This window comes from Ranitomeya imitator, chromosome 3 (genome assembly GCF_032444005.1).
Source record: "Ranitomeya imitator isolate aRanImi1 chromosome 3, aRanImi1.pri, whole genome shotgun sequence".
NCBI lineage: Eukaryota > Metazoa > Chordata > Amphibia > Anura > Dendrobatidae > Ranitomeya > Ranitomeya imitator.
This window is the reverse complement of record NC_091284.1, coordinates 551,495,638-551,567,726: the sequence shown is the minus strand read 5'-3', so window position 1 is coordinate 551,567,726 and position 72,089 is coordinate 551,495,638. Positions and strand designations below refer to the sequence as shown.

At 43.4% G+C, this 72,089-nt stretch overlaps 1 protein-coding gene across 1 annotated transcript; it reads right to left on the bottom strand.

Moving 5' to 3' along the window:
- Nucleotides 1-34,496: 34,496 nt before the first annotated feature.
- Nucleotides 34,497-46,410, bottom strand: LOC138671684 (uncharacterized). The gene is made up of 7 exons (XM_069759845.1): nucleotides 45,455-46,410; nucleotides 44,763-45,095; nucleotides 35,625-35,748; nucleotides 35,427-35,510; nucleotides 35,253-35,345; nucleotides 35,102-35,176; nucleotides 34,497-34,710 (listed from the first exon to the last, which is right to left on the bottom strand). The coding sequence occupies exons 1-7, from the start codon at nucleotides 45,863-45,865 to the stop codon at nucleotides 34,583-34,585; spliced, it is 1,248 nt and encodes a 415-aa protein (XP_069615946.1). The 5' UTR covers nucleotides 45,866-46,410; the 3' UTR covers nucleotides 34,497-34,582.
- Between the last annotated feature and the right edge of the window lie 25,679 nt (nucleotides 46,411-72,089).

Below are 72,089 nucleotides of genomic sequence, written 5' to 3'. Positions count from 1 at the left end.
CCATGTGTTATTATTTTAGGCCTTCGATGCCTGTCTGCGGTCACTCCTTCCACTATGCCTCCACTGACCACACCACTGCTGCCCGTGTACCCCTGGAACCAATTTAAAATTGCCTACAGCCAGCCCAATTTTTTTATTTTAGGCCTTCGATGCCTGTCTGCGGTCCATTCTTTCCACTACTACTACACTGACCAGGCCACTGCTGCCCGTGTACCCCTGGAACCAATTTAAAATTGCCTACAGCCATGTGTTATTATTTTAGGCCTTCGATGCCTGTCTGCGGTCACTCCTTCCACTATGCCTCCACTGACCACACCACTGCTGCCCGTGTACCCCTGGAACCAATTTAAAATTGCCTACAGCCAGCCCAATTTTTTTATTTTAGGCCTTCGATGCCTGTCTGCGGTCCATTCTTTCCACTACTACTACACTGACCAGGCCACTGCTGCCCGTGTAACCCTGGAACCAATTTAAAATTGCCTACAGCCATGTGTTATTATTTTAGGCCTTCGATGCCTGTCTGCGGTCACTCCTTCCACTATGCCTCCACTGACCACACCACTGCTGCCCGTGTACCCCTGGAACCAATTTAAAATTGCCTACAGCCAGCCCAATTTTTTTATTCTAGGCCTTCGATGCCTGTCTGCGGTCCATTCTTTCCACTACTACTACACTGACCAGGCCACTGCTGCCCGTGTACCCCTGGAACCAATTTAAAATTGCCTACAGCCATGTGTTATTATTTTAGGCCTTCGATGCCTGTCTGCGGTCACTCCTTACAATATGCCTCCACTGACCACACCACTGCTGCCCGTGTACCCCTGGAACCAATTTAAAATTGCCTACAGCCATGTGTTATTATTTTAGGCCTTCGATGCCTGTCTGCGGTCACTCCTTCCACTATGCCTCCACTGACCACACCACTGCTGCCCGTGTACCCCTGGAACCAATTTAAAATTGCCTACAGCCAGCCCAATTTTTTTATTTTAGGCCTTCAATGCCTGTTTGCGGTCACTCCTTCCACTAGGCCTCCACTGACTACACCACTGCTGCCCGTGTACCCCTGGAACCAATTTAAAATTGCCTACAGCCAGCCCAATTTTTTTATTTTAGGCCTTCGATGCCTGTTTGCGGTCACTCCTTCCACTAGGCCTCCACTGACCACACCACTGCTGCCCGTGTACCCCTGGAACCAATTTAAAATTGCCTACAGCCAGCCCAATTTTTTTATTCTAGGCCTTCGATGCCTGTCTGCGGTCCATTCTTTCCACTACTACTACACTGACCAGGCCACTGCTGCCCGTGTACCCCTGGAACCAATTTAAAATTGCCTACAGCCATGTGTTATTATTTTAGGCCTTCGATGCCTGTCTGCGGTCACTCCTTACAATATGCCTCCACTGACCACACCACTGCTGCCCGTGTACCCCTGGAACCAATTTAAAATTGCCTACAGCCATGTGTTATTACTTTAGGCCTTCGATGCCTGTCTGCGGTCACTCCTTCCACTAGGCCTCCACTGACCACACCACTGCTGCCCGTGTACCCCTGGAACCAACATCAGAAAATATAAAAATAAGTATTTTGCTTATAAAAAAGAAAATACTGGAGAGATATCAAATGCAGACATTTTAACATTAAAAACAAACACATACAACAAAAATCTGGTACAGTACTAAAAATGGCCACCAGCTACAAAAACTTTCTCCTGCAAGTAGTTAACTGAAAGGTTTTTTCAATTTAAAACACAGATATGGCATCCACCGAGTGTTGTCCTGTCGCGTCTTCTTTTTATTATTGCCAAGAAGATGCAAAACAATGAAAATAATAAAATCATTATTTACCAAAAAAATAGAGTAAGTCAAAACCACATTGCAAATAAACATTCATTACAAATAAAGAAGCAGGGCGCGTCCGAGGGTGAGTATATACCTAATAAGAATATAATCACCCTCGGACGCGCCCTGCTTCTTTCCGACAGCCTTCCTTCCTAAGAATCAGCCCTTCCGTGGTGTAGAGAGAGGGTTTGTTACACTCCAAGGTGTTCTCCAGGTTGCCTTTCCAGAGCTTCGATCTTCCGGCTCTCGTTTAGTAGTTGTCGGAAAGTTGGCTGCATTAGGCCTACAAATTGGGTGTGGGGTGGAGAGAGATGGTGTGTTCCACTCCAAGGTGTTCTCCAGGTTGCCTTTCCAGAGCTTCGATCTTCCGGCTCTCGTTTAGTAGTTGTCGGAAAGTAGGCTGCATTAGGCCTACAAATTGGGTATGGGGTGGAGAGAGATGGTGTGTTACACTCCAAGGTGTTCCCCAGGTTTCCTTGCCATTGCTTCGGTCTTCCGACACTCGCGTTTAGTAGTTGTAGAAAACTACACTGCATTAGGCCTAAAAAATGGGTATCGGGTGGAGAGAGATGGTGTGTTACACTCCAAGGTGTTCTCCAGGTTGCCTTTCCTGAGCTTCGATCTTCCAGCTCTCGTTTAGTAGTTCTTGGAAACTACACTGCATTAGGCCTACAAATTGGGTATGGGGTGGAGAGAGATGGTGTGTTCCACTCCAAGGTGTTCTCCAGGTTGCCTTTCCAGAGCTTCGATCTTCCGGCTCTCGTTTAGTAGTGGTCGGAAAGTAGGCTGCATTAGGCCTACAAATTGGGTATGGGGTGGAGAGAGATGGTGTGTTACACTCCAAGGTGTTCCCCAGGTTTCCTTGCCATTGCTTCGGTCTTCCGACTCTCGTTTAGTAGTTGTAGAAAACTACACTGCATTAGGCCTAAAAAATGGGTATCGGGTGGAGAGAGATGGTGTGTTACACTCCAAAGTGTTCTCCAGGTTGCCTTTCCTGAGCTTCGATCTTCCGGCTCTCGTTTAGTAGTTCTTGGAAACTACACTGCATTAGGCCTACAAATTGGGTATGGGGTGTAGAGAGATGGTGTGTTCCACTCCAAGGTGTTCTCCAGGTTGCCTTTCCTGAGCTTCGATCTTCCGGCTCTCGTTTAGTAGTTCTTGGAAACTACACTGCATTAGGCCTACAAATTGGGTATGGGGTGTAGAGAGATGGTGTGTTCCACTCCAAGGTGTTCTCCAGGTTGCCTTTCCTGAGCTTCGATCTTCCAGCTCTCGTTTAGTAGTTCTTGGAAACTACACTGCATTAGGCCTACAAATTGGGTATGGGGTGTAGAGAGATGGTGTGTTCCACTCCAAGGTGTTCTCCAGGTTGCCTTTCCAGAGCTTCGATCTTCCGGCTCTCGTTTAGTAGTTGTCGGAAAGTAGGCTGCATTAGGCCTACAAATTGGGTATGGGGTGGAGAGAGATGGTGTGTTCCACTCCAAGGTGTTCTCCAGGTTGCCTTTCCAGAGCTTCGATCTTCCGGCTCTCGTTTAGTAGTTGTCGGAAAGTAAGCTGCATTAGGCCTACAAATTGGGTATGGGGTGGAAAGAGATATTGTGTTCCACTCCAAGGTGTTCTCCAGGTTGCCTTTCCTGAACTTCTATCTTCAGGCTCTCATTAAATTGTGGTTAAACGGAACAACTGCATTTGGCGTACTAGTTGGTTTGGGGCCTACTATCGGTGTCTGCCACTCCTTGCTGTTCTCCTGGTTTCCTGTCCTGAAATTCCGTTTTCAGGCGCTCGTTAAGTAGTTGTTAATGTTAGACTGCATTTGGCCTACTAGTTGGGTTGGGGCCTACTATCGGTGTCTGCCACTCCTTGCTGTTCTCCTCCACTGAACAAAGCTGTGCCGCCTGTTTACTACGGTTGCCAATTTTGAACTGCATTTCGACTACTTACTGATTTGGGCCTACTCTCTGTGTCAGCCTCTCATTCCAGTTGTCCTCCACTGCAATGCCCCCTGGTTATTCCTGTGTTACCAATTTTGAACTGCATTTAGCCAACTTTATTCTTTGGGCCTATATCTGTGTTTCCTCCTCATCCTGCCCATTGCCCAGCCAGTGATAGATGAGTCTGCTGGTACATTGACCCATAACGCAACATTCCCCGTGCACGCTACACAACAACATTGTGACCCTGCTGAAAGTCAGGTTGCTCTTCCCGCATACCATACCACCTTACACGGGGACAAAGAGGAAGGTGCAGATGAAAGTGCAGGTTCCTTCATCAGGTGGGGGGAGGAATACTAGTTGGCGACGTCACTGGCACAGGGCCTCTCATAGTACGCAAAAGTGTTGCTGCCGGTGGGAGGCGCCCCCGCCGTGCAAACACACCGCTGTACTTTGAGGGGCCCTGTGCCAGTGCCAATGCCAACGAGTGGGCCCCCCTGCTTGCTCAGGTTCACAGCACTTGCAAAGTTGAAATACTTACCTCTCCCTGCTCCACTGCCGTGACTTGGTCCAGATTTCCTGGGCCCACTAATTACTTGAACCAGCCCTACCCACCACAACTTTAGCCAAATGACCCCCAATTTCAAATGCCTTCCAATTATTATAAGGTAAATTACGCTTGACAAGCTTCATTAAGAAGAATGGATGGTTTTGACATTAAAATGGGCACTCTAGGTGTTTTCCTGGCCCCCACTCACTGCCGACTATGCTGCCCCATTGACTTGCATTGGGTTTCGTGTTTCGGTCGATCCCGACTTTACGTCATAATCGGCCGATTTCACTCGACCCGACTTTTGAGATAGTCGGGTTTCGCAAAAACAGGCTCGACTCTAAAAAGGTCAAGGTCGCTCAACTCTAGTAAAGAATCCTCTTCTATGTTGGTGGAAAAACCTTCTCTCCTCCAGACGCAAAGAATGCCCCCTTGTGCCCGTCACCTTCCTTGGTATAAACAGATCCTCAGCGAGATCTTGATTTTTATAAAACTGCATCACACTGAGAAATGCTTTTTTTAATTATACACAGCATTCTGAGTGGACTTGTGATGGGTCTTGTAAGAGCCAGCACTGGGCAAGAAGTTTTTTTGCATTTTTTCTTTTGGCTCAGACAAAATTTCAAATCTGCAGGTGATCAGCAGCACCTAATTGGATGCAGCTGTCATGAGATGCCACCCACTGGAAGAAGAAGGTGGAGGATACTGGCAGCAAAGTGGAGAAGTGGTAGCGGTTCATTAGGTGAATTGTTATGATCTGGTGGCCTTGGAGCAGCATGAGACATACTCTGGAGAAGGTGGTCCCTGTACTGACCGCAAACCCTGAACCTAGCAGCGCAACTAGAAGTAGCCATGGGGGGTACCTAACACTCCCTAGACCCCTCGGCACAGCCTAAGATCTAACTACCCCTAAAGACAGAAACAGGAAACCTATCTTGCCTCAGAGAAAATCCCCAAAGGATAGATAGCCCCCCACAAATATTGACTGTGAGAGGAGAGGGAAATAACATACGCAGATATGAAATCAAATTTTAGCATAGGAGGCCATACTAGCTAAAAAGAAAGAATAGAACAGAGTACTATGCGGTCAGTATAAAAACACTACAAAATATCCACCGCAGAAAATACGGATCACCACATCTGACTAAAGACATGGGAGGTATATCTGCATCTCCAGAGAAATAGCTAGGCTGCAAAAAATCCTTCACAGACCAAGCTGGACAAGACAAAAACATGAAAATGCACAGAACTATAAGGTCCACTACAGGTGGACAGCAAAAACAAAGCCAGGACTTATCTTTGTAGAAAAACACAGCAAACTGGAGAGACCAGCAGGGCAGTGAATCCTTCAAGAACAATGGACAACTGGCACTGACTAAAGGATCCAGCAAAACTATATACCCCAGTCAGTCTTGCAATTAGTAGACACACCTGTCCACTCCTGCAGTACTGCATTACCCTCTACAACCACCGGAGGGAGCCCAAAAGCTGAATTCACAACAGTGAATATTGTCTTTCTCTAATATTTTTGAAGCTTTTTGAAATAGTGAACAATATCTTTAAACAGGAATTTGGGGGCCATATTCACTTTTTTGTGGGGTAATTTAGGAGGCATTAATAATTGTTAGGGGTATCGAGGAATTGATAATTGTTAAGGGGAATCTGGGGGCATTATTACTTTTTCAGGGCAGTCAGGGGGCATTATCATTTTAACACGGGCACTGAGGACAATATTGCTTGATGAGTGGAACTTGAGTCATAAATTGTTAATGTGCTACGTATTGGGAATTATTACTTTTCAAGTGTGCACAGAAGGGGCACTTTTACTTTGTACTCATTGTTACCTTATAATGGGATTTATTACTTTTTCAGAAGGTACTTGAGGTGCATTATTACTGTATAAGGGGCACTCACACCATTGCTGCTTCATAAGGGGGACCTTGGCATAACTTCTTTAGGAGGAAACACTCATAGAATTATTACTTTATAAGTAGGAACTCAGGGAATTATAACCTTTATTGGGGCACACAGGAGGCTTCTATAATTTCTTAGCATAGAATGTGGCTCGGGACCATCTCTCGGAGCTGTGGTAGGCTCTTAGGTTAAGAAATGTTGGGAACCCTGTCTTAGAGCACAAATTAATTAAAAGAACAGAACATCATAAAATATTTCATAAAACATTACTGTGACTTTAACAATAAAGAACATTGTGAATACCTTATAGTGCGAGAACAGATTAGTAGAACCAATTAGTCCAAGGGTTGGACCAATGACAATTTTATTTACAGTGGAGCTAAAGTCATGTAGTAATTTGTCAGAAAAATAAAGTTGTCATGAAGCCAGATTTTGTAGTCTTTACTATTGACAGGCTTTTGTTTGCGCTCATACACATTTTCCCTTTCTTCTATTTAGGTAGACTGTGACCTCACAAACCTTTTCTTCTCTATCCACAAGTAGTTATTCGCCATCTCAGTATTCACATTGGGAATCAGAGAGTTACAAACTCTATTTGATTAGACACTATCTTTGGTATGCTTCAAGTCCAAGCTGCTTCTTATAGATTTTGAGAATGTTATCACATTGAAATCTTGATCTGAGTTCATTTGGAGTTCATAATAACGTTTTAGGATAAAACACACAAAGAATGAATAAGGACTGTTACAGCAAAACAATGTCTATCAGATTCTAATCAACTCATATCAATGTGAGCTGCTGGCAAAGGCGTAAATGGAAGACTTTAATAGACATTGAGGATGCCATGTTTGGTATCTGTAATTGAATTATTCTGATTCACAAAGAGAATATTTAAGCTATTTAAAATGGGTAAATTTTGTTTTATCATCCACCACTAGTTTGCCAGGGAAAATCAATTTTTGGAATTTAATCTTAACCACTAGACTAAAAATCATTTCTTTGGAAGCCAAAAAAAACAATTCTTTGTTTTTCTTTTAAACTTAAAGTTCACCTGTGTTAGTTATGGCAAAATGTGTCTAACCGACTTTTACACAGCAACACTGCTGTAATATGTTTCAAAAGGCATTTAAATAGTATCTACTCTTTTTTTCATAAACTGTAAAAATAAATAAAAGAAGATTTTTAATATATCATATTACAGAAAAATGCATCTTTCTCCCACATATTAATCACGTTTTGTCTCCTGCACTTATCCCTCAATCTCAAAAACTGACTACAAATACATATATCTGTAGCAAAGGATCAAAAATCCTATAGACAGAGGAAAGGAGGAATATGGGGGGTAACAAATGTATAAAGGCACAAGGAAAAACTGCTGAGATCTGTAGTGCAGAGATAGGAACTAATCATCAGCGCATCAGGCACAATTCGAAGTTGCATGTTTGAGCAGTTATTCCCAGGAAATTGGATGCATGGAATTAAGTGATTTTCCTGAAAATGTAATATTCCTTATCTTCTAAGGTTGCTTCTGACCTCAGAGCATAAGAAATGTAATATGCAAAAAGATATCCTTATACTCATCTTACCACTCACTTCTCCGGCCCTTCCGCTCTTCACCACCACCCGTCTGGTCCCCATTGACGTGATATGTCTCAGTTTGAGCTGCAACCATTGCGAGTGCATGCACAGAATCCTCCCAGACCTAACAAGCCTAGAATCCTTGGGCTAGCAAGCATGGCTCTTAGATTTCAGTTGGGCCAATGGCGATCCAATGAGGAGGGTAGAACAGGTGTTGCTGAAGAATCAAATTAGCCGGAGAGGTGAGTATAAAGATTTTTTTTTTACAGTTTAATAGTCTTTTACGGTTGAAAAAAAATGGCTGCCATTTTGGCGAATCTGCGTGAGAGCGAATTACGGATGCGGATATTTGTAAATTTTGAGTAAAACTCAGTTCCATTTATTCACTCATTTTTGTTAAGAACTGCTAAAAATTCAGGATACAAGTCATATAATAGCCAGAAATAGAGTTATTGCCTATTTACATTCACATCATAGCTTACCCTGAAAATTTACCTGAAAGTGCAATTACATTTTAATGCTCTGGTCACATCTTCATTTTTATTTTCAGATTTCTGTTCAACTATATGTAAGAAATATTGAAGTAATGGAAGTGTCACCCGATAGCCCCAGTTGACCCAAACTGTGTTCATCTGGTTTTTGCCTTAGGCTATGTTCACACATAGCGTCCTGTCCCTGCGGGTTCTCCCGCAGCGGATTTGATAAATCTGCAGGGCAAACCCGCTGCGGTTAGCCCTGCAGATTTATCGCGGTTTGTCCTGTGGGTTCCGCTGCGGGATTTTACCCCTACTATTGATGCTGCACATGCAGCATCAATAGTAATGTTAAAAATAATAAAATCATGATATACTCACCCTCTGACGTCCCGATCTCCTCGGCGCTGCAGGCGGCGGTCCGGTTCCAAAGGTGCTGTGCAAGAAGGACCTTCGTGACGTCACGGTCATGTGACCGCGACGTCACCGCAGGTCCTGGTCGCATAGCAAACCTGAGACCGGACGGCTGCGTGCAGCACTGAGACTTCAGAGGTGAGTATATCATGATTTTTTATTTTAATTTTTTTTTTTTTACTCAAATATGGTTCCCGGAGCCTGGAGGAGAGTCTCCTCTCCTCCACCCCGGGTACCACCCGCACATTATCCGCTTACTTCCCTCATGGTGTGCACAGCCCCATGCGGGAAGTAAGCGGATCAATGCATTTCTATGGGTGCAGAATCGCTGCGATTCTGCACAAAGAAGTGACATGCTGCGGGTTGTAAACCGCAGCGTTCCCGCGCGGTTTTTCCCGCAGCATGTGCACAGCGGTTTGCGGTTTCCATAGGGTTTACATGTTACTGTAAATGCTATGGAAACTGCTGCGGACCCGCAGCTGCAAAATCGCTGCGGTTCTGTGGTAAAAACCGCAATGTGTGAACATAGCCTGAGTGTCTGCCAAATTACCTGACAAAATACCACAGCTTGCTGCATTATTTTGTTAATTATTTTTGGCAAACTTATACTCAATCATTCATGCTATTATATTTTAACATTCCAGTATTTAAAAATGTACAATTCTGTAGATCCAAAGACCAGCAGGCTCTGTATGGAAGAATAAATATCTTTGAAATGTCTTACTATAAAATTAGCTTAACACCTGACTACTGCAGAGACTTTAAGTTGCACGTAAAAGTTTAAAATAAAATGGTGGAGGTCAAAAAAGCAGGAGAAGGCTAAAAAGATAGCAAAGCATTTTCAACTTGCCCTTTCCTCAGCTCAAAATGTAATTAAGAAATGGCAGTTAACAGAAACAGTGGAGGTCAAGATAACGACCAAGCAAAAATTCAGTGAGAGCTGCTCATAGGATTGCTAGAGGGGAAAATCAGAAACCCTGCTTGACTGCAAAAGACCTTCAGAAAGATTTAGCAGACTCTGGAGTTCTGGTACATTGTTCTACTGTTCAGAGACAGCTGTACAAATATGGCCTTCATGGATGAGTAATCAGAAGAAAACCTCTCTGCGTCTGCACAATAAAATTCAGCATCAGAAATATGAAAATAAACATCTAAGTCCTGTGGACCAATGAGGTTAAAATATGGGGTTGCAAAACAACCCCAAAGCATAATTAATCCTGTGCCCTTTTTTCTCCACACATACCTTTAATCATTGTGGTCAAAGATTTCCATTTTAATAATAATAATTTAATAATAATTGTATTTATGTTGGCGCTATATAAATAAAATGATTATTATTATTATTATTATTATTATTAAAATAGAAGTCTTTAGCTACAATGACCAAAGGTATGTGTGGAGAAAACAGGGCACAGAATTTCAAGAAAAAACATAGCCTACCATTAGGCATAGGAGTGGATTAATTATGCTTTGGGGTTGTTTTGCAACCCCATATTTTAACCTCATTGGTCCACAAGACTTAGATGTTTATTTTCATACTTCTGATGCTGAATTTTACGCAGAGAGGTTTTCTTCTGATTACTCATCCATGAAGGCCATATTTGTGCAGCTGTCTCTGAACTGTAGAACAATGTAATTAATTATGCTTTGGGGTTGTTTTGCAATCAATGGCACGGGGAACATTTCACGGGTAGAAGAAAGAATGGATTCAATGAAATTTCAACAAACTAAACAAGTTGAAAAGAGGATGGCTTCTACAAATGGATTATGATCCTAAACATATGTCAAAATCTACAATAGACTACCTCAATAGATGCAAGCTGAAGGTTTTACAATGGCCCTCACAGTTCCCAGGTCTGAACATCATTGAAAATGTGTGCCTGGACCTCAAACTAGCAGTGCATGCAAGATGACCCAGGAATCTCACAGAACTGGAAGACACTTCCAAGGAAGAATGAATGAAAATCCCTCAAACAAGAATTGAAAAACTCTCGGCTGGCTACAAAAAGTGTTTTCGAGCTATGATACTCGAGATCACTTAATCTTCAACTTGCTGTTCACAAAAACAGTAATTTTTACCAGGGGTCCCCAAACTTTTACATGCCACAGTAAGTAAAGGTCACCATGAATTAAGTTTTTAGAAACATCATGGTAGACGATTTTGAAGGTACCAGATGGCTTTGAAATGTATATGAGAACTTCAGGTGATGTTCGCTGAGCCTTATGACAAGGGGAAAAAAAGCATCAACATGCTTGATTTTTTGCTCTCTACAAAGATAAACCATCACCAGAAGTGTGAGACAGGAACCAATTTGCCTTTCCCTACCTAAAACTTAGATGTGGACATAGTCTGAGTGTCCTATTTGTTTAAAGTAAAACTCCAGTAGTTTTTGTTTCAGCACTGGAGTGGTGTTTCTAATCTAAGTCCCTTCCCCGGTCTTATACTCATCCACCACCATCTTCATCTTTTTTTCTGTGCCACCCTGATTCTGAGACACCATCTTGTGACCACAACTTCTGACTGTCCAGAAGTCAGAAGTTACACCACAAGTTCTCAATTTAAGTCCATGAAAGTCAGAATGTGTATTGAGTTGTAACCTGCGGCTGGCTCCATGAAATACTGGAGCTATCTGGAGTTATCTGGCAAGCCATAAACTGCCAGAGACCAACTGGAACAGCTGCAATAGAAGGGGAAGATGGTAAGAGGTAAATATGAGAGTTGGGACAGGGACCTTAGGTTAGAAGCATCACTCCAGCGGTAAAATAAAAAATGATTGGTGCCTTAAATGTTTTTTCTGCCTTGCGATATTGATTATCTATTCTTAGGACAGGTCATCAATTTCAGATTGGGGTTGTCAACATCCAGCAACACCAAGTAGCACCTGAATGAAGCTCCAGTATGGGTCAGATGTAATCAGTGTACGGAGATGGAGCAGCACAGCGCCGTATGCTATGTTGTGGTCATTATCATGTAATGCAGCTCAGCTCCTAGTCAAGTGAAAAGTAGTGAGGAGTGAGTGTGCTCAATACTCGATTGAGCATTGAGGTGCTTGGGCACCCTTGGTACTCAATCGAGTATCCCGGGTGCTCAAACACCATGCCCAAGTCCCTGTCTCACATGTTTGGCACCTGTTAGACAGCCAACAAACATATGGGGATTGCCCGCCATGGTTGGCAATGCCGTCGCTATGTTTGCTACTGGCATTACTGTAATTGGCCGGTTGCATCGCATCATGGAGTCTTATATAAGACCCAGTGACACGATGCTCAGCACAGGTGTCACGGCCGCCTCAGCACAGGTGTCACGGCCGCCTCAGCTGCCGGGTCCGCTGCCGTCTTCTCTGCTTCTTCTCACCCACAGTGGCGCGCTCCTCCTGCAGGCACACGTCCTCTTCCTGGTTCTCAGCGGGTGTGCATGCGCACTCCTCGCTCCAGCACCTCTCTGCGCATGTGCACCTCGCTTTCCTGAACTACAGGTGCTCCATACCTTTTCTCTATGGGAGGGAGGACTCTGATCCGGAAGTCCTTCAGCACATCTTGTATATATGGTATTTCCTTCCTCTGCTCTTTGCCTGTTTGTCAATTGTTCTCATTTGACCCAGGTCCTCTATTCCTTGCTCTGTCCTGTGTCTCCGCCATTCCCTGCCTGTCCTGGGCGTCCACCATATCTAGTCCGTCCTGTGTCTCTGCCATTCCCTGCCTGTCCTGGGCGTCCGCCATATCCAGTCCGTCCTGTGTCTCCGCCATTCCCTGCCTGTCCTGGGCATCCGCCATATCCAGTCCACTCAGTGTTTCAGTCACTGTCACTCAGTCCAGTGTCTCTGCCTTAGCCACTTCCGCATCCTTCCTCTCCTGCTTCCTGTTCCCCGGTATCAGCTTCTGTGGCAATAGTCTCCCTCAGGCCTGCCCCTAACGCTCCCTGTATAGGGGGTGGTCCATCTGGTAAGCTCACCCTTGGGAGGTTCGTTGTCGCGGTACTGTGGGTTCACTCTTGGGGTTTGGAAGTTCTGACAACAGGGTGTTCAGGAAATATGTCAGGTAGAGTTGCTATTGGAGGGAGAGCGTAGTTTAGAGAATGGATAGAGTAAGGGCTTAATAATATTGCTATAGGAATACTTGACAGGGTTTAATATTACTATTGCAGTAATTCTATACTGCTCCTGTAGCATTAAAATAACAGTCCTTTTCAGAGCTAAATATTTCACTTTCTGTAGTGAAACTGCTGCTGCCTGCATTTAGTGGAGGGAAACTTTAGGATTGCCAATGGCAACATCTAGACAGCGTTTAAATATTGCTACTGCAGTACTAGCATACCACCGCTGTTGCTGCACCATTAAAACAACAGTGGTTTTTGAGGTCTAAATATCTCACCTTATGTAGTAAAACTGCCTCCACTGCATTCAGTGGAGGGAAAGTTTAGGATTTGAGGTATCTAGGCAGGGTTTAATATTACTATTGCAGTACTTCTATACTACCGCTGCTGCTGCACCTATAAAACAACAGTCTTTGCCAGGGCTAAATATTTATTTTTCTCTATTAATACCAGAAAGTTTGCAGAACTAGATAGCTAATTTAAGATGCACAAGGCGTGCAGTAAGGGACGGGTAAGAGGACATGCTGCTGATGAGACAGGTGAAACTGTGCCTGCTGTGGGAGCACAATACCTCACTCATCCATGAGATCCAGCTTCCAGTCCAACTTTGCAGGTGGGGCCAAGGCATGACTCTTGAAGCCAGAACAGTAGGTTTCCCAGCACCACCCTATCTTCCACACCATTCAATCTCACTAGCCAAGAGTCTGGACCACATAATCCCCTTCTGCTGGCCATAACGAGTCCAAAGAGACAAGTGATTCCACACTTGGACACTCCGAAGAGCTCTACACATTTCCATATTTCCATTTATTGATTCTGAGCTCTCGCTTTGCACATTTCAATTGGCACATGAGGAGCTAATGTGTAGTGATGCCCAAATATTTGAGCATCTATGGTCAATAGAAGACAATGTTAGGGAATGGAAATTACTTTTTCAAAAGGTAGATGATGATTAGACACAGTTGCAACAAGTGATGTTGTTAAGTCAACATGTCAGCAGGACCAGAGGGCAGAAGTGGAAGACAAGGTGGAGGACAATGAATTCAGTGACCCATCCTGGGAAGGTGTCATGCAGAGCAGCACAGAGGGCATCATGATCCAGTAACTCTGAAGAGCTGTGATATTAGTAATGTTGCTACACTTCACAGTCGCCATGTCTCACATAGTGCAATGTGACTCAGTAATGTTACTGCTCATAAAATAGGGGGGACCCAAGTCGTTTGACTTGAGATTTGAAATTATATATCTGCAGGATATCTATCTATCTATTATATCTTTTTAATATTTAGCTATATCTTTATATAAGTTTTTTTTATTATCTGTTTGGTTGTCAGGAAGGTGCTGCCTGTGAATGTCCTGTGCCTGGTTGATGTACTTTCCTTTTTCCTCTGAGATATGTACATAAAAATCAGACTTCATGCGCCCATGTTTTCTTGCCCCCATACACTTGTATTGGCAAGTCTCATATCCATATGCAGCATGCTGTGATTTTTTACTCACACTGAATACAGGCGCCTCACTGCCTCACTGAATAACCTTGATCTTAGTGCAATCCAATTTTTTATCGGATTGCAGGCATACGATTTATATGCAAGTGTGGAACCATTAGCCTACAAATTGAAGGTCTCTATAATAGTGCCATCACCAGAATGATTCTACATTTGTGCAGATGAGGATACTGAAAATATCCACTATTCACTGTTTTTGCAAATATTCACTATTGCAGATTGAGACCCTTTAGTTTATACATCTACATGCTGACATTTGAAGTTCTTCAAGAACTTTCAAGCATTAGTTTTCGATTAAACATTTCTGGGTTAAAACCATTGAGTTGGTATAATTGGTTAGAAATTTTGGTGATGCTCTTGTTCATGAAAATATAACAAAATTCACAAGGCACCATTTACATACATATGGACTAGGAACATTGCAGTAAAGTAGTCCTTCCAAAGTTTTTCAAATATGAAAACAGTGGAAACCCCAAGTATGTTAACACCTCGACACAAACGATGAAGTTCTAATCAATAAAGTACACCTAACGAAGTACTCCCATGGAACTTTTTAATGCCTAAACACACTGGAAATTATCTGCAATATGAGCATACAGTTAAGTCCGTTTGTGAGAAGCTGTAAATGTTTATTTACTCACCGATCACTGTCTTTCCAGGTTTACAGCTCTGATCTAGTCTTCTTCTAACGTGACTGAAATTCTGACTCACTGAATTACACTTGGGTTTATGTGTAAGACGTAATTCACTTTTACAGTGTAAGTGTATGGAGCACCAGACCAAGGCTCCATAGGCTTACATTATAAAAGCGAATTCCAGCTCACACATAAACCCAAGTGTGATCCAACAAGTTGGAATAGAAGTCACATGAGTGAGAAGAGAACCGGAGCGGCCCTGAAACCAGAGAAGATGGCTTTCGGTGAGGTGAGGTGAGTATATTGACTCACTTATTCTAGGTTACATATACATTTACAAAGGTTTAGACCAAAAAAAGTTTCATGGGATTTGTGTAATTAATACAGGTTTTTTTCAGAATGGTTCAAGTAATAGGTGTAGTACCAAGTATTCTTAATGCTACATAGACATTAACCCCTTCTCACAAATGGATGTAACTATGTGTCCAGATTGCAGATAATTTCCCACAATCAGTAATACATTTATGTCCGATTGATGGTACATTCACAGGAGTTGTGTCTGTTGCAGGATCCTTCTGAATATGCTGAGACCAGACATAGCGCTAATCTCAGCATTTTAACTACTCAGATGCCGCTGTCAGTAGTGACAGCAGCATGTGACGAGTTTGACAAAGGGAGATTGCTTCATTTGTCTGCATATCGGCACCACCTAGTACGTGATCGCTGCCAATGATTGCTATGGCAACCAGAGGCCTGACAATGGCATCCGCATCTCCCATATGCCTTAGCCAATCAGATCCCACTGAGATCAGGGCCCAATAGGCTAAATGTCAGTCAAACACCAATGAAAAATATAAAACCACAGTTTTAATAATAAAAAAATGGTTTAATTGTTAAAGAGACCAAAAGAGTCACATATTTGGTATCTTCATTTGTAATGACCAGTGCTAGAAAAGAATATCTTTTATTGTCTCAAATTGTGAACACTGTTATAAAATATGAAAAACCACAGAATAACAATAACATGTCAAATATATTTCGTAGTGAATTTTATAAAAAATAAAATGTAAATATAATTCCATATTTAATGTTTTTTGTTCATGTTTACTAGAAAAAAAAAATTAAACTATGATCAAAAAGTAGGATGCATCAAAAAGTGGTATTAGTAAAAACCACAGCATGTCCTCCCCAAAAAAAACAAGCTCTAACACAGCTCCAGCTATGGAAAAATAAAAAAGTTAGGGGTGTCAAAATATGGAAAACAATACATATATATATTACAAGAAAAGCAAAAGCAGCAATACATATAACAACCTATATAAATTTGGTATTGTCAGGACTGTATTGACTGATAGAATGTAATTTTTTTTTCCAAAAGTGTATTACTTGTTCAAAAGTAATAAAAAATAAATAAAACTATATAGATTTGGTAAGATCGTATTCGTACTGACCAATAGAAAAGCACTTCATTCATGCAGCACAGCAAATTGAAGAAAATTTAAAATGAAAAAAAAAAAAAAGAAACAGTAGCAGAATTCTTGTTTTCCTTATATTCCATCCCATAAAGAGTTAAGAAAATACTATAAGTTGCACTTTTTAACAAGAAAAACTCTTGCTAAAAGTGCAAGTGTCTTATAGTCTGGATACAATTTTCTGTGATGGAGGAGAATGTTGACACAGTTTTCTTCCCTATCACAGAGAGAACTGCCCTCTCTCCTCCTGCCGCAGATCAGAAGAAGAAGCTTATCGAGACTTGACCGGAGGCTACACAAGCTGAGCAGCTGAAGGACCTTCACCCGACTAACTCAGGGATCTCTCAGGTCATGTGACTGACCACATGACCTGAAAGATCCTTAAGATAATTGGATTTTTTTTCCAAAAAACACTGTATATGACATGGTCAATTTTACATTTCTTTATAAAATAATCGTGTATAGAATTTGGAAAAAAATGCAGAAATCTCCGACACTCAAAATCAGTCTTTATTAATGAAAGAATCCGCAGTTCGAGGAGATGGACGCAAATCAATACAAGAATTCAGAGTTCATCAGACCCAAGTGAATACAGATAATTCATCAACTTTTCAGCATAATCACCTTTTTCAAGATATTATCTGTCAGGTGAGGGGTCCCTGGGTATCCGGATAGAGGGTCCACTTGTGTCCTTTTGCAGTCTGGTGTGAGCCAGTGGCTGGATGCACACAATGTACGAAGTGGAAGCTGGGTGGTGGGTTCAAATCCCACCAAAGTCAGCATCTGCAAGAAGTTTGTATGCTCTCCCCATGTTTGCGTAGGTTTAATTCCACACTCCAAAGACATACTGATAGGGAATTTAGTTTGTGAGCTATATTGCAGACAGTGATGATGTCTGTAAAATGTTGTGGAATATGGTGGCTTCATGTAAGCAAGAAAAATAATAAATGCAGTATTTAAATCTGGCCAGAGATGATAGCATCAGTTTATGAAGGTATGGGAACCCCCCACTGCTCTCTTACTTATGACCTATCATAGGTCACCAACATAAGTGTATGGAAAAGCGTTTTCAGGAGTCTTCATTTTGCCTACAGCAGTCTTAACTGTATCTGGATATCCTCCATGTTCTGCCATTTGGTGTTTTGCATGTGATCTATTATGAGGTGGATAAGACCATCATAGAGCAACAATGGCCATGGGGTACTTGGTACCGGGTCCGGTCATTATTAAAGGGGTAGTCACGGTGGCAGCGACCTGGTCCGTGCCCCTGGGCGCCAAAGTAAAAGTGAAAGTCTTTAAAGGGATTTGTAAAGTAATAAAAGTTCATGACGCCACCTGTGGTACTCGGTCAGACGTGACTGACACTGGTTAAAAGGGTCCTCTGGGGGTGATGGTACTGCAGCAAAGATGGTATCGCTTCCCACAGGTGAAGCTGTGTCCCCAGGGCTCCCGGTGTGTTTGGCAAGGATGGTGCGGTGCCAGAATAAACAGGGTTACAGTCTCTTTACCTGGTTTACTGGTTGTAGTAAGCCACAGTCCAGGGTACCATCACAGGAGGTGATGTGGTCCAGTTGGGCTGGAGGCAATGGTGGATCTCTCTCACCGGTGAGGTTTGTAAGCACCCCTTCTCGCGCTCTTATGTGAGGTCCTCGCTGCCTGTGCCTCCCGTACAAGGTCCTCTCTCCTGTCCTGGAACAGTACCCATATAATGAGCAATGGGAGCCTTTTTACAGGGTCTTTATCATAACCTAGCTCTCTGTGTACTGCTGCACCTTCGGGTGTGGACAGTTGACTTACAATCTTCTGTTCTACCAGTTCTGCTGTGGGACCTGAAGTACGACACAGCCTCAGGCTCCCGGTGCCCAGTTCCTGCGCTTCAGTTGGGAGGGTGCCCGGTCACAGTTCTCCAAACTCCTTGCTCTCCTTTGCTTCTCCCCTCCAACACTTGCTATCACTGCCCTGGATCTGCAGCACCTCACATGGCTGCACGGCCCCACTCTCTGCTCTCACTCCTCTCTCCTTCACTGTCCCTCTCCAACTCCAACTAACTCACTCCTCCTCCAGACCAGTATATATATATATATAGCTGGGGAAGCTCCCCTGAATCTGGGTTCAGCGCTCCCCCTTCTGGCCTGGATTCAGGATGTGTTGCATGTAGGTGTATTACCTGTTAAAGGGAATCCTCCTTGCCTCCAGGCATAACATCACCCTCCCTGAAAAGAAGGAAACATCACTGTAACAACCAGTTACCTGGGGTGCTACAATTGCATTATATTTTCTGCTGGATTCATAGGGGCCAAACTATGGGTCTGATTCATCAAGATGAGTGTTGGTCATGTCAGTCTTGATGAGGAGATGTACTAGAGACAGACACTCCTGATTCATGAGGAGGTGCACACCTCTTCATGAAACTGGAGCTTCTGATGAGTGTCATGTGTCTCTGTGCATTACAACAGATATATTACTCCAGACAGGGACTGTAGTGAGATTTCTGGTGTAAGAAACACTACAGCTCATCATTAATTAGATGTGCTGTGGCGCCAGCCACCCCTCGCTCCTTATTGCTCCACAGCTCTGCCCACTTTGTTGGAGCTTGGAGAAACTAGCATGAAAATGCCAAAAATCCCAAAATGTTTGCACAACCTAATTTCTTTGACTTTTCAAAACTTTTATTCCACAATTCTGGCATGGAAGCTTTGATGCATTGAGCCCTATATATCTCCATATGAAATCATTCATAGGGTCCCAAAAAACATGTTCTGTTATGGTTGCAATGGTGTTCTGAGGTTGTAATACGACCACATGCTGGAGGCTTGAGATGTTTTTTCTATTACAAAAGAAACTTTGGTATTTGCTTTGTAATAGTTATTAGTTGTTTCGCTCTGGGTGAGAACATTGATAACAACAGGACCTAATCTGTATATTATAGCACTTAGCAACATGGGAAATGTAGCCCTTTAAAATTTGTACATATTTTAAATATGGAAAATGCTTTAATCCACTTTTTTCAGGACCTAAAATGTTTTCTACATCCTGTAAAGAAACACTCTTTGACTGAACTGATGCAGCTGATATAATTTTACATAAACCTGCATGATTAATTTTATGTATCTGTTCATAAAACAATTTTTAAAAAGCCTTCTTCGGTATTACAGTTACTTTTTAGGATCTGCTTCTATTTTCAGGACCCTGGACAAAGCCTGCTGAGTTTTAAACAATCCTGTATTTAAAAAAAAAGTACATTCTGAACTGAAGAAGACTGATGTACTTCTTCATCTATTAGTCTTACATGAATCATGAGCATGAAAATGTACTATTAAATTGCCATCATATCTAATTAATTTTGATTCTTTTACATATATTTATGTTCTTAAAACATTAATATTGCATATATATATATATATATATATATATATATATATATATACAAAATATCATTGTTATATGTATAAATCAAATGAAAATTAATCAAAATAATTAGTTATTGTGGTTAATTGCATAGGATTTATATGTGTGTGTGTGTGTGTGTGTGTGTGTGTGTGTCGGGGGGGGGGGGGGGGCGGAAATAAAGCAAAGCAACACTTTTGCAACTTTGCAAGGTAAGAATGCTTTAAAAAACTAGAGATGTTAATAGTCTATTTTTATAAGTTAAAAGGAGACATGTGATAGGCTCTAAATTTTGCCTGCAGCAGGATAATAAACCCAAATATGAAGCTAATGCCATTAAGTATAAAGCAGCATACATATGCAGCATAAAGCAGAATAAGGCATCCTGGAAGTGATAATATGGCCCCCACAGAGCCCTGATCTCATCATAGTCTGGGATTACATGCGGAAACTCATTCTGCGTACTTGCTGCCCACGACAATGATAACGCTAGAGCAATATTTCAAACAGAAGAGACAGGTCACTGCAAAAATCAGTGAACTGTTATTCAAAGACCAGAGGCAGGCGGAAGGGTGGGGAATCACAGACAGGGATGAGAAGACCCCCTGTACAGTCCGGACACTGTGCCCCAAACTCTATTTAGCAGAAAACTTCAAAGGGTGATTAAAGAAGAACAAAAAGAAGATTTGTTCACTAAAGTATCAATGTAATCAGTATTATAGCGACATTAAAACCATGTCTTCACTTTACATTACAAAATCCTGCCAACAGGTTCTCTACAACATCACTTGGAAATCTTTGCTTTTGTTCATTGATACAAGTTGTTCACATAAAATTTTTCAATCATCACATTTAAAAAGTTTAACATGGGTTATTCCAATAGATAATAGAGGGTATTTTAATCCATCACTCCTGTGTTGCTTTTTTTTTTCCCTCTGTTTTTGGTTTCTGATTTAAAGTGTTCAAAGCTATTTTTTTTTCTTTCTTCCTCTTTCCCACTGTTTTATGGCCTTGTTCAGCATTGGTTGGTTACCCTGCATAGTAACGCCTGCTAGGGCCTTATGCTAATTGGTTAATTGCTGATTGTGGCCATTTGGTTCCTGAAACTAGCAGTCATTTCATTTCATACATATTTAGTCTGGCTGGGATAGCACACGTGCGGGGTCGCGTGTGCAACAGATATTAAGTGCAGCAGTATAAAGTGCTTGGCAGTTAGACAATGGCAGTTGGACAGGGCAGGAGACAGGTAAGGTGGATAAGTTTTCCAAACAATCATGCTTCTTGGTCAGTCATACTACATTATGCATTGATCATATCAATTTGCTTCTTATTTGTTTTTACTTCTGCTTTCTCACAACTCGCCCGCCCTTTAACACATTCTGGGCACTCTCTCTCTATATCTACCCCTCCCTTCTCCCCTCACCCATGTATAACTCTGAGGCTCTACTGACATTTCTTACCCACTCCAAACCAGCCACTACCGCCATGCAGCACTTAAAACGTTCATACAAATCATCCCACCACCTGCTCTTTCTGTTTTTTCTCCTTCTACTAGTTGCAGGTGACATCTCCCAAAACCCTGGACCTCCCTCCACCAGCATACATTACTCTCCTCCAGCTACATATAGAAACCCTGCTAATCTTATTAACATTCAGTGTATGCCTTCTACTATTGCTTTCCACTGTGCTCTCTGGAATGCATGGTCTGTGTGTAACAAACTAACTTACATTAATGATCTTTTCCTCTCTAATTCCCTTAACTTTCTGGCTATTACAGAAACCTGGATCCAGAATTCAGACTCCACCGCCGCTGCCGCTCTCTCGTTTGGTGGGCTGAAATTTTCACATACCAAAAGACCTGAGAACAGACAGGGTGGAGGTGCTGGTTTACTCCTTTCATCACAACGTGCTTTCCAGGTCATCCCCCCGGTTGGCTCACTTACATTTCCTTCCTTTGAAGTACATGCTGTCAGACTCTTTAAGCCCTTCTCCTTGCGGGTGGCGGTTGTTTATCACCCTCCAGGCTCCTCCCACCTGTTTCTAGACCACTTTGCCACCTGGCTTACTCACTTTCTATCCTGTGACATCCCCACCCTCATCATGGGAGACATTAACATCCCCATCAATGATCCCCTCTCCCAATCTGCCTCTCATCTTCTCTCTCTAACTTCTTCATTCAACCTCTCACAGTTTACAAATTCTCCTACGTATGAGGATGGGAATACTCTGGACCTGATTTTCTCCTATCCCGGATCGCTGCGCGACTTTACTAACTCCACTCTCCCGCTCTCGGACCACAACCTTCTTTCCTTCTCTGTCAAGAATTGTCTCCTCACCCAGGACACCCCCACTTACCACACTTATCGGAATACACGTACCATTAAAACACAGCAGCTTATGGACAACCTCCACACATCTTTAGCCCTTTAGCTCCCATCTCCTCCCCCTCCTGTCCAGACTTAGCATTGTCACACTTCAATATTACACTGAAGAATGCCCTGGATGAAGCAGCACCTTCTACACGCAGAAAGACCCGACACAGACAATGGCAGCCTTGGCACACTATGCAAACACGCTTTCTTCAGCGTTGCTCAAGGTGTACAGAGCAGCAGTGGAGAAAATCTCTCTTAGCAGAAGACTTCATACACTATAAGTTCATGCTTAAAACCTATAACTCTGCCCTTTCTCTGGCCAAACAATCCTACTTCACCACCGTCATCACCTCACTATCCAACAACCCAAAACGACTTTTTGAAACCTTAAACTCCCTCCTGAAACCTAAAGTACAGGCCCTCATCTCTAATCTCAGTGGTGAGGATCTGGCCACTTATTTCCTAGAAAAAGATCAACCACATCCATCAGGATATCTCAGCCCAATCTCCTCAGTGCCTGGATCCCCTTCCCTGCTGCACCTCAAGCTCATTAGACATCTTTGAGCCTGTTTCAGAAGAAGAAGCTTCCAAGCTCCTCACTTCTGCTCGGCCTACAACCTGCAATAGTGACCCCATTCCTTCACCTCTCCTGCAGTCTCTCTCACCAGTGGGTCACCACTCACCTGACTAAAATATTTAACCTCTCTCTTTCTTCAGGTATCTTTCCCTCCTCATTTAAACATGCCATCATTACCCCTTTACTTTTTTAACTCTCTTCTCGACCCCTCACAATCTTGTTTCCGCTCTTTACACTCCACTGAAACTGCCCTAACTAAAGTCTCTAATGATCTAATAACAGCTAAATCAAAAGGTCATTGCTCTCTGCTTATTTTCCTGGATCTATCTGCCGCATTTGATACTGTGGATCACCAGCTCCTTCTCACTATGCTCCGCTCCATAGGCCTCAAGGACACAGCCCTCTCCTGATTCTCCTCCTACCTCTCTGACCGCTCCTTCACTGTATCTTTTGCCGGCTCCTCTTCCTCTCCTCGTCCCCTTAGTATCGGCGTTCCACAGGGCTCAGTCCAGGGCCGCCTCCTTTTCTCTCTATACACTGCCCCTATTGGACAAACAATCAGCAGATTTGAGTTCCAGTACCATGTCTATGCTGACGACACCCAATTATTCACTTCTTCCCCTGACATCACCGCCACTCTAATTCAAAATACCAAGGAGTGTCTGTCTGCTGTCTCTAACATCATGTCCTCCCTCTATCTGAAACTAAATCTCTCCAAAACTAAACTACTTGTGTTTCTCCCTTCTACTAACCTCACTCTACCCAACATCGAAATTACCCTGAAGGGTTCAACCATAAGTCCCAAGCAGCATGCCCGCTGTCATATTCGATACCGATACCTGCAAAAACATCTCCAGAATCCGACCTTTTCTCACCTTTGAAACTGCTAAGACTCTTACTAGTGGCGCTATAGAGTTAAGTCCTCTTTTTCTCAGAAGAGGCAATTTGCATATTAAGACTGTTACTGTCGCTCTTATTAATTCTCGTCTGGACTACTGCAACTCTCTTCTGATCGGTCTCCCTCTTTCCAAACTTTCCTCTCCAATCCATCTTGAATGCGGCAGCCAGGGTCATATTTCTGTCCAGCCGCTTCACCGATGCCTCCATCTTGTGCCAGTCATTACACTGGCTATCCATTCGTTACAGGGTCCAGTATAAACTCATCTCTCTCACCCACAAAGCTCTCCACAGTTCTGCACCGCCTTATATCTCCTCTCTCATCTCCGTCTATCGCCCTACCCTTTTATTTGAAAATCCCTATTTATTATAATTGCCAAACCTGAAATAACAAGCACTTTTCACCTATTGTGTCCCCCCATTTCCTTGTAGATTCTAAGCTTGCGATCCGGGACCTCACCCCTAATGTCACTGTTTAAATTGTCTTAACTTGTGCTGAGTTTATTGTTTGTACATGTCCCCACTTAATTGTAAAGTGCTGCGGAATATGTTGGCGCTATATAAATAAAAATTATTATTATTATACCAATGAGGACATACATCTTACACCATGCTCTAATTTATTATGCAAATTATATTTTTCTCGGATGTTCCTAAATGGTCAGTGCAAATGACAGTCAGTCTAATAAAAGTTATCACCCGTTAGATTATACATCAAATTTTATTGAAGAAACCTCCCAATGATAACAGTATAATCTCCAAAAAGAATAAAAGCCGAAAATGCACTGTTCCAAATTATTAGGCACAGTAGAATTTCTAAACATTTCATATGTTTTAAAGAACTGAAAATGCTCATTTGTGGAATTTGCAGCATTAGGAGGTCACATTCACTGAACAAAAACACTATTTAACTCCAAAACATCCTAACAGGCCAAGTTACATGTTAACATAGGAACCCTTCTTGATATCACCTTCACAATTCTTGCAACCATTGAACTTGTGAGTTTCTGGAGAGTTTCTGCTTGTATTTCTTTGCATGAAGTCAGAATAGCCTCCCAGAGCTACTGTTTATATGTGAACTGCCTCCCACCTTCATAGATCTTTTGCTTGATGATACTCCAAAGGTTTTCTATAGGGTTGAGGTCAGGGGAAGATGGTGGCCACACCATGAGTTTATCTCCTTTTATGCCCATAGCAGCCAATGACTCAGAGGTATTCTTTGCAGCATGAGATGGTGCATTGTCATGCATGAAGATGATTTTGCTCTTGAAGGCACATTTCTGCTTTTTATACCATGGAAGAAAGTTGTCAGTCAGAAGCTCTATATACTTTGCAGAGGTCATTTTCACACCTTCAGGAACCTTAAAGGGCCCTACCAGCTGTTTCCCCATGATTCCAGCGCAAAACATGACTCCTCCACCTTCTTGCTGACGTCGCAGCCTTGATGGGACATGGTGGCCATCCACCAACCATCCACTACTCCATCCATCTGGACCATCTAGGGTTGCTCAACACTCATCAATAAACAAGACTGTTTGAAAATTAGTCTTCATGTATATCTGGGCCCACTGCAACCGTTTCTTCTTGTGAACACTGTTTAGGGGTGGCCAAATAGTTGGTTTAAGAACCAAAGCAAGCCTTTGAAGGATCCTACATCTTGAGGTTCGAGGGACTCCAGAGGCACCAGCAGCTTCAAATATCTGTTTGCTGCTTTGTAATGGTTTATAGCAGCCGCTCTCTTAATCCGATGAACTTGCCTGGCAGAAACCTTCCTCATTATGCCTTTATCAGCACGAACACGTCTGTGCTCAGATTCAGCCACAAATCTCTTAACAGTACGATGATCACGCTTATGTTTTCGGGAAATATCCAATGTTTTCATCCCTTGACCAAGGCATTGCACTATTTGATGCTTTTCAGCAGCAGAGAGATCCATTTTCTTACCCATGTTACTTGAAAACTGTGGCCTGCTTAACCCCTTCCCGACCCATGACGCCACGTAGGTGTCATGAAAGTCGGTGCCATTCCGACCCATGACGCCTATGTGGCGTCATGGAAAGATCGCGTCCCTGCAGATCGGGTGAAAGGGTTAACTCCCATTTCACCCGATCTGCAGGGACAGGGGGAGTGGTAGTTTAGCCCAGGGGGGGTGGCTTCACCCCCCGTGGCTACGATCGCTCTGATTGGCTGTTGAAAGTGAAACTGCCAATCAGAGCGATTTGTAATATTTCACCTATTATAACTGGTGAAATATTACAATCCAGCCATGGCCGATGCTGCAATATCATCGGCCATGGCTGGAAACACTAATGTATCCCCACCCCACCGATCGCCCCCCCCAGCCCTCCGATCTGTCCGGTACACTGCTCCGGCTCCCCTCCGTCCTGTGCTCCGCTCCCCCCGTGCTCTTGTCCGCTCCCCCCGTGCTCCAATCACCCCCCCGTGCTCCAATCACCCCCCTGCACTCCGATCCACCCCCGTGCTCCGTTCCACCCCCCGTGCTCCGTTCCACCCCCCCGTGCTCCGTTCCACCCCCCGTGCTCCGTTCCACCCCTCCCGCGCTCCGATCCACCCCCCCATGCTCCGATCCCCCTCGTGCTCCCCCCCACCCCATCATACTTACCGATCCTGCCGGGGTCCGTCCGTCTTCTCCCTGGGCGCCGCCATCTTCCAAAATGGCGGCGCATGCGTAGTGCGCCCGCCGAATCTGCCGGCCGGCAGATTCGTTCCAAAGTGCATTTTGATCACTGAAATATAATCTATCACAGTGATCAAAATAAAAAAAATAATAAATGACCCCCCCCCCTTTGTCACCCCCATAGGTAGGGAGTTAGGGACAATAAAAAAATAAAGAATTTTTTTTTTCCACTAATGATAGAATAGGGTTAGGGTTAGGGCTAGGACCAGGGTTAGGGCTAGGGTTAGGGTTAGGGCTAGGGTTAGGGTTAGGGCTAGGGTTAGGGATAGGGCTAGGGTTAGGGCTAGGGCTAGGGTTAGGGCTAGGGTTAGGGTTAGGGCTAGGGTTAGGGCTAGGGTTAGGGTTTCGGTATGTGCACACGTATTCTGGTCCTCTGCGGATTTTTCCGCTGCGGATTTGATAAATCCGCAGTGCTAAACCACTGCGGATTTATGGCGGATTTACTGCGTTTTTTCTGCGCATTTCACTGCGGTTTTACAACTGCGATTTTCTATTTGAGCAGTTGTAAAACCGCTGCGGAATCCGCACAAAGAAGTGACATGCTGCGGAATGTAAACCGCTGCGTTTCCGTGCAGTTTTTCCGCAGCATGTGTACAGCGATTTTTGTTTCCCATAGGTTTACATTGAACTGTAAACTCATGGGAAACTAATGCGGATCCGCAGCGTTTTCCGCAGCGTCTGCACATACCTTTAGAATTAGGCTATGTGCACACGGTGCGGATTTGGCTGCGGATCTGCAGCGGATTGGCCGCTGCGGATTCGCAGCAGTGTTCCATCAGGTTTACAGTACCATGTAAACCTATGGAAAACCAAATCCGCTGTGCCCATGGTGCGGAAAATACAGCGCGGAAACGCTGCGTTGTATTTTCCGCAGCATGTCAATTCTTTGTGCGGATTCTGCAGCGTTTTACACCTGTTCCTCAATAGGAATCCGCAGGTGAAATCCGCACAAAAAACACTGGAAATCCACAGAAAATACGCAGGTAAAACGCAGTGCCTTTTACCCGCGGATTTTTCAAAAATGATGCTGAAAAATCTCACACGAATCCGCAACGTGGGCACATAGCCTTAGGGTTGGAATTAGGGTTGTGGTTAGGGTTGTGATTAGGGTTATGGCTACAGTTGGGATTAGAGTTAGGGGTGTGTTGGGGTTAGTGTTGGAGGTAGAATTGAGGGGCTACCACTGTTTAGGCACATCAGGGGTCTCCAAACGCAACATGGCGCCACCATTGATTCCAGCCAATCTTGTATTCAAAAAGTCAAATGGTGCTCCCTCAATTCCGAGCCCCGACGTGTGCCCAAACAGTGGTTTACCCCCACATATGGGGTACCAGCATACTCAGGATAAACTGTGCAACAATTACTGGGGTCCAATTTCTCCTGTTACCCTTGTGAAAATAAAAAAATGCTTGCTAAAACATCATTTTTGAGGAAAGAAAAATGATTTTTTATTTTCACGGCTCTGCGTTGTAAACGTCTGTAAAGCACTTGGGGGTTCAAAGTGCTCACCACATATCTAGATAAGTTCCTTGGGGGGTCTAGTTTCTAAAATGGGGTCACTTGTGGGGGTTTTCTACTGTGTAGGCACACCAGGGGCTCTGCAAACACAACGTGACGCCCGCAGACCATTCCATCAAAGTCTGCATTTCAAAAGTCACTACTTCCCTTCTGAGCCCCGACGTGTGCCCAAACAGTGGTTTACTTCCACACATGGGGTATCAGCGTACTCAGGAGAAACTGGACAACAACTTTTGTGGTCCAATTTCTCCTGTAAACCTTGGGAAAATAAAAAATTCTGGGCTAAATAATTATTTTTGAGGAAAGAAAACGTATTTATTATTTTCACAGCTCTGCATTATAAACTTCTGTGAAGCACTTGGGGGTTCAAAGTGCTCACCACACATCTAGATAAGTTCCTTTTGGGGTCTAGTTTCCAAAATGGGGTCACTTGTGGGGGTTTCTACTGTTTAGCCACATCAGGGGCTCTGCAAACGCAACGTGACGCCCACAGAGCATTCCATCAAAGTCTGCATTTCAAAACGTCACTACTTCACTTCCGAGCCCCGGCATGTGCCCAAACAGTGGTTTACCCCCACATATGGGGTATCAGCGTACTCAGGAGAAACTGGACAACAACTTTTGGGGTCAAATTTCTCCTGTTACCCTTGGGAAAATAAAAAATTGCAGGCTAAAAGATCATTTTTGAGAAAATATTTTTTTTTTTTTAATTTCATGGCTCTGCGTTATAAACTTCTGTGAAGCACTTGGGGGTTCAAAGTCCTCACCACACATCTAGATTAGTTCCTTTGGGGGTCTAGTTTCCAAAATGGGGTAATTTCTGGGGGATCTCCAATGTTTAGGCACACAGGGGCTCTCCAAACGTGACATGGTGTCCGCTAATGATTGGAGCTAATTTTCCATTTAAAAAGCCAAATGGCGTGCCTTCCCTTCCGAGCCCTGCCGTGCGCCCAAACAGTGGTTTACCCCCACATATGGGGTATCAGCGTACTCAGGACAAACTGGACAACAACATTTGGGGTCCAATTTCTCCTATTACCCTTGGCAAAATAGGAAATTCCAGGCTAAAATATCATTTTTGAGAAAAGAAAAATTATTTTTTATTTTCATGGCTCTGCGTTATAAACTTCTGTGAAGCACCTGGGGGTTTAAAGTGCTCAATATGCATCTAGATAAGTTCCTTGGGGGGTCTAGTTTCCAAAATGGGGTCACTTGTGGGGGAGCTCCAATGTTTAGGCACACAGGGGCTCTCCAAACGTGACATGGTGTCCGCTAACAATTGGAGCTAATTTTCCATTCAAAAAGTCAAATGGCGCGCCTTCCCTTCCGAGCCCTGCCGTGTGCCCAAACAGTGGTTTACCCACACATATGAGGTATCGGCGTACTCGGGAGAAATTGCCCAACAAATTTTATAATCCATTTTATCTTACTGCCCATGTGAAAATGAAAAAATTGAGGCGAAAAGAATTTTTTTGTGAAAAAAAAGTACTTTTTCATTTTTACAGATCAATTTGTGAAGCACCTGAGGGTTTAAAGTGCTCACTAGGCATCTAGATAAGTTCCTTGGGGGGTCTAGTTTCCAAAATGAGGTCACTTGTGGGGGAGCGCCAATGTTTAGGCACACAGGGGCTCTCCAAACGCGACATGGTGTCCGCTAACGATGGAGATAATTTTTCATTCAAAAAGTCAAATGGCGCTCCTTCCCTTCCGAGCCTTACCATGTGCCCAAACAGTGGTTTACCCCCACATGTGAGGTATTGGTGTACTCAGGAGAAATTGCCCAACAAATTTTAGGATCCATTTTATCCTGTTGCCCATGTGAAAATGAAAAAATTGAGGCTAAAAGAATTTTTTTGTGAAAAAAAGTACTTTTTCATTTTTACGGATCAATTTGTGAAGCATCTGGGGGCTCAAAGTGCTCACTATGCATCTAGATAAGTTCCTTGGGGCGTCTAGTTTCCAAAATGGGGTCACTTGTGGGGGAGCTCCAATTTTTAGGCACACGGGGGCTCTCCAAACGTGACATGGTGTCCGCTAAAGAGTGGAGCCAATTTTTCATTCAAAAAGTCAAATGGCGCTCCTTCCCTTCCAAGCCCTGCCGTGCGCCAAAACAGTGGTTTACCCCCACATATGAGGTATCAGCATACTCAGGACAAATCGGACAACAACTTTCGTTGTTCAGTTTCTCCTTTTACCATTGGGAAAATAAAAAAAATGTTGCTAAAAGATAATTTTTGTGACTAAAAAGTTAAATGTTCATTTTTTCCTTCCATGTTGCTTCTGCTGCTGTGAAGCACCTGAAGGGTTAATAAACTTCTTGAATGTGGTTTTGAGTACCTTGAGGGGTGCAGTTTTTAGAATGATGTCACTTTTGGGTATTTTTAGCCATATAGACCCCACAAACTGACTTCAAATGTGAGGTGGTCCCTAAAAAAAATGGTTTTGTAAATTTCGTTGTAAAAATGAGAAATCGCTGGTCAAATTTTAACCCTTATAACTTCCTAGCAAAAAAAAATTTTGTTTCCAAAATTGTGCTGATGTAAAGTATATATGTGGGAAATGTTATTTATTAACTATTTTGTGTCACATAACTCTCTGGTTTAACAGAATAAAAATTCAAAATGTGAAAATTGCGAAATTTTCTAAATTTTCGCCAAATTTCCGTTTTTATCACAAATAAACGCAGAATTTATTGACCTAAATTTACCACTAACATGAAGCCCAATATGTCACGAAAAAACAATCTCAGAACCGCTAGGATCCGTTGAAGCGTTCCTGAGTAATTACCTCATAAAGGGACACTGGTCAGAATTGCAAAAAACGGCAAGGTCTATAAGGTCAAAATAGGCTGGGTCATGAAGGGGTTAATATTTTGGAACATCATTTTTAAGTAGTTTTCCTTTAATTAGAATTGCCTGTAAAACTAATTATCACATGTGTTTAAGATTGATTTCAGTGATCCATTGAGCCCTGAGACTCAATACCATCCATGAGTTTATTTGAAAAACAAAACAATTAAATTTTTATGACACTTAAATCCAATTTGCATAATAATTTGGAACACGGTGTACATCTTCCTTCTGTCTATTCTCCTGTGAACAACTCTGGAAGGATGGTGGTGGCAGCTTATAACAGGAGAAACATTTACTACTCTCTACAAAGCATTTTCCTTTTGATTTATTTAATTATATCCTTAATATATAAAACATTAAAAGGGCAGATATAAAGCCATACATTTTTAATTTGCTGTGCTATTCTTGAAGGGAGAGTTTTTAAGATTAGTAACAATCTTTTAGGATTTTTTCATTTGCATTTATGGACATGTCTCTTTAAATGTTCACAATGAATTTTTGATTAATACTATAATGGTAATGTTTTTTGTTATATAACCATAAGGGAAAACTGCGATATCATTGTCATGTTTGTCACAGTTATAAAAGTGGTAAAAAAAGGTTAAGAATTCTCATACTTTCAAGGGTTCTTTGATAATGGAATCTGTCAGCAGGATTTAACATCTCAAACTATTTATATGCATATGTAGCTCTTTCAGAGACAAGCCCAGGAATACTTTCACATGGCCAATCCGTTCCTGAGAAATCAACTTTTTACATTTATATGCAAATGAGACTGAAGATCTATTTGTAGATCTGAAGCCTGTCATTCCAGCTCTATTCTTCACCTAGCGCCACCTCCTCCTATGCGACTGATGACCTGTCTGACTGAAATCACACAACCTAGAGGCCATCAGTCAAGCAAGAGGAGGTGGTTCTGGGCAGGGAATAGAACTGGAGTGACAGAGGATTCAAATCTATAAATAGTTCTTCAGCCTCAGTTGTACATCAGTTCAAATGCTGATTTTTCAACATTGGAGTAATGGACAGGATATGTAAAGGTATTGCTGAACTTGTCTTTGAAAGAGATATATGGACATGTAAATAGTTTTAAGGGAGGGGGGTGTAAAATCCTGCCAACAGGTTCATTCTAAAGACTAAGTTAAAAAAATGTATTTTAAGCATATTCATCTTTACCGGCCCCGAAATATGGAAATTATTTTTGTTATCCTTAATTAGTCCACCTCAAAATCTACACAGGTACCAAAATAAAGACTAAATTGTTGACAGGACTTATTTTCGACTAGATGTAAAAATTAAAAGAGGGTGCCCAAATGCTTAAGTTTTGTTTAAGAAACTTACTTGAGTATTAAAAGATTATGGGTCTAAGACCCAAGCCATATCTCCCTTCCTACAAAATAGCTTTATATATATAGTTTTAAAACAATGCTTACCCCACAGTGATTCATTTTTACCTCCATATTGTTAAAAAATAAAATACAAAGAGTCTGTTATTACCAACATTACCAATGAAACCACTATAAAGGGCCCAGACAATACCACCACACCATGACTTCTACCGTTACTGCTACATAAAAACCACTACAAAATTACTAATATTACCACCATGAAGTGACAATATAGGGCTCATGACACAGATTTTGCACAGGTGCTCTATATACTTTATAACTGTTTATAGTTAAAAAGAGTGACATTACCATGAGATATTCTTTGATTGGAGTGTTCTGCTGCCTTTTTCAAGTGGCCCAAACTGCCATGAAAGCTTATTTCAGTCACGACTTGGGTCAGCAGAGCTTGTTGCACAGAAAATTTTGGTAGTTCAATTTTCCTGCATCCTCCCTATTAATTTTGATCTACCCAAGCTGTCAATTCTGATCTTACTCCCAATTCTGTGCCTATTGAAGCCCCACTTGCCCCTATTCCTGAATCTTGTTTAGTGCACACTGCCTTCAAATACTGTTCATCAAAAATAATATTGTGACAACTATATTCATCCCCCAAATAAACCGCAGTATTCTAGAAACAGATAATGCGCCACAAAATAATACCAAACAAATATTTCCCCATATTGTGCCCCAGAAGTTACTGTCACACCAGAGTGTAATAGTATGCTGCACAGTCAAAGTGGCTCTTTCTGTAAAGTGCACTTTGTTTCCCTTTGCAGTAAAAATGTCTACATTTGGGTTCCTTAAAAGGTATTATTGCCCAGTTTTTCCCTATAAAAATTATACTCATCTTATTTTCTTGAAGAGCAAAATAGCTAAAACCTCTTCATGACTGTGAAGTCAGTGGAACAGCATATGTGGGGTATTACAGGAGGGATACCTGTCTGAGAGGTGAAGATAATATTTCATTGAATAAAAACAGGTACAGTAAATCCTACAGTGCAGTACAATCTTACTCAAGCCCTACTTAGCTGTGAAAAAGCCCACTGAGATTCGACAAGTCCTTATAGTGTAGAACATTGTTTCCCAGAGTCCAGTTCTCAAGGCCACCAAGTCATGCCTTTAGAATTTCCTTTCCTTTCCATATTATTAAGGCATCATAAACTGTATTAGGTTCTCACATCTGTGCAGTACTAAAGGTACCTTCACACTGAGCGACGCTGCAGCGATATAGACAACGATACGACCAAAAGGCGATCGCTGGAGCGTCGCTGTTTAGATCGCTGTAGAGACGTCAAACACACCAACGTTCGAACGATGCCGGAGCGATACAGTGACGTAACAGCGACTCACGGATCGTTGTCGCTGGTTGCTTGCTTCACGTCAAACAGCAGTGGTGTAAACGATCCGATGAATTGGCAGCGTAGTCAGATAGGTGTCACCCAGGTGGGTGACACCCAGATAGGTGTCACCCAGGATGTGACGTCCCGGCGTCCCAGAATATAAACCGCGACTCTACAGCGATTGATTCACATTGTTCGAGAGCTGCGTATGCATGTTTTTCTGCATTTCTAGCGTCCTGTCCGGAACGATCCTTCTCCAGCTACGATCCTCTTCTACCGTGAACGTTCTGTTCGGGACGCCGTACTCCACTGTCGGCGTCTTCATCGCTTCTTTTATTGCTCATCAACGGTATGTTCAATTTTTTTGTGTTTTTTTTTTTTTTTTTTCTGTATAGTAATGGCTATGTAGTAATGCTAGACGCAATGCTTATCTAAGTATATGGTATAGTAATGTATAAAACATATCTGGCAGCTATCTTGTGCATCTGGTAAGCGGACACACAAGATGGAGGCACTTTCGGATGCAGTTTGCAAACTCTTTGGCGCTGTGTAGCATTTTTTGCGCAAACTATATGGTAAGGCCAACCAACTCTTTTGTGTCTACCTTGGCTTAGCTGTCCCTGGCCTGCTCCGCAAGTAAATAAAAACAGCTCACAACTGGTAAACTAATTTTTTTTTTTTCCACAAACTGACCTTATTTTTTTTTGATCAAGAGACAATCACTGTCACGCTATCTATATTCATCAAGTACGGTGTCAGAAAAAATGAATTCATGATAAACATATACAGGCTCATGAATTCACTATTTCTGACACCTGGCAGGTGAGCATAGATATGTACCGTGTGACAACCATTGTCCCCTCAATTTGTGTGATTATGGAGATGCATGTAATATTTTTGGCCCACCTCATATCTGTATACTACAGACACACCAAGCTGCAGTCTTTTTATTTTTAACTACTGGATATATTATGTGGGCCAAAAAGTGTGTGTTGCGACGTTTCTTGGCGCACGGTGTGTTGCCGGCGGCTATAGACACAATAAACCAAACATAATTGTGTCAAATCAAACTTTTTTTATGTTGTTAACTGAAAAATAACAAGTAACAGAACAATATCCCAAACAATGAAAGAAAAAAAAAAAAAAATCAGAACCTCCCACGCCTCAAGAGGTGTCGCAGCGTGCGGCCATGTTGCTGTACTTGTTGCAGCATGAGCGCTGCTGTCCGCTCCAGGCGGTCTTGCTTGGCCAGCAGCTCTCTCACGGTGTCCGGTTCTGTGATAGAAGAGGTTGGAGAATGGACAGTGATTAAGCTGCAACGGTGGCATGTGTTTACATAACCAGCAATTTAAGGTACCGTCAAAAATAACGATTTTTGTAACGATATCTTTGATTTCTGTGAAGTTGCAACGATATTGTTAACGCAATCGTTCTGTGTGACAGCGACCCAGCGACCACACAGTGACTTACCAACGATCACGACCAGGTCGTATAGCTGGTAATGATTGTTAGTAAATCGTTTATTGTAAAATGGTACTTTTAACTACACACTCAATTTTGTACTGCCCCAGAGGGCATTTTTTAGGTTTAATGTTTTAGGGTCCGTTTAGTCGTTGTCAAATGTGACATCCCACCGATAACCCCCTCCCACTTTCTCAATACTTACGGAGAAGGGACGCCTGTTGCTCATCCGCGGAGCTGCTGACCACCCATCCCCTGGCTCGGGCCACAGCTCCTGCTGCTGAAAGGAAGCAAATACATATCTGGTTAACAATTGAACTCACTGTGGTGAAGCGCTCGCTGGTTTTGTCACTTACGAATGCTTGTCGCTGGAGAGAATGACGCCGACCCGGGGGAGGAAGATGGGTGTTGAAAGGGCGGGGTTGTGGCCTGCGGTGGGGTTACTGCACCTGTAATGTACACAATATTTAACCTCCCTACTAATGGCCCGTATGGCGTCATTAAATTCTAAAAAAGGGTGGTTAACTTACGTGACGACACTGGCTGTGGGCTTCCGCTGCTAGCCGCTGTACTGCTGGCTGCAGTGGGTGCTGTCCTCTGCCGGCGGCGTCTCTCTACACCCCAAAAAAAGACACGCAAGGTTTAGACACCAGAAGTACAGAGCTGTAGACTTAAATAAAAAATTAAGTAGGCGCCATCGCAATTGCCAGACATGAGGGGTAACTTACGTGACGGCCCTGGCTGTGGGCGTACGCTGCTGGCCGCTGTAGTCCTCTGCTGGCGTTGTCTCTCTATACACAAAAAATAAAGAAACACAATGTTTACACACCAAAGTACAGAGCTTCCGACACCCTAACAAATAACAAACCTAGGCCAGTGGCATAAAGGAATAAAATTTAAATTTAACTCCCCAAATCGAGGTACATATATAGAAGGTGGGAAGCGCCACACGGCAGTGTGAGTGTCCCTATTCCCCCCTCCCGATACTGTGTGTCTCCCAATTACACTATACTGTTACTTGCCTTGCCTGGTCTCTGCCCGCAACGTTGCCAGATAAAGTGGCTGTTTGTACCGGAGGTCGGCCCACTTTTTGCGCAGCTGCAGCGCACTGCGCCGGATGCCGAACCTCCGCTCCATCTTCTGGGCAATGTGGCGCAACACCTCATTCTTGTGTAGATTTGGGTGTGCTGGGCGACTCTCCCGGCCCTCATAGTCCATTGTATCCATTTTTTTAACAAAAAAGCGGACCTCTGTCTGCCCCAAAGGAGGACATCGCTGTCTCGCCGCCATTTTAGCAAGAGAGACGCTGTATGGCACCACCCAGCCACGCCCAGAGGAGGTCCTTGATTCTGCCATTCTGGCGCGCGATTCGCAACGCTATAGCATCTCCATTTATGCACACCGTCGCGGGTGTGACGCCGGCTCCAGAAGTCACTATTTGGCGTTCCCGTTATAAATCAGCAGCGCTCATCGTCCTGTTTGTTTCAGTGGATGGTACATTTAATGGAGGGTATCTATGGGGTATGGCTGTTGTGTTAACGTTGCTTACAATTAGCCATGTATATCTCTGTGTATGTATATTGTAAGACTCATGCTGGTGTGGTAGATGGAGGCAGGTATATCTCGCCCAGGTGTTTGTCCTATGTGAATTAGGCCACTCAGTATCTTCAGGGTGCTAATGGGTTAATGATTGCAGGAATAAAAGATTACCAGCTGGGTGTTTCCAGTGTCTGCCTGGGGCACACAGATTGCCTGCCTGTGTGAGACAAACGTGAGTGAAGAGCTCTGCTCAAGATCTGTATGATGTTAGCTGGGTGGGAGAAGCCCCCCCAGTTGTTGAGATAGCAACGTATTTGTTTAGTTAGTGCCGGACAGGCTAGGGTTTATTTTTATGTTTTGTTTTTTGTGTTGCTTTCACGTTAATAAATCTGACCTGAGGTCAGCCTGCTCAGAAACCTGCTGTAAGCCTCAGATTCAATGCACAAACCACGTGTCCTTTGACCCCAGCAAAGGCGATCCCAGAGTGTTTTGTCACATTGTGGTGGAGAACGCGGGCATACCGTGGCACAGGCGACAGCATGGAAGACGTGGTGAAAGCCTTAGTACAGTCCACTGCCGTACAGCAGCAGGCCACTGCCGCACAGCATGAAGCTAATCGCTTGATGGCCGCACAGCTGAAGGAGTTACTGGACATGACGGTTGCAGACCGCCAACTTCTCCAACAGGTGGCGCAGCACCTGGTGAGCATGCCTGATGCTGACCCGGAAGCAGAGTCCAGAAGGATCCTGTGAGTCGATACTGGCAAAAGCTGACTGCAGAAGATGACGTCGAGGCATATCTGACAACTTTTGAGCAGACGGCATTGAGAGAGAAGTGGCCGAAGGCACGATGGGCCGATTTGATTGCCCCGTTTCTCTCCGGCGAGGCCCAAAAAGCTTACCATGATTTGGACCCGGAGGTCGCTCAGGACTTTGAGAAGCTGAAAGCTGAGATCCTGGCCCGGCTGGGTGTGTCGACGGCTGTCCGTGCACAGAGGGTACATCAGTGGACATACCAGCAAGATAAACCAGCGCGGTCTCAGATGTTCGACCTGATCTACTTGACAAAGAAATGGCTGCAACCCGAGGTACTGACAATACCCGAAATAATCCAGCGGGTTGTCCTGGACAAGTACCTGAGAGTACTACCCCCAGCGCTGAAAAGGTGGGTAAGCCAAGGAAATCCCACGACAGCGGATCAACTTGTGGAGTTGGTCGAGCGTTATTCCGTGGCAGAAGGACTTCCCGACGACACCGCCAAACCCCGGACTGTGCCTCCTCCTCGTGGAACCGGTAAGACTGTTCCAGGGACCACGGGTGAAGGAAAATCGCTTAAAACTGTGGGGGAGGAGTCCGGGACTGCTCGCACTCCGAGACCAAGAGTATTGGACGGTGGTCTCAGTAGGGGACCTGTTAGGTGTTTCCGCTGCCATGAGAAGGGTCATGTTTCTGCGAACTGTCCTGTTACCGCTGAACCCATGCAGTGCGACGTTATAGACTCTAGAAAACGCATGTCTTTGGTTACACAGCTAGTGAGTGTGAATGCGGGTCAAAATGATACAGTGAAACACCTGTGTGAATTATCTGTTGATGGGAAAAATGTTGTGGCATTACTAGACTCTGGAAGTGTGGTGACTCTGGTGAAAGCTAGTCTGGTGGCACTTCCGTCTGGTCCGTCTGACAAGTTTTCTGTGACGTGTGTGCATGGTGACACCCGCTCGTACTTAACAGCGGTCATATGGATTTCTACTCCCTATGGGTCAGTGCAGCACAAAGTGGGACTCGTTCCCGCATTGTTACATGATGTAATCCTGGGCAGGGATTTTCCCTATTTCTGGCAGTTGTGGGAGAATCAGTTACTCCTTCACGGTAGCTGTACCCGTGAATCTTCTCCCATGTCATCTGGAGGTCCCGAGTCCCTAGAGGAGACCCCACAGGAAGATGTTGCTGGGGAGGTTAGTGAATCTAACCTTCAGTACCCCTTCTCCGTCATGGCGGGGGAAACAGAGGAAACTGAGGAACCTCAGCGAGAGGCGGAGGCAGACAGCCATCCGGCACCCTGCCTGCCAGATTTGGGAGTCCAGGTGGATGACTTCCACAGCGAGCAAATGAAAGATCCTACCCTGACTCCGGCTAGGAAAAATGTAAAAATGATAGATGGGATACCCGTAGAACCTGACACTAGGCTAGCGTACCCGTATATGGTTCTTGAAAATGATTTGCTCTACCAGGTAGAAAAAAAAGGGGAAGACACAGTGCAACGGTTAGTGGTACCCAAACCTTATCGGCGGAAGGTACTGGATTTGGCCCACGGACATATAATGGGGGGACATCTGGGGGTACAGAAAACCACAGAAAGGATATTGCATTGTTTTGTGTGGCCTGGAATACATTGTGATGTGCGTAACTATTGTGAGTCCTGTCCAGAGTGCCAAATCGCGGCCCCTAAATCTCAGTTCCGTAGCCCTTTGGTACCCCTTCCTATCATTGGGGTCCCTTTTGAGAGAATTGGGATGTATTTGGTTGGGCCCCTTCCCCGATCCGCACGTGGGCACCAACATATCCTCGTCATCGTGGACTATGCCACTCGTTACCCGGAAGCCGTCCCTTTGCGTAACACAGCTACCAAGACGATCGCCAAGGAATTGGTACAAGTGTTTAGTCGGGTGGGAATTCCAAAACAGATACTCACCGACCAGGGGACTCCCTTTATGTCGAGGGTAATGAAGGAGCTCTGCAGGCTCTTACAAATAGACCCGTTGCGTACGTCTGTCTATCACCCTCAAACAGATGGCCTGGTTGAGCGCTTCAACAAAACCTTAAAACAGATGCTCCGGAAGGCGATAGACAAAGATGGGAAGAACTGGGATTACTTGTTACCCTATTTGCTGTTTGCCATTAGGGAAGTTCCCCAGTCTTCCACAGGATTTTCGCCTTTCGAACTGTTGTACGCCCGTCGTCCCCGGGGACTGCTGGACGTCGCAAAAGAAACCTGGGAAGGTCAAGTCACTCCCTTTAAAACGGTGATCGACCATGTAACACAAATGCAGGATCGTATTGCCGCTGTCATGCCCATTGTTAGGGACCATATGTTACAGGCCCAGGGAGCCCAGAGGCAAAGTTATGATAGAGGCGCTAAGGTCCGTACATTTGCACCCGGCGATAGGGTGTTGGTCCTAATCCCTACGGTGGATAGTAAATTCCTGGCGAAATGGCAGGGCCCATTTGAGGTCCGAGAAAGAGTTGGTGAAGTGAACTATAAAGTGTACCAGCCGGGTAAGAGAAAACCGGAACAGATTTATCATGTGAATCTGATAAAATCCTGGAAAGACCGCTCTGCCCTAACGGCGGATCTGCCCCGTCCGGTTTGTTCACCTACTGTACCAGAGGTGCAGGTTGCTGAGACTCTCTCAGAACGACAAAAATCTGAGGTTAAGCAATTTTTGTTACAGAACCGACAGTTTTTCTCCGAAAAACCTGGCCGGACGAAGTTGGTGAAACATGAGATTGTCACAGAGCCTGGCGTCACTGTTCATGTGAAGCCCTACCGGATTCCGGAAGCCCGCCGTGAAGCCGTCTCCCAGGAAGTGATGGCAATGTTGGACTTAGGAGTCATTGAGGAGTCACACAGCGCCTGGTCCAGTCCAATTGTGTTGATACCTAAACCGGATGGCTCCATCCGGTTTTGTAATGACTTTAGGAAACTGAATGCAGTTTCTAAATTTGATGCGTACCCTATGCCCCGGGTCGATGAGTTGATCGACCGGCTTGGTAAAGCCCGATACATTACGACCCTGGATTTAACAAAGGAGTACTGGCAGATTCCTCTGGCCGAGGCGGCCAGAGAGAAGACGGCATTTGCTACACCGGAAGGTCTGTTCCAGTATGTCTATATGCCGTTTGGACTTCATGGAGCTCCCGCAACGTTCCAGAGATTGATGGATCGAGTCTTGAGGCCTCACAGACAGTACGCTTCTGCCTACCTGGATGACATCGTAATTTACAGCATGGACTGGGAAACTCATCTCCAGAAGGTACAAGCCGTGATTGATGACCTGCGAGATGCAGGTTTAACGGCAAACCCCAAGAAATGCCACATCGGGCTTGAAGAAGCCCGATACTTGGGCTACGTGATTGGCCGAGGAGTGGTTAAACCCCAGATCGACAAAATACAGGCAATTCAGGGCTGGCCACAACCAGTGAACAAGAAACAAGTGCAGGCTTTCCTGGGGATTGCCGGCTATTATCGCCGGTTCATACCCAATTTTGCAGCCATGGCTACTCCCTTGACGGATCTTACCAAGGGGAAGGGTTCCGTCATGGTAAAATGGACCTCAGCTGCTGAAGAGGCCTTCCACAGCCTGAAACGGGCTTTGTGCTCTCAGCCCGTACTAGTGACTCCTGATTTCAGCAGCGAGTTTGTGGTACAAACTGATGCCTCTGATACTGGTGTCGGAGCTGTACTTTCCCAGGTGAGGGACGGAGTCGAACACCCGGTCCTCTATCTCAGTCGGAAACTGAATGTACATGAGCAGAGGTATGCCGTGGTTGAAAAAGAGTGCCTAGCCATTAAATGGGCTCTCGACTCCCTCAAGTATTACCTGGCTGGTAGGAAGTTTAGGCTGGTCACAGACCATGCCCCTCTCAAGTGGATGCACCTCCACAAGGACCGTAATAGTCGGGTGACCAGGTGGTTCCTTGCCCTGCAGGCTTACTCTTTTACGGTGGAGCACCGACCTGGGGTGCAGATGGGGAACGCCGATGCCCTATCCCGAGTGCACTGTTTCAAAAGTGTTCTTGCTCGACCGGAGTGGTCTGAGCAAGGGGGGGGGGGATATGTAAGACTCATGCTGGTGTGGTAGATGGAGGCAGGTATATCTCGCCCAGGTGTTTGTCCTATGTGAATTAGGCCACTCAGTATCTTCAGGGTGCTAATGGGTTAATGATTGCAGGAATAAAAGATGACCAGCTGGGTGTTTCCAGTGTCTGCCTGGGGCACACAGATTGCCTGCCTGTGTGAGACAAACGTGAGTGAAGAGCTCTGCTCAAGATCTGTATGATGTTAGCTGGGTGGGAGAAGCCCCCCCAGTTGTTGAGATAGCAACGTATTTGTTTAGTTAGTGCCGGACAGGCTAGGGTTTATTTTTATGTTTTGTTTTTTGTGTTGCTTTCACGTTAATAAATCTGACCTGAGGTCAGCCTGCTCAGAAACCTGCTGTAAGCCTCAGATTCAATGCACAAACCACGTGTCCTTTGACCCCAGCAAAGGCGATCCCAGAGTGTTTTGTCACAATATATATGTGTGTGTATGTATGTATATATATATATATATATATATATATATATATATATATATATAGTACCTTACATCCTATGTTAACATTTTTGTCAAATGGTGCAGCATCGGTGACGCAACGGAGAATGCATTACAGTATTGGATGTCTTGTGTAAGTTTTGCAAATGATATGTAGTAATTTTTTTTTCTTTTTTCCTTTCTCAGGTTGCCATGTCTCATTCGGATGTACCTGTGATTGTTGCGGCCGCGTTATTGGTAGAAGCTCACAACCAGCTGGAGGTTCAAGCGCGAAACAATCGTGTAAAGCGTCAGCGCCGCATGTGGACCAAACAGTGGCTGCAGAAGAGGAATCAATTGTCCCATATGGGCCTTATAAGGGAACTGCAGGATAACAACCCGCATGATTTTCGTAACTACCTGAGAATGTCGGAGGACTCATTTAATGTCCTACTTGCAGCTGTAGAACCTTATATCAGGCGGCAAAATACACAGATGAGAGCAGCTGTCCCTGTGGATGAGAGGCTGGCTGTCACGCTGCGTTTCCTGGCGACTGGCAGGTCTATGCAAGACTTGCATTACAGCGCAGCTATATCCCGATCCCTACTCAGCGTCATCATCCCAGAGACATGCAAAGCTATTGTCTCAGTTTTACACCGCAGTTACATGCCTTTCCCACAGACCCCGGATGACTGGAAAGAGATTTCAAGGGGATTTGAGGAGCAATGGCAGTTCCCTAATTGCGGTGGGGCCTTGGATGGCAAACATGTACGCATCACCCAACCACCACACTCTGGCTCCTTTTATTATAACTATAAGGGATATTTCAGCATAATTCTCATGGCCCTCGTAAATGCTAACTATGATTTCATAAGTGTGTCTGTTGGGATTAACGGGAGAGTATCCGATGGAGGAGTTTTGGAGCACACAGATTTTGGGGAACGCTTGAAAAATAATAAACTTGCCTTGCCGCCCAACAGTGACACAACAGAAAACATGAACTTTGTCTTTGTCGGAGATGAGGCTTTCCCACTGCATCCCAACCTTTTGAAGCCCTTCTCCCAGAAGACTCTGACACTGGAACGACGAATCTTTAATTACAGACTTTCAAGAGCTAGACGCGTTGTGGAAAATGCATTCGGAATTATGGCAAACCGATTTCGGGTTTTCCACACAGCACTAAACATGAAACTAACGTCTATTGACTCTGTGGTGCTTGCTTGTTGTGTCCTCCACAACTTTCTACGTCGCCGTGATGCCACTGCATACAGCCCTCCACAGTATGTAGACTCTGTGGACCAGGGTAACGGAGATGTAACCCAGGGCGAATGGCGTCTAGACGCGCACAGGGTTTGTGGTTTGGAAAGTCTGGGTTCTGGAAGGTACTGTGATGATGCAACGAATAGCAGGGACAAGTACTCTGACTTTTTCAATGGGCCAGGGGCTGTCCCATGGCAGTATCAACAGCTGTAACTTAACTGTTGGCATAACTTTTACCATGTATTATGGATGACATTTTTGGGGGGTTCAAGTGCTCTTGTGTAAAAGTGCTCATTTTTAACAATTTTTGGATGACCCATGATACTCCTTTTTCTGTAATAAATGTGAACATAACGATATATCTATTTGTTATTTCTTATTATTTTACATACATACCAATACATACCAATAAACATATATATCTATGAACATACTCTACTTCTGTATCAATCATATGAAACCTGTGAGTCTGCAGCATCCTATGCACTAGTGATTTCCTGATGTGTGTGTGTATATATATTAGTAGATGTTCACCATATTCTAAAGGTACCTTCACACTCATCGACTCTGCAGCGATACCGACAATGATGTCGATCGCTGTTTGGTCACTGGAGAGCTGTCACACAGACAGCTCTCCAGCGAGCACCGATCCAGAAGTCCACGGGTAACCAGGGTAAACATCGGGTTACTAAGTGCAGGGCCGCGATTATTAACCCGATGTTTACCCTGGTTACCGTTGTAAATGTTAAAAAAAAATAACAATACATACTTACATTCACGCTGTATGGTCATGTCCCTCGCCTTCAGCTTCCAGCACTGACTCAGCGCCGGGCGTAAAGTACAACGGTGATGTCAACGCTGTGCTTTACTACCGGACGGCGCTCACCAGTCAGTGCGGGAAGCCGAAGGCGAGGGACTTGACCATACAGCGGGAATGTATGTACTGTTTGTTTTTTTAACATTGACAACGGTAACCATGGTAAACATCACGTTACTAAGAGTGGCCCTGCACTTAGTAACCCAATGTTTCCCTTGTTTCTTGTGACGACATCGCTGAATCGGCGTTACACATGCTGTGTGTAACGCCGATTCAGCGATGTCAGCGGGAGATTCAGCAACCAAAAAAAGTGCTGTACTTTCCCCAGCGACCAATGATCTCCCAGCATGGGCCTGATCGCTGGACGCTGTCACACAACAATTTAGTTAACGATATCGTTGCTACGTCACAAAAAGCAACGATATCGTTAACAATATAGTTATGTGTGGCGGTAATGTATTGGGTATTCTAGCATTTGCATGTCCCCGTCGCATATTGCCCAGCAACGTAGTATATTGACCAGCGGCGTCATTTATTGCCAAGCCAAAGAGACACGTAGTACATACACAAATTTAAGAAACCAAAAATTTAATAATTTGTATTAAAAATTTTATTATTTTTTATTACAATACTTTTTTAATGTTGATGAGGCATAGGGGATTAATGACCGGGTGCCAGGAGGATGCCTGCAGGGGAGAAGGCATAGGGGATTACTTGTGGAACATCTAAAACACAAGTCTCATTTATTTCAACTACAACACTACAAATTTTGGTAGTAAGTGTCCATCTCACTGTAGTGGTGCGTGGCCATAGGAGGTCCTTGTGATAAGTCACCAAAAGAAGGGGGTGCAGGTGGTGTCCGGAACTGAGAATTATGTGGCCCAGGTCTGCGGACAGGAGTGCTGTGCATGGGCTCCTGTTGGTGTCCCCAATAAAAATGGGCACTGGGCTGACGGACGTCAATGCTCAATGTTGATGTGTCGCATAGTTTTCCTGCGGCTGCCGCGTTCATAACGTCAAACATTATTCTCTCCGCGTGAGATCTTTGGGTATCATCCAGTCTGTTTAAACGTTCCTCAACCAAGGATGCGAATGGGGAGAGTTTGGTTGTGACGTGCTTGGACAGGATGCTGTTGGCCACTGCCAGGAGATCCACAGGTGTGGCTGCTGTTGATTTTCTTTTTCTAGATGGGCGCAGTGGACATGTCTGCTCCTCGACAGACGGGCTACTGGAGGACTGAGGGGACTGGACATTGTTCGCTTCCGTTGTTTCCCGCTGTTGCAGAGGCACCTGCAATTACATGAAAAAGAAAAATTTAAAATAAATAACATACAAACGACTCTGCCACACAGCCCTAGAGAGCCCACACCTCCCCAAACACCTCTATGCCCATTGGAACCTATGAGGAACAGTTACCTGGGTTAAAAAACAAAGGGGTTAAAGAGCTGTGCTGAACTACATTGGCCGGCAATACTGTACGAATGTGCGGAAGACACAATATGTTAATTACGGACACAGGAAGTGGCAGCTGTTATCATCAGGGGGATTAAACATGAACAACGTGACTCACTATTACTGGAAGCCATGCAGTCTCATAAACATACAAGACACACGGCATGCTACAAGAAGGGAAGCTTGGGGCTACTTACATGGTCGTCAGGAGACTCAGGCAGGATATCTTCGGGCGATGGCTCACAAAGGCTAGTCACAGTCTGGCACGGGCGAGGGATTTCTTGGTCTCTAGTGAATGCCATCAGGTCGTAATACCACAGCCTGGGCACATAGACTTCCTCAGTTCCGGCCCCAGACTTCTTAGAATTTTCCACTTTGTTGACCTCTTTTTTGAAAACTGTGCGGAGAGCCTGGATCTTTTTCCTCACAATGTTTTCATCCACGATCTCTGTGGGATGATACTCCCTGTAGACGGCCACCAGCTTCTCATACGCTTCTCTCTTCATGTAACGGTTGCTATAATCCTTAGATTTTATCTTCCACAAACAGGGCAGGGAGCGGTACATCTCTATGAGTGCCCGAACACAGTCCTGCTCATTTGTAGACATCTTTAAAAAAGAAAAAAATAAAAGTTAAGAAACAGCAAAAATTAAAAGTTTGATGAGCCGTATGCCGTTCCTATTGTTATCAGTCATTTTTTGTATGGGATGGTCCGTGGGACTATTTCCACCATTTAGGGGATGGGATGGGGGCCGTTTGTGTGTTTCCCCATAGCCACCTTTTGGGGATGGGATGAGGGCTATTTTTATCCATTTTGAGCGTTGAAAAATTTGTAAATTCTATTGGTTGCTATTTTGTCAATGGCCAATTTCATGTTGGTGAAACACACCATACTACAAAATCGTTTGCATTACCACTTAAAAGGGAAATACTACGACGCTAAAGCGTCTTTGGTTATAAACGTGAAAGCTCTAAAAAAAATCACTGCTGAGATGTAGTATACATCTATTTCTATACACATAAATTAGTATTGCTGCATGGCAAATGAATACAGCACAAGGATATACTCACCGTAGATGTACTAATTGAGAACGCTGCAGAGTTGAAGATCTACAAACAGGTCGCTCAAAAGTTACAGCCAAGACGCCCACGAGTTGATGGAAAAGGAACACGATGGATTTCGAACCAAGACGCACACGAGATGCTCGTGGATGGCAGAGTACGCACAAGTGATTGAAAAGTTGTAAAGTCGCGGTTTATATTTCGGAACGCAGGTACAGATGACCCCGATGTGACCTATCAGCGTTCTCAGTGAGACGTAACAACAAAGCCATTTGAAATCTATAACGTTATGGCGTCACCTTTTGTAATGTAATAATGTGATTTAAAGGGGTCTTCTTTTGTAATAGTGATGCATTGTAAATACGCCCTTATGTAAAGTTCACACCTACCTCCTAGGCTGTCGTGACAGTTGGCGTCACCGTTTGTAATGTAATGTAAAGGGGTGCCTTTTTTAATGTAATAATGTGATGTAGGCATCACCTTTTGTCTTTGGAATGCATTTGGGAGTATGGTGATAATTACATTACTATAATAATGTTCACACCACCTCCCAGGCCATTATGACAGATGGCGTCTCCTTTTGTAATTTGTAATATATTGGGATCTTCGAAATAATTGCGTATCTATCTACGAGCGACATTGCTAAATTTAAAGGCGTCTCCTTTTGTAATGCATAACGCCTACCTGGCCACAACAAGACGCTGCGACGGCCCCTTTCATCGTTGCTGGCGTCGTTGCTTTTCATGTCAAACACAACGATTCAGGCTGATCTAACGACCAAATAAAGTTCTGAACTTTCGGCAACGACTACCGATGTCACAGCGGGATCCGGATCGCTGCTGCGTGTCAAACACAACGATATCGTTATCCAGGACGCTGCAACGTCATAGATCGTTGTCGTTCTCGTTGCAATATTGCTCAGTGTGAAGGCACCTTAAGGAAATCCTGAAACTATGATGTGTTGGAGGGCCGTGAGGAAGGGATTGTTATGATGCGGTGGTCTAGGAGCAACATGGAACGAGCTCTGAAGGAAGTGGTAACTGTACTGACCGCAGTCCCTAAGCTCAACACAACACTAGAAGTAGCCGTGGAATGCTCCTAACTCTCCCTAGGCATCTCGTCACAGACTAAGAGCTAGCTACCCCTAAAGACAGAAGCAGGAAAACTATCTTGCCTCAGAGAAAATCCCCGAAGGATAGATTAGCCCCCACAAATAATGACTGTGAGTGGAGAGGAAAAAGACATACACAGAATGAAACCAGGATGAGCACAGGAGGCCAGTCTAGCTTGATAGATAGGACAGGATGGAATACTGTGCGGTCAGTATAAAACACTACAAAATCCATGCAGAGTTTACAAAAAAAAACTCCACACTTGACTAAAGGTGTGGAGGGTAAATCTGCTTCCCAGAGCTTCCAGCAAGACAGAATTAATTCATACTGATAACGCTGGACAAACATAGAAAGCACTGAACGGATAAGTCCACAATCTGTGAACAGAAAAGCGCAAGCAAAAACTTAGCTTTGTTGAACTGGTCAGGATAACAGGGAAATCCAAAGAGATGTGAATCCAACCAGGAACCATTTACAAGTGGCACTGGCTGAAGGAACAGCCAGGCCAAAATAGCCGAGCAGAAGAGACGATAAGTGGAGGCAGCTGATTACAGCTAACTCCAAGGAGCAGCCATACCACTTGAAACCACAAGAGGGAGCCCAAGAGCAGAACTCACAAAAGTGCCACTTACAACCACCGGAGGGAGCCAAAGAGCGGAATTCACAACAGTACCCCCCCCTTGAGGAGGGGTCACCGAACCCTCACCAGAGCCCCCAGGCCGATCAGGACGAGCCAAATGAAAAGCACGAACCAAATCGGTGGCCTGGACATCGGAGGCAACAACCCAAGAATTATCCTCCTGGCCATAACCCTTCCACTTGACAAGATCCTGAAGCCTCCGCCTCGAAAAACGAGAATCCAAAATCTTTTCAACCTCATATTGCAACTCTCCCTCAACCAACCCGGGGCAGGAGGGTCAACCGAGGGAACAACGGGCACCGCATATCTCCGCAACAAAGATCTATGGAAAACATTATGAATGGCAAAAGAGGCTGGAAGAGCCAAACGAAAAGACACCGGATTAATAATTTCAGAAATTTTATAAGGACCAATAAACCGAGGCTTAAACTTAGGGGAAGAAACCTTCATAGGAACATGACGAGAAGACAACCAAACCAAATCCCCCACACGAAGCTGGGGACCAACACACCGACAGCGGTTAGCAAAATGTTGAGCGCTTTCCTGAGACAACGTCAAATTGTCCACCACATGAGTCCAAATCTGCTGCAGCCTGTCCACCACAGAATCAACACCAGGACAATCAGAAGGCTCAACCTGTCCAGAAGAAAAACGAGGATGAAAACCAAAATTACAAAAGAAAGGTGAAACCAAAGTAGCCGAACTAGCCCGATTATTAAGGGCAAACTCGGCCAACGGCAAGAAAGACACCCAATCCTCCTGATCAGCAAACACAAAGCATCTCAAATAGGTCCCCAAGGTCTGATTAGTTCGCTCAGTTTGGCCATTAGTCTGAGGATAAAAAGCCGAAGAAAAAGACAAATCAATGCCCATCCTAGCACAAAAGGCCCACCAAAATCTAGAGACAAACTGAGAACCTCTGTCAGAGACAATATTCTCCGGAATGCCATGCAAATGAACCACATGCTGAAAAAATAATGGAACCAGATCTGAGGAGGAAGCAACTTAGGCAAAGGTACCAGATGGACCATTTTAGAGAACCGGTCACAAACAACCAAGATAACAGACATCTTCTGGGAAACAGGAAGATCCGAAATAAAATCCATGGAAATATGCATCCAGGGCCTCTCAGGGACCGGCAAAGGCAAAAGCAACCCACTAGCGCGGGAACAGCAAGGCTTGGCCCGGGCGCAAGTCCCACAGGACTGCACAAAATCAAGCACATCGCGTGACAAGGAAGGCCACCAAAAGGACCTAGCAACCAAATCTCTGGTGCCAAAAATCCCAGGATGACCAGCCAACACTCAACAATGAACCTCAGAAATAACCTTACTTGTCCATCTATCAGGAACAAACAGCTTCCCCACTGGACAGCAATCAGGCCTATCAGCCTGAAATTCCTGAAGCACCCGCCGCAAATCAGGGGAGATAGCAGAAAGAATCACCCCCTCCTTAAGAATGCCAACCGGCTCAAGGACTCCAGGAGAATCAGGCGAAAAACTCCTAGAGAGGGCATCAGCCTTAACATTCTTAGATCCCGGAAGATACGAGACCACAAAATCAAAACGGGAGAAAAACAGGGACCATCGAGCCTGTCTAGGATTCAGCCACTTGGCCGACTCGAGGTAAATCAGATTCTTATGATCGGTCAGGACCACAACGCGGTGTTTAGCTCCCTCAAGCCAATGTCGCCACTCCTCAAACGCCCACTTCATAGGCAACAACTCCCGATTGCCGACATCATAATTGTGCTCCGCAGGCGAAAACTTTCTGGAAAAAAAAGCACACAGTTTCATTAAAGAACCATCAGACTCCCTCTGAGACAAAACGGCCCCTGCCCCAATCTCAGAAGCGTCGACCTCAACCTGAAAAGGAAGAGAAAAATCCGGCTGACGCAACACAGGGGCAGAAGTAAATCGGCGTTTAAGCTCTTGAAAGGCCTCAACAGCCTCAGAGGACCAATTCATCACATCAGCGCCTTTCTTCGTCACATCAGTAAGGGGCTTAAAGGGACACTGTCACCTGAATTTGGAGGGAACAATCTTCAGCCATGGAGGCGGGGTTTTTGGGTGTTTGATTCACCCTTTCCTTACCCACTGGCTGCATGCTGGCTGCAATATTAGATTGAAGTTCATTCTCTGTCCTCCATAGTACACTCCTGCGCAAGGCAAGATTGCACTGTGCAGGCATGTACTACGGAGGATAGAGAATGAACTTCAATCCAATATTGCAGCCAGCATGCAGCAAGCGGGTAAGGAAAGGGTGAATCTAAAACCCAAAAACCCCACCTCCATGGCTGAAGATTGTTCCCTCCAAATTCAGGTGACAGTGTCCCTTTAACCCCTTCATGACCCAGCCTATTTTGACCTTAAAGACCTTGCCGTTTTTTGCAATTCTGACCAGTGTCCCTTTATGAGGTAATAACTCAGGAACGCTTCAACGGATCCTAGCGGTTCTGAGATTGTTTTTTCGTGACATATTGGGCTTCATGTTAGTGGTAAATTTAGGTCAATAAATTCTGCGTTTATTTGTGATAAAAACGGAAATTTGGCGAAAATTTTGAAAATTTCGCAATTTTCACATTTTGAATTTTTATTCTGTTAAACCAGAGAGATATGTGACACAAAATAGTTAATAAATAACATTTCCCACATGTTTACTTTACATCAGCACAATTTTGGAAACAAAATTTTTTTTTGTTAGGAAGTTATAAGGGTTAAAATTTGACCAGCGATTTCTCATTTTTACAACGAAATTTACAAAACCATTTTTTTTAGGGACCACCTCACATTTGAAGTCAGTTTGAGGGGTCTATATGGCTGAAAATACCCAAAAGTGACACCATTCTAAAAACTGCACCCCTCAAGGTACTCAAAACCACATTCAAGAAGTTTATTAACCCTTCAGGTGCTTCACAGCAGCAGAAGCAACATGGAAGGAAAAAATGAACATTTAACTTTTTAGTCACAAAAATTATCTTTTAGCAACAATTTTTTTATTTTCCCAATGGTAAAAGGAGAAACTGAACCACAAAATTTGTTGTCCAATTTGTCCTGAGTACGCTGATACCTCATATGTGGGGGTAAACCACTGTTTGGGCGCACGGCAGGGCTTGGAAGGGAAGGAGCGCCATTTGACTTTTTGAATCAAAAATTGGCTCCACTCTTTAGCGGACACCATGTCACGTTTGGAGAGCCCCCGTGTGCCTAAAATTGGAGCTCCCCCACAAGTGACCCCATTTTGGAAACTAGACGCCCCAAGGAACTTATCTAGATGCATAGTGAGCACTTTGAACCCCCAGGTGCTTCACAAATTGATCCGTAAAAATGAAAAAGTACTTTTTTTTCACAAAAAAATTCTTTTAGCCTCAATTTTTTCATTTTCACATGGGCAACAGAATAAAATGGATCCTAAAATGTGTTGGGCAATTTCTCCTGAGTACACCAATACCTTACATGTGGGGGTAAACCACTGTTTGGGCACATGGTAAGGCTCGGAAGGGAAGGAGCGCCATTTGACTTTTTGAATGAAAAATTATTTCCATCGTTAGCGGACACCATGTCGCGTTTGGATAGCTCCTGTGTGCCTAAACATTGGCGCTCCCCCACAAGTGACCCCATTTTGGAAACTAGACCCCCCAAGGAACTTATTTAGATGCCTAGTGAGCACTTTAAACCCTCAGGTGCTTCACAAATTGATCTGTAAAAATGAAAAAGTACTTTTTTTTCACAAAAAAATTCTTTTCGCCTCAATTTTTTCATTTTCACATGGGCAGTAGGATAAAATGGATCATAAAATTTGTTGGGCAATTTCTCCCGAGTACGTCGATACCTCATATGTGGGGGTAAACCACTGTTTGGGCACTCGGCAGGGCTCGGAAGGGAAGGCGCGCCATTTGACTTTTTGAATGGAAAATTAGCTCCAATTGTTAGCGGACACCATGTCACGTTTGGAGAGCCCCTGTGTGCCTAAACATTGGAGCTCCCCCACAAGTGACCCCATTTTGGAAACTAGACCCCCCAAGGAACTTATCTAGATGCATATTGAGCACTTTAAACCCCCAGGTGCTTCACAGAAGTTTATAACGCAGAGCCATGAAAATAAAAAATAATTTTTCTTTCCTCAAAAATGATTTTTTAGCCTGGAATTTCCTATTTTGCCAAGGATAATAGGAGAAATTGGACCCCAAATATTGTTGTCCAGTTTGTCCTGAGTACGCTGATACCCCATATGTGGGGGTAAACCACTGTTTGGGCGCACGGCAGGGCTCGGAAGGGATGGCACGCCATTTGGCTTTTTAAATGGAAAATTAGCTCCAATCATTAGCGGACACCATGTCACGTTTGGAGAGCCCCTGTGTGCCTAAACATTGGAGATCCCCCAGAAATGACACCATTTTGGAAACTAGACCCCCAAAGGAACTAATCTAGATGTGTGGTGAGGACTTTGAACCCCCAAGTGCTTCACAGAAGTTTATAACGCAGAGCCATGAAAATAAAAAAAAAAATATATTTTCTCAAAAATGATATTTTAGCCTGCAATTTTTTATTTTCCCAAGGGTAACAGGAGAAATTTGACCCCAAAAGTTGTTGTCCAGTTTCTCCTGAGTACGCTGATACCCCATATGTGGGGGTAAATCACTGTTTGGGCACATGCCGGGGCTCGGAAGTGAAGTAGTGACGTTTTGAAATGCAGACTTTGATGGAATGCTCTGTGGGCGTCACGTTGCGTTTGCAGAGCCCCTGATGTGGCTTAACAGTAGAAACCCCCCACAAGTGACCCCATTTTGGAAACTAGACCCCGAAAGGAACTTATCTAGATGTGTGGTGAGCACTTTGAACCCCCAAGCGCTTCATAGAAGTTTATAATGCAGAGCCGTGAAAATAATAAATACGTTTTCTTTCCTCAAAAATAATTATTTAGCCCAGAATTTTTTAATTTTCCCAAGGGTAACAGGAGAAATTTGACCCCAATATTTGTTGTCCAGTTTCTCCTGAGTACGGTGATACCCCATATGTGGGGGTAAACTACTGTTTGGGCACATGCCGGGGCTTGGAATTGAAGTAGTGACGTTTTGAAATGCAGACTTTGATGGAATGCTCTGCGGGCGTCACGTTGCGTTTGCAGAGCCCCTGATGTGCCTAAACAGTAGAAACCCCACACAAGTGACCCCATTTTGGAAACTAGACCCTGAAAGGAACTTATCTAGATGTTTGGTGAGCACTTTGAACCCCCAAGTGCTTCATAGAAGTTTATAATGCAGAGCTGTGAAAATAATAAATACGTTTTCTTTCCTCAAAAATAATTATTTAGCCCAGAATTTTTTATTTTCCCAAGGGTTACAGGAGAAATTGGACCCCAAAAGTTGTTGTCCAGTTTCTCCTGAGTACGCTGATACCCCATGAGTGGGGGTAAACCACTGTTTGGGCACACGTCGAGGCTCAGAAGGGAAGTAGTGACTTTTGAAATGCAGACTTTGATGGAATGGTCTGCGGGTGTCACGTTGCATTTGCAGAGCCCCTGGTGTGCCTAAACAGTAGAAACCCCCACAAGTGACCCCATTTTAGAAACTAGACCCCCCAAGGAACTTATCTAGATATGTGGTGAGCACTTTGAACCCCCAAGTGCTTCACAGACGTTTACAACGCAGAGCCATGAAAATAAAAAATCATTTTTCTTTCCTCAAAAATTATGTTTTAGCAAGCATTTTTTTAGATTCACAAGGGTAACAGGAGAAATTGGACCCCAGTAATTGTTGCGCAGTTTGTCCTGAGTATGCTGGTACCCCATATGTGGGGGTAAACCACTGTTTGGGCACACGTCAGGGCTCGGAAGTGAGGGAGCACCATTTGACTTTTTGAATACGAGATTGGCTGGAATCAATGGTGGCGCCATGTTGCGTTTGGAGACCCCTGATGTGCCTAAACAGTGGTAACCCCTCAATTCTACCTCCAACACTAACCCCAACACACCCCTAACCCTAATCCCAACTGTAGCCATAACCCTAATCACAACCCTAACCACAACCCTAATTCCAACCCTAACCCTAAGGCTATGTGCCCACGTTGCGGATTCGTGTGAGATATTTCCGCACCATTTTTGAAAAATCCGCGGGTAAAAGGCACTGCGTTTTACCTGCGGATTTTCCGCGGATTTCCAGTGTTTTTTGTGCGGATTTCACCTGCGGATTCCTATTGAGGAACAGGTGTAAAACGCTGCGGAATCCGCACAAAGAATTGACATGCTGCGGAAAATACAACGCAGCGTTTCCGCGCGGTATTTTCCGCACCATGGGCACAGCGGATTTGGTTTTTCATATGTTTACATGGTACTGTAAACCTGATGGAACACTGCTGCGAATCCGCAGCGGCCAATCCGCAGCCAAATCCGCACAGTGTGCACATAGCCTAATTCTAAAGGTATGTGCACATGCTGCGGAAAACGCTGCAGATCCGCAGCAGTTTCCCATGAGTTTACAGTTCAATGTAAACCTACGGGAAACAAAAATCGCTGCACACATGCTGCGGAAAAACTGCACGGAAACGCAGCGGTTTACATTCCGCAGCATGTCACTTCTTTGTGCGGATTCCGCAGCGGTTTTACAACTGCTCCAATAGAAAATCGCAGTTGTAAAACCGCAGTGAAATGCGCAGAAAAAAATGCGGTAAATCCGCCATAAATCCGCAGAGGACCAGAATACGTGTGCACATACCGAAACCCTAACCCTCCCCCTAACCCTACCCCTAACCCTAACCCTAACCCTACCCCTAACCCTAACCCTACCCCTACCCCTAACCCTACCCCTAACCCTACCCCTAACCCTAACCCTACCCCTAACCCTAACCCTAACCCTACCCCTAACCCTAACCCTAACCCTAACCCTATTCTAACATTAGTGGGAAAAAAAAAATTTCTTTATTTTTTTATTGTCCCTACCTATGGGGGTGACAAAGGGGGGGGAGGGTCATTTATTATTTTTTTTATTTTGATCACTGAGATAGATTATATCTCAGTGATCAAAATGCACTTTGGAACGAATCTGCCGGCCGGCAGATTCGGCGGGCGCACTGCGCATGCGCCCGCCATTTTGGAAGATGGCGGCGCCCAGGGAGAAGACGGACGGGACCCCGGCTGGATCGGTAAGTATGATGGGGTGGGGGGGACCACGGGGGGGGATCGGAGCAGTGGGGGGGGAATCGGAGCGCGGGAGGGGTGGAACGGAGCACGGGGGGCGTGGAACGTAGCACGTGGGGGGCTGGAATGGAGCACGGGGGGGTGGAACGGAGCACCGGGGGGGTGGATCGGAGTGCAGGGGGGGTGATTTGAGCACGGGGGGGTGATTGGAGCATGGGGGGAGCGGACAAGAGCACGGGGGGGAGCGGAGCACTGGACGGAGGGGAGCCGGAGCAGTGTACCGGCCAGATCGGGGGGCTGGGGGGGGCGATCGGTTGGGTGGGCTGGGGGCACATTAGTATTTCCAGCCATGGCCGATGATATTTCAGCATCGGCCATGGCTGGATTGTAATATTTCACCCGTTATAATAGGTGAAATATTACAAATCGCTCTGATTGGCAGTTTCACTTTCAACAGCCAATCAGAGCGATTGTAGCCACGAGGGGGTGAAGCCACCCCCCCTGGGCTAAACTACCACTCCCCCTGTCCCTGCAGATCGGGTGAAATGGGAGTTAACCCTTTCACCCGATCTGTAGGGACGCGATCTTTCCATGACGCCACATAGGCGTCATGGGTCGGATTGGCACCGACTTTCATGACGCCTACGTGGCGTCATGGGTCGGGAAGGGGTTAACCACACTGGAAAAGTTGGCAATGAAACGGCGATAGAAATTAGCAAAGCCCAAAATTTTTTGAAGGCCCTTCACAGATGTGGGTTGGATCCAGTCATGAATAGCTTGGACCTTAACAGGATCCATTTCTATAGACGAGGGAGAAAAAATAAAACCCAAAAAAGAGACCTTCTGAACTCCGAATAGGCACTTAGACCCCTTCACAAACAAAGCATTATCACGAAGGATCTGGAACACCATCCTGACCTGCTTCTCATGAGACTCCCAATCATCGGAAAAAATCAAAATATCATCCAAATATACGACCATGAATTTATCTAGATAATTGCGGAAAATATCATGCATTTAAGACTGGAACACAGATGGAGCATTAGAGAGCTCAAATGGCATCACAAGATATTCAAAATGGCCTTCGGGCGTATTAAATGCAGTTTTCCATTCGTCACCCTGTTTAATACGAACAAGATTATATGCCCCTCGGAGGTCAATCTTAGTAAACCAACTAGCCCCCTTAATCTGAGCAAACAAATCAGTAAGCAAAGGCAAGGGGTATTGGAATTTGACCGTGATCTTATTAAGAAGACGATAATCAATACAGGGTCTCAAGGAGCCATCCTTCTTAGCGACAAAAAAGAAACCCGCTCCCAATGGTGACGAAGAGGGCTGAATATGTCCCTTCTCCAAAGACTCCTTAACATAACTCCGCATGCTCTGGCACAGACAGATTGAAAAGTCGGCCCTTAGGGAACTTGCAACCAGGAATCAAGTTAATAGCACAATCACAGTCCCTGTGCGGAGGAAGGGAACTGGACTTGGGCTCATCAAATACATCCTGGAAATCCGACAAAAACTCAGGGACCTCAGCAGAGGGGGAAGAGGAAATTGACATCAAAGGAACATCACTATGTACCCCTTGACAACCCCAACTAGTCACCGACATAGTTTTCCAATCCAGCACCGGATTATGTTCCTGTAACCATGGAAAACCCAGTACAACAACATCATGCAGGTTATGCAACACCAGAAAACGGCAATCTTCCTGATGTGCTGGAGCCATGTACATAGTCATCTGTGTCCAGTACTGAGGTTTATCCTTGGCCAAGGGTGTAGCATCAATACCCCTCAAAGGAATAGGGCTCTGCAAAGGCTGCAAGGAAAAACCACAGCGTCTGGCAAATTCTAAGTCCACGACAATGAGCAAATCAGGGTCACAGATAAGAGAAATTTAGGCTGTATAGTACTAATGGTAACAGACCTAGCGACTCTCTTAGTACGCTTAGGGCAATCAGAGATAACATGAGCAGAATCACCACAGTAAAAACACAGCCTATTCTGACGTCTGAATTCCTGCCGTTCTGTTCTAGTCAAAATCCTATCACATTGCATAGGTTCTGGACTCTGCTCAGAGGATACTGCCATATGGTGCACAGCTTTGCGCTCGCGCAGACGCCGATCGATCTGAATGGCTAGAGACATAGATTCGTTCAAACCGGCAAGCGTAGGAAAGCCCACCATAACATCTTTAAGGGCTTCAGAAAGACCTTTTCTGAAAATAGCAGCCAGAGCCTCTTCATTCCATTTAGTGAGCACAGACCATTTTCTAAATTTCTGGCAGTATAACTCTGCCGCTTCCTGACCTTGACACAAGGCCAACAGGGTTTTTTCTGCATGATCCACAGAATTAGGTTCGTCATACAATAATCCGAGCTCTTGAAAAAATGCATCAACATTCAATAATGCCGGATCCCCTGTTTCAAGAGAAAAAGCCCAGTCTTGAGGGTCACCACGCAGCAAGGATATGATGATTTTTACTTGCTGAATGGGATCACCAGAAGAACGGGGTTTCAAAGCAAAAAACAATCTGCAGTTATTTTTAAAGTTCAAAAACTTGGATCTGTCCCCAAAAAACAAATCAGGAGTAGGAATTCTAGGCTCTAAAGCCGGAGTCTGGACAACATAGTCCTGGATACTCTGTACTCTTGCAGCAAGTTGATCCACACGAGAAAACAAACCCTGAACATCCATGCCAAAGCATATATCCTGAACCACCCAGATATCAAGTGGAAAAAAAAGACAAACCACAGCACAGAAAAAAAATGGTTCAGAACTTTCTTTTCCTTCTTTTGAGATGCATTTAATTCATTTTTGGCCACTTGTACTGTTATGATGCAGTGGTCTAGGAGCAACATGGAACGAGCTCTGAAGGAAGTGGTAACTGTACTGACCGCAGTCCCTAAGCTCAACACAACACTAGAAGTAGCCGTGGAATGCTCCTAACTCTCCCTAGGCATCTCGTCACAGCCTAAGAGCTAACTACCCCTAAAGACAGAAGCAGGAAAACTATCTTGCCTCAGAGAAAATCCCCAAAGGATAGATTAGCCCCCCACAAATAGTGACTGTGAGTGGAGAGGAAAAAGACATACACAGAATGAAACCAGGATGAGCACAGGAGGCCAGTCTAGCTTGATAGATAGGACAGGATGGAATACTGTGCGGTCAGTATAAAACACTACAAAAATCCACGCAGAGTTTACAAAAAAAAACTCCACACCTGACTAAAGGTGTGGAGGGTAAATCTGCTTCCCAGAGCTTCCAGCAATACAGAATTAATTCATACTGATAACGCTGGACAAACATAGAAAGCACTGAACGGATATGTCCACAATCTGTGAACAGAAAAGCGCAAGCAAAAACTTAGCTTTGTTGAACTGGTCAGGATAACAGGGAAATCCAAAGAGATGTGAATCCAACCAGGAACCATTTACAAGTGGCACTGGCTGAAGGAACAGCCAGGCCAAAATAGTCGAGCAGAAGAGACGATAAGTGGAGGCAGCTGATGACAGCTAACTCCAAGGAGCAGCCATACCACTTGAAACCACAAGAGGGAGCCCAAGAGCAGAACTCACAAAAGTGCCACTTACAACCACCAGAGGGAGCCCAAGAGCGGAATTCACAACAGTACCCCCCCTTGAGGAGGGGTCACTGAACCCTCACCAGAGCCCCCAGGCCGATCAGGACGAGCCAAATGAGAAGCACGAACCAAATCGGTGGCATCGACATCGGAGGCAACAACCCAAGAATTATCCTCCTGGCCATAACCCTTCCACTTGACAAGATACTGAAGCCTCCGCCTCGAAAAACGAGAATCCAAAATCTTTTCCACCTCATATTCCAACTCTCCCTCAACCAACACCGGGGCAGGACGGTCAACCGAGGGAACAACGGGCACCACATATCATATCAAGAACAGAACTCACAAAAGTGCCACTTACAACCACCGGAGGGAGCCCAAGAGCAGAATTCACAACAGGGATTTGGGAAACACTTGTGCAGAAACAAATATCACTGCATGATTAAGGTACTACAAGTGTCAACAAAGTGTGCAAATAAATGCACAGTGCAAGTAGGACTTAACTAGCCCAGGTCTCATGTAAGGACAAGAACCCAGCTAGGTGTGCTTCCGCTGTGACGGGTCCGGAACCATTGGGGCTGTCACCTATGTTGCAGGGGGGAAAGCTTAAGGCCCTGGACTGTTCCCGGCAGTTGAGAAAAGGGTGTGTTGCTAAGCTGAGGGAATTGCAGGAGGGCAGTGCCAGGGCTTCTGCGGGGGGTGAACTGCCAGAGCAGGCAAAAACCAGCAGAGGCAGAAAGCTGTTAACAGAGACTGCCGACAATGACGTACCTGGTCCCCGCTGACATCGCTGACCATGGAAAGACTGTGCTCTGTCCGCCTCATCATTTCCTGACACACCGATCACCGACTGGACCACAAGGAATCACCGTCACTGCCAGGAGCCAAGACGTCATCTTTTCCAGGACTACACCGGATCACGAGGAATCACTGCCGCCACCAGGATCCAGGACGCCATCTTTTCCAGGACCATACTGGATCCCTTATGCGCCACTGCTTTGGTGCCAATGTCCACCTCCTGAACTAACCGTATTCTGAAGACATCAGACTGACAAGTTTGCTATCCATGAACTTCCTAGCTTATGTTTCATGCCTACTTCCCCTGAGTTAAGTCCCCTGTGTTCCTTTATATTGTTTTATCTGTTTTCTCCCTGTGAGTAGTATGCCTTTTAAATTAAACCCTATGTTAACACTTGCTCTGCCTCCGACCTGTTACTGCATCTTCCTACCTGCTCGCAGTCATATGAAGGCTGGTTAGCGGTTAGACTGTACAGGTGCACAGAATTTTTCAACTTGGCAGTGTAGGGGTTCTCCTACTTGAGATTAGCAAATCTTTTGAAATTTGAATTTGCAAGCTTGGGCAAATTTTTCCCAAAAATTTGATTCACGGTGAATCTCAAATTGTGTAAGTTCTCTATTTGTCTTGAAAAGATATGTACAACATTCTTAGGTCTCCTTGGACTTTATCCAACCGCTTTTCAGCCCAAAGACTTTTTTTCAACCCCTTCTATAGCGCAAATTCAATCTTTGCAATATCAAAGTGACGTCAACATTTATAGCTATGGGTAAATGGATTGTAACCCTTCTTCGCTTCTGTGCCACCACACACACTCTCTACATTTTTTTTTACTGTTTTATGGCTTTCTCTCCCTATTTCTATTGCTAAGATGTGACCTGTTACATCCTTTCAGTATACAAATGTTCAACATATCTGATCAAAATCATTGCTGCATTCTCTGCCTCTGCTTTTATACAGACTATTATAGTCCCACCTGAATAGCTGTGGTTTACCATGTGATGTGATCGCTGCAAGGCATTTTGATGGAACCTGCTCAGCTATGCGGGGCTTATGGGATCTTTCTCTGTTTGGTGCAAGCTTTGCCAATATGTAAAATGGTGGTGACTATTTTTGGTAATTCACTCAAATCAAATTGTAAACGTTTGAGAACAATTAAAAAAATACACCCATTTCTTGTGTGATGCAACTCTGTGGCATTGGATTATAGCTATGTTTTTACAGATTTGGTTAAATGGTTAGAATCTGCACTAAGTAAAAAGTTAAGGTTCCAAATAGTATAGAGAGAAAAAAACAGATTATATGCAAAAACATCTTGTTCCATGTAAATAAGTTCCGGCAGCTGATCGTTTTTTATAATAAGCATGCAGCAAAAAAAAAAAAAAAACTTAACCTAGACAACATTTTTTGCCTATATTTTCCTCTTTAAGTAATTCCCTCTTAAAATTTGAGGATGATGTTAAATATATTAATGTAAAATTAATTAATTTAGTGTTTTTCTTAATTCTATTTCTTTTTTATGGTGCTGAATGTTTGCTGCAAGGTAAAATACATGAAACCTACTTTTCCAGTATATGTATTATTCTTTATGACAATTTTATGCTCATGAGTCTTCTGTTTATTTTTTTTACAGAACTGTCCTGGCTGGGGCAAATTTCCAAAATGCAAAATTTTAGAATCGAAACATGTTTTTTGTGGTAGCTCTGGGCAAACTTTCTGGACTTCACTGTATGGCCAATGTCTAATGTTCGGTAGTTTGGACACATCATAATATGATCTTCAACATTTTTTTAAATGAAAATGATATTTAATTATTTACTCAAAATGATTTAACTACTTAATTTTCCATTAACAACTCATGAAGCTGCTAAATGGCCTTTTCTTTACTCACTAATATATGTGTGTCTGGTGCGTGTATTATTAAAAGGGAAGTACTTTTGCTGGTTACAAATAGCATCCAAATACCCCTGATGACATAAGGTGCTTTCACCTTGGGGCTGATCCTTCGACTTACATCTGATTATCTAAGCAATTTAAAAGAAATTGTCTATTACCACAATTATTTGTATCTTATCAACTGGCTCTATATTACAAGGACTTTTATTGAACAGCACAAAAGCAGGGCAAGCCATGGCATATTGCCAAATAAAAGAGTGATGTTCTGGTGAATTTAGCCTAAATAAATTTACTGCAGAATAACAGTGGAAAAGTGGGAGGTAAACCCCTTTGACCAATAAATCTCTTCTGTATGTGAAACTCTTATCTTGTCCCCTCCAATATATGCCTCACTAGGAAGCCATCATCATTGGCTCTGGTTTGTTATTTGTAAACCTTGATCTTCTGCACTTGGTGTCCTAAATATGGATAATTAGCATCGGTTTATCACGTCTCTGCATATTTCCTCTGCTCTCCAAACATGCAATGCTTCTATTGGCTGCCATTCTGTCACAGAAGATTATGGAGACAGATTGCACAGAATGAATGTGCTAAACGAGATTAGAAAGGAGTAGAAATAGCAACTTGGCCAATAAATACCTCGTGAGAGCCTTATCATACAATTACACGTTGACTTGTTTCACACTCTCCCAGCCTCTTAATCCAGCACCCCACCACGTATGAAAATTCACTAATTTCTGAATTACTGCATATCCATGGGACTTGTCACTGAGAATATTTGGAAAAGGTAATATTGACACAAATGAAAAATACACAATCTAGATTGCCATCCTGCTATGGCTTTTGTGTGTTTTCCTTCAACATACCGAAAAACATTTGCATATATACAAGGTGATACAGAGAATCACTGGTTAAACGTCGGCTTTGCAATGCTGGTAAACAATGAGTCTCATAGCAAACTACTCCGTTCTTTGCTACAATTAAATGATGCTAAATAAATAACGGCATTAAATGGATCAATGGTAATAAGTCCTTGAGGGGAAATACTGATACTAGGGAACGCTAAATCTAGGATTTAGAGTCTCAGCCATTACGGAATGTAAATTATTCAGGACCTTAAATGAAAGTGAATTGTATCCCACAAACTATGAAATCATGGTTTCCTTACTTCTGGAGTTTTGATCATCTTATTAGATGGAATTATTCCTGATATCGCCAACTCTGAATTACATCTAATTTCTGAAGGGATTTAAGACATTATCATTATATGTAGGTTACAATGGGATGTCAGTAACCCTTTTCTTCCGAGATCACTCTTTCCAAAGACATTTAGTTATGCCTGATCCCAACACTGAGTTAACCGCTCTGGTGTTTGCATCAGCAATGCTGGTTGACCATTAATATGGGAACCAACTGCTAACCTCAGGGATTGGTATTTTAGCTTTTCTTTTCTAACTTTTCTTAGTGTGGGGAAGCAGTGCAGCTTGTGTGGAGTGATTGTAAGGGTCTCTGCTGGAATTTGGCAGGCCAGAGGCTTGGAGAGCAGCCCCATGCTGACTCCTATTCACAGGGCCAGTTCTGTGTGAGCTTTGCAAGTTTCACTCAGCCGTGCACTCAATAGCTTCACAAAGCTGATTACAAGCTTCAGCGAATTCCTGAAGGAGCCAAAAGCGACGCAGGTGCAAACGAGCCGAGGGAGCCCGTGATCCCAGTGACAGAATGAGACAAGCTGGGAAAGGCTTGGACCACACAAATCCAAGCTTCTGCTCACCAGGCAGCAACAAACCTTGGGAACTTAGGGTCATTATCCATTCCATTCACAGCAGAACACACTATAAGTATCCAGTATCTCACAGGACGCTCCATCAGTTACCTCAACCAAGTGCATCTTGTGTTCAGAGAGGAGGGGGACCTGTCTACTTTTTACCCCCTGCACTAAACCCAACTATAGTATTCATTGTCTCTAAGCTCATCTGTATAACTTAATCACCTTGTTCAATCTGGTGGAATCAAACCACTACAATAGGTATATAATCTGCAGATTCCCACTGAACTAAAAAGAGAGATAAATAAAAATATAACTTGGGATGTTTACTAAGAAAAAAAGAATTCCGGAGCAAAATTGTACCAAAAAAGTATATAACATGCTCCAAATTTGTTATGGGTTTTAGAGACGTCTTGCTCCTCACAGGACAGTTTTCTAAAGTTTCTAGGAAAGAGGCATAGTAAAAAGAAGTGTGCCATTTTTCGCACAGTAGTGTGATGGAAGGCAGATAAGAGATAGAGTAAAAAAAGAGAAAATCTCCACTTTGATAAATATGTGGCAGATTCTGCCTGTCTGTTCCACTCATTCTGTATAAATTTAGAAAAGTAATTATGAATCTGCACTATTCTTAATCTGCTCAAAGTGTCAAATAAACTAATAAATAAAATGATGCAAGCAATGCTCTTTATGGTGTACCATGTACTAAGCATGCCCGACCAGAATGGCCTATGTGACTTCATGGTAATCACTAAAATTTTTACTAGGCGACCATGAAATAATAATAATAATAATATACTACTAATATTACTAAGTTTTAAAACATGTCCTTTGTTTTATTTTTCTAGATTCAAAAGATTTCGAGTGATCCGACCTGATTTAGTAAAAGAAATATCAAATACCAGACTAAAAGCATTTTTACCCGTAAAGCTCCGGTTATAGCCACTAACACTAAAGTCAAGTCGAACGTTAATATTTTAAGACTTTCTTATTTCCATTCTATATTTTATCTGTAATCATTTTTACAAGGGACACATGAATGATTGGTCTATCACCAATGAAGGAGCACAATATTTGATATCTCCCTGTTACTGCTGTTGTCGACCACTTGATTTTGAGAACCTAGAAAGGAAAGGTCTGCAAAATCTACAAATTCTATTATTTAAATATTTAGAAATACTTTTGTTTCTGTGTCCTATTCTCAGTTCTGGCTACAGTTGTATAATTTAGGTCTGTCATTAACCGGTAATGTGCTTTGTACTCCTGCGCTGTCCATTGTTACTTAGTGCAATCCTTGCCTTCTCCTTGGTGATGAATAGAGGAGTAAGGCGGGGTTGGATTTACCATTATCTGCCCTCTTCCTCCTCAGTCTTTCTACACTTAATATTGTACATTACAGGGGACTAATTCCTTAAGCAACTTTCTTTTTTCTCTGCAGCTCCACCGGAGTTCATAGCATCCAGTATTTATTGCAGACATTGGACAGTTGTATCAATAGGAGTAAAGTTTTAATCAAGAGAGATTTGCTTTGAGATGTGCCTTAGGTACCCTGAAAAATCCATAAATCCATAAAGTATTCATTTTGCAATTTTATGTTTTTTTTTGTTTTGTTTTACAATGAAAGTTAATGTCAGATAAAAGTTATTGAATAAGTTTTCACTTGTACATAATTGTATTTTTTTGACAGTATTTTTTAAATCTTTTTTTTGTTGTTGCTTTACAACCAATTATAATTCAATGTTAGTTTTGGATAAGAAAAACCTATGCACATGGAAATATATATATTTTTTCCCCATTAGCGAGTGATTGAGATTTTTCTCATGTAAATTGAGTATTATATTTGGGTGCACAATTCATTGTTGCTAAAGTTTTTTTTCTCTTACAGTTAATTAATATCCCTGTCTGCACTGCACTCTGTACTCATTTTACCTGGGTCCATCAGTGAGTCTCCACCTCTTTTCTCAGTGTCTGACATTGGCTGTGGTGCTGACATCACATCCACAGCGCCGCAGCCAATCAGTGAGCTCGACGGCTCTACCAGTATAGATGCAATGCTCCCTTCAGAGCCACTCGGCACACTGATTGGCTGCCATACTGTCAATGTGGCATCAGCCCATAGCCAATGCCATAATCAGGAGTAGTGATGGAGACTCGTCGGCGGACCCGGGGAAGGTGAGTACAGCGCAGTTTCTTTCCTCACAATAACCTGCAGCAGGGGATTTACTGAAAGGCAACAACCCCTTTAAGCATATTTTCCAACAGAAAAGAAATTACAGAATAAATCCCTTAACAGTCAAGAATATCAGGCATATAAGCCAAAACAATATTGGTCTGATTCATTATTTTTTGTCTAGTTTTTGGTATTCTTTGCCTGTTTTACCTTCGTACTTTCTTCTTTTAATATGCAACTTTTTATTATGTATTTGCCATGTTTTTTTTTTCTTATGTCCACTCCATTGTAGGCAGGATTTTGGGCATTCAGATGTTGTTGAATGATTCATAAACTGCGACATTTTAACAAGTTTGGCTCAAATGTAGTCCAGCATCCCCAGAGGGATTTTATGTACAGTATGTTAGATATGTTGATACAAATTTTATGACATTTTCCAAAATGTATGACTTTTCTTTGGATAAAAAGGTCACAAATCAGGTCAAAGGAAAAAATACAAACAATTTTTAATTATATGCAATATTCATGAATCGTGTGAGCTATTTTGATGAATTTAGCGCAAAAAAAAGTAACTGCAAAGAATACCACAAGTTGTTCCGGGGCTTGCATTTATATTTTAAGTATACCAGTGCTGCTTTTTTCTATCTATCTATCTATCTATCTATCTATCTATCTATCTATCTATCTATCTATCTATCTATCTTCTATCTATCTAAAGCATAAATCTATCTATCTATCTATCTATCTATCTATCTATCTATCTATCTATCTATCTATCTATCTATCTTCTATCTTTCCAATACATATCTATCTATCTAAAGCATAAATCTATCTATCTATCTTTCTATCTATCTATCTATCTATCTATCTATCTATCTATCTATCTATCTATCTCATATCTATCTATCTATCTATCATCTATCTTTCCAATACATATCTATCTATCTAAAGCATAAATCTATCTATCTATCTATCTTTCTATCTATCTATCTATCTATCTATCTATCTATCTATCTATCTATCTATCTATCTATCTATCTATCATCTATCTTTCCAATACATATCTATCTAAAGCATAAATCTATCTATCTATCTATCTATCTATCTATCTATCTATCTATCTATCTATCCATCTACCTGTTTATCTATCATTTACGTAGCTGCTATCTGTCTACATAGCAGCCTATTATTAATATCTGTCTCATGTCTATCTATCCATACTTCAGTTTCTAAACACCAAGCACGTGCCTGTTCTGCATAGTAATGACGCTGGGGCTCTTAATAGAATGCAAATGATATGCAATGTTAATAGTTTTAGCAGATTGTGAGATCCTCCCAGATCTGCTGCTAAAATGAGCATAATTAATAGAGCATCTCATGAAGACAATCCACTGCCTCCTTGTTTACCTTGGGAGATGACACACTGTGAGCTGCTTACAGCTTTAATCAGTCATACTCATGCAAAAAAACAAACATTATTCTGTTTAATGGCATCTTAAAATGCCTTCATTATATCAGTGCAGTGTTTGATTCTATTCTGCTTTAAAATACATGCACACAATAATCATTCTCTAGCAACTCTTAAAACATTTATTGTCAATAAGTTTAGGGATCTTTTGGAAAATCATAAATAGGTTTAAGTATTGTACAATGAAGTATCACAACTTTTATATGTTTACTCCAGTATAGAATGTAGCTTGTCCCTGGTTAATATTTACTTGTCAAGAGAAACCAAATAATCTCCAAATAAGGGGCATAGAGAATAATTATGGCAAAGAAAAAAGTAGCAGTTATCTATCTATCATTTATACATTTATCTTTATTAGTTCACTATTTATTTCTTCCCTTTTTCTCTCTATTACGTCTCTATTCCTCTATTCATCAATTTAATTATGTATATATCCCATATATATCAATCTTTTTGCCTGCCTGTTATCTCTATATCAATTATCTTTGCTTTGGGGTTTTGTTTCTCCATTTAACTAATTTTAATCATCTATCTATCTATCTATCTATCTATCTATCTATCTATCTATCTATCCCATGTCTATCTATCTATCTATCTATCTATCTATCTATCTATCCATCCCATGTCTATCTATCTATCTATCTATCTATCTATCTCATATCTATCTATCTATCTATCTATCTATCTATCTATCTCATATCTATCTATCTATCTATCTCATATCTATCTATCTATCTATCTATCTATCTATCTATCTATCTATCTTATAACTATTTATCTTTTATCTATCTATCTATCTATCTATCTATATATCTATCTTATATCTATCTATTTATCTTCTATCTTTCTATCTATCTTTGAAGAAATTGTCACCCATCTTTCTATTTTTGACAATTATCTTACACTAGATGGCAGCCCGATTCTAAAGAATCGGGAGTCTAGAATCCATATATACTTTATTTATTCAAATGTAAGAATAATACAATTAATAAATAATAGTAAGAAAGAACAAAAATAATAGGCAGTATATGGAGAAAACACCAAACAAAAGTTCAAAATTGGTGTGAAAATGTCACTGAACCACTTCACAACTAAATATATATAGTTTTGGTAAATGGTATTATCATTTTTTTGACGAAATTCGGCAGGAGCTTGAAGAGCAACGTCACTGGGCCCGCCTCCACGCAGTAGAAACTTGCTGTGAGGTAAAAATTCAAAAATCACACCAAAATGGCGGGCGGAGTGTGTCACAGTACGGCACGTTTCTGATTGGTCGCTCGCAGCAGGCGACAACCAATCAGACACTGGACACTGTTGACGTCACTTATCTCCGGACATTAGCTCCGGACATTAGCTCCGGACAAAGCCACGGAAGTTGGCACAAATTGCAGGAAGTAGTATTCTAGGCAATTAATCTCCGGACATTAGCTCCGGACATTAGCTCCGGACATTAGCTCCGGACATTAGCTCCGGACAGGAAGTTGGCACAAATTGCAGGAAGTAGTATTCTAGGCAATTATATATTAGATTATTGCTAGAATGGAGGAGTTATTGTTTGCAGGAGGCTGATCGGTCCTCTGTGTGAGCTTTTAATTACAGATCACAAGTGGAACTACAAATGTAATCAACCCCTTTAGCACGTGCCCATTTTGGGCCTTTACTATAAAACTAATTTTGTAATTTTTTTGTGCTGTCACATTTCTGGAACCATATTAATTATATCTTTTTGTCGATGAACCTGTATAAGGGATTCAGATTTAGTTATATTTGTCAGTGGCAGAATTTGGGGGCATTATACATTTTTACCTAACTATTATTGACTCTTCATTTGGAGAAATAGAAAAGAAACAGCAGTCCTGTTGTTTTTTTAATGTTATGCCATTCAACTGCTGCATAAAAAAGGTTGTTTGCTTTGGGAGATGATACCCTGAGTAGGGTTGAGCGAAACGGGTCGAACATTTTCAAAAGTCGCCGACTTTTGGCTAAGTCGGGGTTTCATGAAACCCGATCCGACCCCTGTGCGGGGTCGGCCATGCGGTACGCGACTTTCGCGCCAAAGTCGCGTTTCAATGACGCGAAAAGCGCCATTTCTCAGCCAATGAAGGTAAACGCAGAGTGTGGGCAGCGTGATGACATAGGTCCTGGTCCCCACCATCTTAGAGAAGGGCATTGCAGTGATTGGCTTGCTGTCTGCGACGTCACAGGGGCTATAAAGAGGCGTTCCCGCCGACCGCCATCTTACTGCTGCTGATCTGAGCTTAGGGAGAGGTTGCTGCCGCTTTGTCAGAAGCAGGGATAGCGTTAGGCAGGGTCCATTAACCACAAAACCGCTTGTGCTGCAGCGATTTGCACTGTCCAACACCACCCTCGGTGTGCAGGGACAGTGGAAGTTTTTTTTTTTTTTTTTTTCCCCTCAGCGCTGTAGCTCATTGGGCTGCCCTAGAAGGCTCCCTGATAGCTGCATTGCTGTGTGTACGCCGCTGTGCAAACCAACTGCTTTTTTCAAAGCACAAATCCTCTTGTTCCTTCCTTTCTGCACAGCTATCTTTTTTGTTTGTCCACACTTTTTATTTCATTTGTGCATCAGTCCACTCCTTATTGCTGCCTGCCATACCTGGCTGAGATTACTGCAGGCAGGGAGATAGTAGCTGCCTGCCATACCTGGCTGAGATTACTGCAGGCAGGGAGATAGTAATTGTAGGACATTCCCTGTTTTTTTTTTTTTTTTTTTTTTGGTGGGAGATTAAGATTGGCAATTTGGCATTTCTGCTAGAGTGCCATCCCTGTGTGTGCCATCTCTCTCACATAGTGGGCCATAGAAAGCCTTTTCATTTTTCTGTATTTTTTTTTGTGGGGTGTATAAATTCTCCCTGATAAAAATACAGTGGGAGATTAATATTGGCCTTTGGGCTTGTGTGCCAGTCCTGAGTGTGCCATCTCTCTCACAAATAGTGGGCCATAGAAAGCCTATTTTATTTTTTTTGGGGTTTTATAAATTCTCCCTGAAAAAAAGGGAGATTAATATTGGCCTCTGGGCTTGTGTGCCAGTCCTGAGCGTGCCATCTGTGCCAGCCCTAGGCGTGCCATCTCTCTCACAAATAGTGGGCCATAGAAAGCCTATTTATTTTTTTTTTTGGTTTTATAAATTCTCCCTGAAAAAAAGGGAGATTAATATTGGCCTCTGGGCTTGTGTGCCAGTCCTGAGCGTGCCATCTGTGCCAGCCCTGAGCGTGCCATCTCTCTCACAAATAGTGGGCCATAGAAAGCCTATTTAATTTTTTTGTTTGTTTTATAAATTTTCCCTGAAAAAAGGGAGATTAATATTGGCCTCTGGGCTTGTGTGCCAGTTGTGAGCGTGCCATCTGTGCCAGTCCTGAGCGTGCCATCTCTCTCACAAATAGTGGGCCATAGAAAGCCTATTTAAATATTTTTTTGGTTTTATAAATTCTCCCAGAAAAAAAGGGAGATTAATATTGGCCTCTGGGCTTCTGTGCCAGTCCTGAGCGTGCCATCTGTGCCAGTCCTGAGCGTCCCATCTCTCTCACAAATAGTGGGCCATAGAAAGCCTATTTTATTTTTTTTTTGGGTTTTAGAAATTCTCCCTGAAAAAAGGGAGATTAATATTGGCCTCTGGGCTTGTGTGCCAGTTGTGAGCGTGCCATCTGTGCCAGTCCTGAGCGTGCCATCTCTCTCACAAATAGTGGGCCATAGAAAGCCTATTTAAATATTTTTTTGGTTTTATAAATTCTCCCAGAAAAAAAGGGAGATTAATATTGGCCTCTGGGCTTCTGTGCCAGTCCTGAGCGTGCCATCTGTGCCAGTCCTGAGCGTCCCATCTCTCTCACAAATAGTGGGCCATAGAAAGCCTATTTTATTTTTTTTGGGGGTTTTATAAATTCTCCCTGAAAAAAAGGGAGATTAATATTGGCCTCTGGGCTTGTGTGCCAGTCCTGAGCGTGCCATCTGTGCCAGCCCTGAGCGTGCCATCTCTCTCACAAATAGTGGGCCATAGAAAGCCTATTTAATTTTTTTTTTTGTTTTATCAATTTTCCCTGAAAAAAGGGAGATTAATATTGGCCTCTGGGCTTGTGTGCCAGTTGTGAGCGTGCCATCTGTGCCAGTCCTGAGCGTGCCATCTCTCTCACAAATAGTGGGCCATAGAAAGCCTATTTAAATATTTTTTTGGTTTTATAAATTCTCCCAGAAAAAAAGGGAGATTAATATTGGCCTCTGGGCTTCTGTGCCAGTCCTGAGCGTGCCATCTGTGCCAGTCCTGAGCGTCCCATCTCTCTCACAAATAGTGGGCCATAGAAAGCCTATTTTATTTTTTTTTTGGGTTTTAGAAATTCTCCCTGAAAAAAGGGAGATTAATATTGGCCTCTGGGCTTGTGTGCCAGTTGTGAGCGTGCCATCTGTGCCAGTCCTGAGCGTGCCATCTCTCTCACAAATAGTGGGCCATAGAAAGCCTATTTAAATATTTTTTTGGTTTTATAAATTCTCCCAGAAAAAAAGGGAGATTAATATTGGCCTCTGGGCTTCTGTGCCAGTCCTGAGCGTGCCATCTGTGCCAGTCCTGAGCGTCCCATCTCTCTCACAAATAGTGGGCCATAGAAAGCCTATTTTATTTTTTTTGGGGGTTTTATAAATTCTCCCTGAAAAAAAGGGAGATTAATATTGGCCTCTGGGCTTGTGTGCCAGTCCTGAGCGTGCCATCTGTGCCAGCCCTGAGCGTGCCATCTCTCTCACAAATAGTGGGCCATAGAAAGCCTATTTAATTTTTTTTTTTGTTTTATCAATTTTCCCTGAAAAAAGGGAGATTAATATTGGCCTCTGGGCTTGTGTGCCAGTTGTGAGCGTGCCATCTGTGCCAGTCCTGAGCGTGCCATCTCTCTCACAAATAGTGGGCCATAGAAAGCCTATTTAAATATTTTTTTGGTTTTATAAATTCTCCCAGAAAAAAAGGGAGATTAATATTGGCCTCTGGGCTTGTGTGCCAGTCCTGAGCGTGCCATCTGTGCCAGTCCTGAGCGTCCCATCTCTCTCACAAATAGTGGGCCATAGAAAGCCTATTTTATTTTTTTTTTGGGTTTTAGAAATTCTCCCTGGAAAAAAAAAGGGAGATTAATATTGCCCTTTGGGCTTGTGTGCCAGTACTAAGCGTTCCATCTCTCTCTCTCTCTCTCAGTCAGTGGGCCATAGAACGCCTATT

Excerpts from the sequence above, each read along its gene's own strand:
- LOC138671684 (XM_069759845.1), bottom strand. The coding sequence starts at position 45,865 with ATGTCTACAAATGAGCAGGACTGTGTTCGGGCACTCATAGAGATGTAC. Across the intron at positions 35,346-35,426 it reads CCCACAGCCAGTGTCGTCAC|GTGCAGTAACCCCACCGCAG; the intron begins GTAAGTTAACCA and ends TGTACATTACAG. Across the intron at positions 35,177-35,252 it reads CTCTCCAGCGACAAGCATTC|CAGCAGGAGCTGTGGCCCGA; the intron begins GTAAGTGACAAA and ends GCTTCCTTTCAG.